Genomic DNA, 72,089 nt, shown 5'->3' with positions numbered 1-72,089 from the left:
TCTTCTTGCTGCAGTAGAAGAGCAGTTAAGGCATAGATTCTTTCTCTTTCTCTCTCTCATTTTTGTGTTGGTAAATTCAGAAAGATAAACATTTGATGGGATTCACTGGTGGGATTTTTCACTCGCCGTACCTGTAGCTCTTCTAATACATGCAATTATAAATCTGGGTTCTCCTCAGAAGGATCGTCTGCATTCTTTAGCAAATCGGGGAAGGAAAGAAATTCCTTGCGGAAGTAGCTCAGACAGCTGTATATTTGTGCTGGAGATCTGTATGGCACGGATTCGCTGCTTCCTTGCACAGAAATCTAAGGGCAGCGCTTAAAGGGTTTAGTTCCCTTCAGAAGGGAAAGAGCACTGGAGATTCATGGGGCCTTTGCAGTATTAGCTTTATTTACGAATATACTGCAGAACACAGTGGAAGCAAACAAGCGCCCAATGAAGGTCAGCACAGCTACCAATCCCACCTCAGATCGCCAGATAACCATTGCTTCAGCCCCCCCGCCCCTCCCCAAAGCTGAACCTAGTTTTAGTTAACGCCAGATAAAGCTATTTGCTTGCTGCCTTTCTCTCTCTAAACTGCAGAAGCAGCTCCTCACGATTGTTTCCCTTGCTTTTCACTCAGGGAGGCACCATCTCAGTGGTTAAAAAGTGGAATTCACTGCCAGAGGATGTCGCGAGGGCCACAGGAATAAACAGTTCTAAAAGGGAATGGATTCAGGAAGGATAAGTCTATTAGTCAGGGCTTTTTGTAGCAGGAACTCCTTTGCATATTAGACTACACCCCCTGATGTAGCCAATCCTCCAAGAGCTTGCAGTAGGCCCTTTAAGAAGAGCATTGTAAGCTATTGCAGGATTGGCTACACAGGGAGGGTATAGCCAGGGGTGGTCAAACTGTGGCTCAGGAGCCACATGTGGCTCTTTCACACATATTGTGTGGCTCTCTATGTCTCCATCACCCCATCAGCCAACTCGGAGAAGGCATTTCTCTCTTTAAATCGCTTCGCCAGGCCAAGCCAACCAGCAGCTGGGAGAATGCATTTAAAATTAGCTTCCTTTCCACCTTCACCTCCCCCATCTATTTTCCTTCCTTCCTTCCCTCAAACAGATGTTCATGTCCTCCGGCTCTCGAACATCTGATGCTTATTTTTTGAGACTCTTATGTTAACCAAGTTTTGCCACCCCTGGTATAGCCTAATATGCAAAGGAGTTCCTGCTACACACACACACAAAAAAAGCCTTGCTATTAGTGGGTACTAGCCATGGTGATTGAGGGGAAATTCCACATCCAGAGGCACTAAGCCTCTGAATCCCAGAGCCAGGAGTCAGCATCAGGGGAAGGCCTCATCTTCTATGCCCTGTTGTTGGCCCTCCAGAAGAATTGGATGGCAACTGTGTGAGATGGGATGCTGGACTAGATGGACCCTCATTGGTCTGATCCAGGAGGGTTCTTCTTATCCTCTGAATCCCAAAGCCAGGAGGCAAAATCATTGGAAGGCCTTGGCCTCCATGCCCTGTTGTAGGCCCTCCAGAGAAACTGGTTGGCCCCGGTGTGAGAAAGAATGCTAGACTACATGGACTATTGGTCTGATCCAGCACAGCTCTTCTGATGTTCTCATGTTCCTTCTCCCTCTGTCATTATTAGGGTTGCCAAGTCCAACTCAGGAAATATCTGGGGACTTTGGGGTGGAGCCAGGAGACTTTGGGGATGGAGCCAGGAGGCTTTTGTGATGTCATTTCCTGTGATGTCATTTCCAGGTCAAAGGTCAAGTGATGTCACTTCCGCCCATTCCAATGATGTCACTTCCAGCACCAAAACCCCGCCTCATGTGATGTCACTTTCCGGGCACTCTCCCAAACCTGCCTGTACCTGTGAAGCAATGTCCATTTTTGCAAAATTCAAACACGGTTATATATCACTTCCCACCCCCACCTTTCCCCCATTTTACATTACTTTTAGGCATTTAGGCCTCCTTCCAGTGCAAAAATAACAAAAAGCTTTAAGAAACAGAAAGTGCTTTAATTTAAACCTTTAACCATTACAAAATAAACCCACCCGCATCAAGCAACCAGCATATGTCAAACAAGTGAGTAAAACCAGAGAAACTGTCGTAATTTAAGAAGCATAAAGTGCTTTAAACATTTAACAATTACAGCAACAAAAAAACAATCAAACAGCACACATCAAACAAGAGAACCCGTCATGTTTGTGTTGCTTTCTGCTTTTGGGACTACTATCAGGTTGGGAAATTCCTGGAGATGTGGAAGTGGAGCCTATGGAGGCCAGGGACGTCATAGTGGTCATCCTCCAAGGCATCCATTTTCTCCAGTGGAACTGACTTCTATAGTCTGGATGAGTTGTAATTTCAGGAAATCCCCAGAGTCCACCTTGAGGCTGGCATCCCTAGAGCTAAGCATCATACCAACAACTATATCCTTAAAATCATTCTTCAGAAATGAATGTACTTGCTTGGAAACCTTAGGCAAGTCAGACTTTCCAAGTTCAGCTCCCTCCAATGCAGATTCAATGTATATTGAATCCGTATGGATGTGCCACCCCAAACCCATTTAGGCGGCGAGCATATTTTAGCTCGCCCGCAGAACCTAATGGACCCAATACAGTTCCAGAGGGAACTGCAGGATTCCTGGTCCCCTGGTGATTCTCTCGATGACCTGGTTGAGTCCTGGCAAAATGGGCTCATCGTGGCCATTGATGAGATTGCTCCCCGGCGCCCTCTGCGCCCTCGTTCAAAGATGGCGCCGTGGTATAACACGGAACTGCGATTGATGAAACGGAGGCTCAGACGGCTAGAGAGGCAGTGGCGGCGCACTCGTGACGAAGCGACCAGAACATCTTATAGAGAGTATATGAGATCCTATGAGATGGCAGTCAAAGCCACAAAGAAAGCTAACTTTGCGGCCAAGATTGCATCTGCAAATTCATGCCCGGCTCAATTATTTAGTATTATTCAAACCCTTACAACTCTACCACAAGCCAGACCAAATCGTAGGGAACTGGACATTGGCTGCGAGGTTTTTACAACTTTCTTCGCAGATAAAGTCTCATCGCTCCGCTGCAACCTGCCACAATTGAAACAGTATGCGAGCTCAAGGCTCCGTGCCTGTTTTCTGGATCAGCTTTAGACAGTTACAAAGTGCTGGTTATTACCTTTAAAGCCCTACATGGCCGAGGACCTGCCTACCTTAGGGACCGTCTCTCCCCATATGAACCCCAGAGAGCACCGAGGTCAGCAGGGAAGAACCTGCTGACTATCCCTGGGCCAAAAGAGGTAAAACTACAGAGTACCCGTGCCTGGGCCTTCTCTGTTGTGGCTCCACACCTATGGAACCAGCTTCTGGAAAATATGCGGGCCCTGCGGGATTTTGAACAGTTCCGCAGGGCCTGCAAGACCATCCTTTTTCGGATGGCCTTCACCAACTAAAGAGAGAGACTGCTAAGTAAACTTACCATCTACTGTAATAGCACCAGCATATTAATTTTATCAATTTTAGACTTTTAATTAAATTGTTAAATTAGTCTTTGTTTTAAATATCATTGTATAATTTAATGTATTGATTTATGTTGTTAGCCGCCCTGAGCCTGCTCCGGCGGGGAGGGCGGGATATAAATAAAATGATGATGATGAAAACTCAGCTTGGAGGAAGTTGACAGAATCCTCTCCATTGTGCGCTCAACAACATGTGATTTGGTCCCTTGCCCATCCTGGCTGGATGGAGCTTCAATATCCTATACGGAATATTGTAAATAGATCCCTCTCTGAGGGACTTTTCCCAAGGCCGCTCAAAGAGGCAGTAGTCCGTCCCCTCTTGAAAAAACCAACATTAGACCCAGTTGAATTGGCACAATATCGGCCAGTCTCGAATTTACCCTTTTTGGGTAAGATCATTGAGAGGGCAGTAGTGTTGCAGTTACAGAGCTTTCTGGAGGACGCTTCCATCTTAAACCCTCACCAGTCTGGCTTTCCAGGCCATGGGACAGAGACAGTGCTGGTCACCCTGGTAGATGATCTTCAGTGGCATCTGGATCGAGGCGGGTCGGCAGTGCTGATGTTGTTGGATCTGTTGGCGGTGTTCAACACGGTCGACCATCAGTTGCTGGTCCACTGCATTGCCGACGCAGGGATTCAGGGGTTGGCCTTGCAATGGCTCTCCTCTTTTCTCCTTGGTCGAGGACAAAGGGTGGCAATCGGGGGACAATTGTCCCAGAGACATCCGCTTAATTGTGGGGTGCTTCAAGGGGTGGTGCTCTCCCCGACGTTGTTCAATATCTATATGCGCCCCCTTGCCCAGATTGTCTGGAGATTTGGGCTGGGTTGCCATCAGTACGCTGATGACACCTAGCTCTATCTGCTGATGGATGGCCGGCCAGCCTCTGCCCCAGAAAATCTAGTCCTGGCGCTGCAAGCCATGGCAGGGTGGCTTAAGTTGAGTCGTCTGAAGCTGAATCCGATGAAGACAGAGGACCTTTGTCTGAGTCGTGGTGGTCTGGGAAGGGAAATCCCTCTACCAGCTTTTGATGGGGCAACACTGATATCGGTGCCCAAAGTCAGAAGCTTAGGGGTGTTACTGGAGCCCACATTGGCAATGGAGGCCCAGGTAGCAGCCACTGCGAAATCCACCTTTTTCCACCTTAGGCGGGCACCACAGTTGGTCCCCTTCCTGGAGCAAAACGACTTAGCAACAGTGATCCATGCAATGGTCATCTCGCGACTAGACTACTGTAATGCCCTCTACATGGGGCTGCCCGTGTCTCGGATCCGGAAATTGCAGTTGGTGCAGAACGCAGCAGACAGGCTGTTATTGGGTCTCTCTATATGGGAGCACATACAACCAAGGCTGCAAGAACTGCACTGGCTGCCAATAGTATTCTGGATTCGCTACAAGGTGCTGGTTATTACCTTTAAAGCCCTATATGGCCGAGGACCTGTCTACCTTAGGGACTGTCTCTCCCCATGTTCCCCAGAGGGTACTTAGATCTGGATTGCAGAATTTACTGTCAATCCCCGGGCCAAGGGAGGCAAGACTGAAGGCTACCAGAGAAAGAGCCTTCTCAATTGCTGCCCCCGACTGGTGGAACCAATTCCCAGAAGATGTAAGGGCCTTGCGGGACCTTGCCCAGTTCCGCAAGGCCTGTAAAACAGCTCTATTTCAACTTGCCTTTAGTTAAACTACAGTACAAGTAGATGCCCAACATCTCTGAATGTAATGGTACCAACACTAGCACCAAAAATTGTTTTAAATTAGTTTAAACTGTTTTAAATTGTTTAACTGGTAATGATTGTTGATTTTAATTGTTTGCTCACAGTTTTATTGTTTGGTATCTGATTGTTGTTAGCCGCCCTGAGCTGTCAACATAAATAAAAAAGCTGTTCAATAATTGCTGTCCTATCAGCGCCTCATAATTTCTGCCTCTTGTGTTTGTGTATGTTGGTGGTGTGTGTTTCAAGTGGGCTTCCTGTCGCATTTCTGACTTTCCATTCTATCCTCTAAAACCACCCTGCACGGTAGGTTAGGCTGAAAGTGTGTGACTGGCCCAAACTCTCTCAGCGAGCTACCACAGGAGACTGAGATTTTGAACCTTTGTTTGAACATGCTGCCAGTTTGCATAAGAAACTCCAGCAATCACCTCTTGGCTACTGAAGCAAGGGAACATTAATGACTCACACTGAATTGTAATAATCTCCAGACAGAAGATCTGGAGTATTTACAGCTTGTGAAACTTTAAAAAAAAAAAAAATCGGTTAAATTTCATGCAGAAAAGCTCTTCCTACAATATTTATAATGTTCTATTTATTTACTATTTGTGCATTGCTTTTCTTCCCGAGGGGGGCTTAAAGCTGCTTACACTGTATCCTGCATCAAAAATACAACTCTAACTTACCTTCCCAAAGTTTTTGAGATGATGAATTTCTCTGAGCTCCTTGGGATACTCTGAGTGACCACACACCACAATATCAAAAAATACAAACACTGGAAAAGCAAACAAAGAATCCAGCTTTGCTGTTACCAACATCTTGGCTGCCAGTTTATTCATCCAATAGCCACTACTACAAACAGAGAGTGTGTGTATGTGGTAGAGAATATTAAGAACATAAGAGAAGCCATGTTGGATCAGGCCAATGGCCCATCCAGTCCAACAAACCGTGTCACACAGTGGCCAATATATGTGTGTGTATACATACACACACACACACACACACACACATATATATATACTGTCAAGTCTGCTTTAACTCTGGTCAAGCCTGCACTCAATCTTTGGTTCAGGAGAGAAGCATCCTGTAGGGAAAACCATACCGTATGCCAATGCTGCTAGCTTGAACTCTCCTCACCCCCCTCCTTTCCTTTGTTATGTAGTTGTGCTTTGAAATGGGAATATGTGAAAGAGATTATCGGGCCTTCTCAGGCTGGGCATCGGGGGAGGTTGAAGCCGAGGAGCCGCTCAAGGCCAAAGCAGGTCTGAGAACGAAATTGTAACATCAATGTGTGAATGTGCCCTGCATCGTACCCCTCCCTCAAGAATCCCTTTGGAGTGTTCCTTATATGATTGCATTCTACTGTATGATCTTTAGTCTTTCAATCTCCTTGTAGTCGAGAACCATGATATCAATAAACTAGCTACTTTGTTATCAACAAGAACTCGTTATTGAATCTGCCGACTTGACATATACTGTGGCTAATAGCCACCGATGGACCTCTGCTCCATATTTTTATCCAATCCCTCTTAAAGCTGGCTATGCTTGTAGCCGCCACCACCTCCTGTGGCATTGAATTCCACATGTTAATCACCCTTTGGGTGAAGAAGGACTTCCTTTTATTGTGACTACGAATCAGTTTGGATCTGAGCACTTAAATAAATCATAAGGATCATCAACCATGGTTACAGTCAATCATATTGAAATGTATCTCAGAGAGAGAAAGACACCTGCAGAGCTAAAGAAGTTTCGCCACAGGTACTTGTAGCAGGACCTTACATAACAGGGATTCCTGAAATGTTCATCACTATTTATTTACTCACTTTGTGGCTCTCCTTTCTAACTCAATCCAATCCAATAAGCAATGTCGTTTAATAAGGATTAAAGAAATCTGAACATGTATAGCGCACTAAAATACAGTGCAAATATCATGAAGAAAAACCCGCAGGAGACGGTGCAGCCGCAACCGTGTAATAGACACGGCCAGTAGATATCACATTGTACAAGTCAGTGTTGTGTGATCAACAGAGAGTCATTTGTTCCTAGAATCAGTTCATTCTGGATATGAACGTGGACATTACCTGTTAAATTTTACCTCAGAGGTCTGTCACAACTAAACAATTCCGATATCTTTCCCTCAGGGAATAACAACAACAAACTTCATACATGACCACATGAGAAACTTGGATAAAGCACCAAGAACACCATAAAACCCTACATAACACATAGTTTCAAAATAGGCCATAAAAAACCCACATCACCACAAAACCGTAGAGTACTTTGAAAATCATACTGCCGTCACATTGTGCTTTAACAATGATACCAATATACTTTTGTGCATATACCCCACAAATACATTGGAAGCCGCCCTGAGCCATTCGTGGGAAGGGCGGGATATAAATTCTAAATAAAAAAATAAAAAAATAAATATACAAAACACAGGTAGAGGCCATCCAATACATATCATCATATTATTACCATCAGCTTCATTTATAGCCTGCCTTCCTCAATGAGACTCAGGACTGAATACAAACAATGGAAAGCAATCCAGTCAGACAGTCAGAGTCTCCAGTAAACAAGGACTACAGACCTGGAGAACAATGTGAACAAATGAATTGGGAAGGTAGCAAAAAGACACTCTAAAGCCTGGCATAACTGTGTCCCACCAAAAGTAAAGTTCTTTTCATTGATTTCAGTAGGAAAGAAGCATGCACTGAACTGTTCCACTGACATGAATAGGATTCAATGTGCTTAACTGGATTTTGAACATATGAAGCTGCCTTCTACTGAATCAGACCCTCTGTCTATCAAAGTCAGTCTTGTCTTCTCAGACTGGCAGCAGTTCTCCAGGGTCTCAAGCTGAGGTTTTTCACGCCTATTTGCCTGGACCCTTTTTAGTTGGAGATGCCGGGGATTGAACCTGGGACCTTCTGCTTACCCTTTGGGGAGGGACGGTAGCTCAGTGGTAGAGCATCTGCTTGGGAAGCAGAAGGTCCCAGGTTCAATCCCTGGCATCTCCAAAAAAGGGGCCAGGCAAATAGGTGTGGAAAACCTCAGCTTGAGACCCTGGAGAGCCACTGCCAGTCTGAGAAGACAATACTGACTTTGATGGACCAAGGGTTTGATTCAGTATAAGGCAGCTTCATATGTCCATATGTTCACTGAGCCACTGTCCCTCCCCAAATGTGCATTTTAATAAAAACATAAAGGTATGCATGTTAGGCCCTAGAAAAAGATCACCAGACAATGTGGGCCTTCACACTATGCAAAATGCACAACAGAAAGGCAAAAGAATCTGAGGCGTCACACTCCACCAAAACCCACAAAAATCACAAATACACCTTTGTGAAGAAGAGTCACAACTGTCTTTTTTGAAAATTTGTGGCTAGGATTCAGAGGCCTAAGTAACACATCTACGAGTGCTACTGCTGCTGCCACATGGGCCTGCAGCATGGGGAAAAAAAATAACACCAACATCCTTCTTGGGAGAAAACAAAAACAAAAACCCTTACCTGTTGTTTCCAGATTGCGGCTCAGCTCCAGTCCTTGCCGCGGCTGCTGTCTCAGCTTTTTCTGAGGTCTCAGGCTGGGGCTAGGAATCAACAACCACCACCAAGCAACTTGCCCAAACCCGAGAGGAGGCGGCTGAGAGGTGATACAATCACCATCTTCAAGTACTTGAAGGGCTGTCATCTACAGGATGGGGTGGAATTGTTTTCTGTGGCCCAGGAAGGTAGCACCAGAACCAATGGGTTGAAATTAAATCAAAAGAGTTTCTGGCTCAACATTAGGAAGAGCTACCTGACCGTTAGAGTGATTCCTCAATGGAACAGGCTTCCTCGGGAGGTGGTGGGCTCTCCTTCCTTGGAGGTTTTTAAACAGAGGCTAGATGGCCATCTGACAGCAATGAAGATCCTGTGAATTTAGGGGGAGGTATTTGTGAGTTTCCTGCATTGTGCGGGGGGTTGGACTAGATGACCCTGGAGATCACTTCCGACTCTAGGATTCTATGACACCCACCAAATGAAGGCTGCTGAGACAGGAAATGCGGCTGCTGAAGAGAAGAGGGAGGGCCCACTGAAGCCTGCTCCTCTCAGAACTAGAAACTGCCCTGTCGGTCAAAGACCTGTGCTGGCGCCAGCAGGGAACACACAGGGAACCATAGAGACAAATCCTAGAGCGTCTCTCTGGTACCATAGAGACAAATCCTAGAGCGACACCAAAATGGCCACCATTTTCCCCCCGCTTCCGGATTTTTGGCGAGCGGGGGAGGAGGCTCCAAATTGGGGGGTCCCCTGCCTGGGGCGGGGGTTTGGGAAGCCTATGAACTTTTTTCTTTATACAGACTGGGTGAGGGGATCAGGTAGACCTCTACCTGAGACCCGTGGAGAGCTGCTGTAACTCTGAAATGCAGTTACTGCCGTTAATAGATTATGACCCCAAAAGAAGGCAGTGAGCATGGAAGATCCTTGGGCAGAAGAAGAAGAAGAAGATATTGGATTTATATCCCGCCTCCTCTCCAAAGAGTCTCAGAGCGGCTCACAATCTCCTTTCCCTTCCTCCCCCACAACAGACACCCTGTGAGGCGGGTGGGGCTGAGAGGGCTCTCACAGCAGCTGCCCTTTCAAGGACAACTCCAGCCAGAGCTATGGCTGACCCAAGGCCATGCTAGCAGGTGCAAGTGGAGGAGGGGGGAATCAAACCCGGTTCTCCCAGATAAGAGTCCGTACACTAAACCACTACACCAAACTGGCTCTCCCTGCCATTAGGCAAACTAGGCGATTGCCTAGGGCGCCAGCCTTTTGGGGGTGCTGAATTGGGCAATCCCATGTGACTCGGTGATGTTATCAGTGCAGGGGGGCACCAGAAGTTAGCCTTTCCTAGGGTGCCAGACATTCTAGGGCCAGCCCTGCCCCTGGGCCATAACCAGCCACAGCCCGCAATCCACATAACAAGTGAAAAGTGAAACAAAAGCAAAGGCTTTCTCCTCAAGGGATCACCTCAAAATAACTATCCAAGGCGATAACGGAACATCACCGCATTCACAGCTCCCCACAGTATAGCAGGTGGGAAGAAGCATACGCACTAAAGCAGTGTTCCCCAACCCTTTTGACACCAGGGACCGGTTTTGTGGAAACAATTTTTCGATAGACTGGGGGACGAGGGGAGGGGGGAGGTGATAGTTTTGGGACGATACAACTGTGCACTTTATTTCTATTAGTTTGGTATGGTGGTGAAGTGTGCGGACTCTTATCTGGGAGAACCGGGTTCCCCATTCCTCCACATGCACCTGCTGGAATAGCCTTGGGTCAGCCATAGCTCTCGTAGGAGTTGTCCTTGAAAGCGCAGCTTCTGGTGTGAGCTCTCTCAGTCCCACCCACCTCACGGGGTGTCTGTTGTGGGAGTGGAAGGTCAAGCAGATTGTGAGCCACTCCGAGACTCTGAAATTTGAAGTGGAAGGCAGGATATAAATCCAACGTTTTCTTCTTCTTCTTCTTCCTCCATTGCACTCTACAATGAAATAATTATACAACTCAAGGCCCAGTTGCTAACAGGCCACGGACCAGTACTGGGACACGGAACCCTGCCTTAAAGGAACAGGCGGGAGCAATGTGCATCCAAAGTAGGCTCTGGGCAATTTAAAGACATTTTGTTGCAGTGTTTCTGTCTCAGAAACAAGGCGAGATCAATTGAGAACTCTAAAATTCCAGAAAGAACTTCAGAGGCAAAGTTTTGGACGCCACCCTTGTCTTGGATGGATGTTCCGTCTTCGCGCATTCTTATCCTCGGGTCAGGCCCAACCACTCAATTGTAAAGCTTAGTCCAAGCTGTCTCTTTCAAAAGTTGAACAAGTCCACAGCCGGGGAACTTGGACTGAGTCCACTGATTTCTCTGCATCAGGGAGGCTGGCCTTTCCAAGTGAGAGATTTTTTTTCCCTTTGGTAAATAATTGAGGGTTTTCTCCCTTTCCTTCTTTCCTGGCTTCTCCAAGCTGCTTCATTGTGATAAGCTGTTTGGGAGGTGAGATGAATCAGGACAGTCTCCCCCATCCCTCAATGATTAGAAAATAACAACTCGTTTTTCCCCCTACGATGAGGAAATAATCAGTCTTTGGGGAGATCCCCCCACCCCCCTGTATTTGCAATTTGTAAAGAGCTGCTCAGCTCGCTGAACAATGGGCTGCGTCCAGAGACTTCATCATTTTCCTGCTCTTTCGCAGAGGTTTCATTCTATATGCACAGGGTTTGTACCTGTGATTGCCACATTGAAATACCTGTTGGTAATTTAGGTGGGTAGGATAGTAGCAGGGCCCGCCCTAGCCCTTCTGGCGCCCTAGGCAGCAGAGCTCCGGCCCCGCCCCAGTCACCGGGCTTGCTGCCTACTCGCGAGTAGCCCCGCGACTGCTGCCTGCTTGCAAGTGAGCGCGGGGCTACTTGCGAGTAGTCGGCAGCTGCGGGGATATGCTAGAAGGGCTAGGGCCGGCCCTGAGGGAAGGAAAGGTGCGGTGCCGGTGACTGGGGGGGGTAGGGCAGAAAGGGTGGGAAGGGAAGGAAAAGTGTGACAGTGGCGGCGATGAGGGGAGTGGAGTTGAGAAGAAAGGAAGGGAAGGGAACGAAAAGTGCGGTGGCGATCCGGGGAGGGGGGGTGGGAAGGGAAGGAAAAGTGCAGCAGTGGCGATTGGGGGGGCAGAAAGGGAGAGAAGGGAAGGGAAAGTGCAGCGGTGGAGGGGAGAGAGGGAGGCAGGCAAACTAGGCATTTGTTACGGGGGGGAGCCCAATTTGGCGCCCCCTCCCGGTGCCCTCGGCGAGTGCCTAGTTTGCCTAGTGGGGGGGGCTGGCCCTGGATAGTAGATGCGGCCTATGCAGGGTCTTTTTTTAAAAGCAGGAATGCAGTTCCAGCTGACTTGGCATGAGGGGTGTGGCCTAATATGAAAATGAGTTCCTGCTGGGCTTTTTCTACAAAAAAGCCCAGTGTGAAACAATGAGGACATCAGGGGGTGTGGCCTAACAGGCAAATTAGTTATTGCTGGGATTTTTCTACAAAAAAAAATCCTGTGTGAAGCAATGATGACATCAGGGGATGTAGCCTAATATGCAAATGAGTTCCTGCTGGGCTTTTTCTACCAAAAAGCCCTGTGTGAGACAATGGTGACATCGGAGGTGTGGCCTAATATGCAAATGAGTTCCTACTGGGCTTTTTCTTTTACAGAAAAAGCCCTGTGTGAAATAATAGTGACATCAGAGGGTGTGGCCTAATATGCAAATGAAATGAGTTCCTGCTGGGCTTTTTCTACAAAAAAAGCCCTGACTGTACTGTTTACGGGGACACCAGACCCTGGCTATCTGCCTTCAGCTTGGTCATCTGGCAGATCTTCTCCAGTGTTCTACCATGATCCAGTTCCTCTTCTATGAGGAACTGTGCTCCACCTTCTATGACCTTGAATGCTCTGAGCTGGTTTGCTTCTATGTTCTTGAGCTGTGTTGCTTTTCTTTCTTCCTCTTCCATTCATCAGTGAGGCTGGCACATACCACATTTGTCTTGGGGAAATCACCCCCTCCTTATATAAGGAGTTGTTATTGCCAGTAATATCTGAGCATTTACTCAACCCTATTTCTATCATCTTCTCTGCCCAAGACTGGTGTGTGTGTGGGGGTGGTGGAGAATGAACAATAGGCTTATTAAACCAAATAGATGGATTGGTGAAAGTTAACAGAGCTATAAATAATGCTACCCAACAAAATCACATTTCTTTTGTTTTCCATAACAAAAAAAGTGGATGCCTGGCAAATTAAAAAGTGCCAGGATACTTTAAATTGGGCTGTTCCAGCTGGGATCTGAGCACAGAAGATGGGATCGATCTTTAATGTGGACAGATGATAAATTGAGATGCTTATTCCCACAAATCATTCGGCTTCCAATAAGAAAGAAAAGGGAGGATGTGGTGGGGAGGGGGGGGGGAGAGAGAAACTAGGGGGAAATGATGTTTGGTGGTGTTGCTCAGACATAGAGCATCTGCTTGGCATGCATAAAGTCCCAGGTTCAATCCCTGGCATCTTCAGTTAGTAGAGTTGCCAGGTCTCCCCCCCCCCCCCAGCCACTGATGGGGGATGGGGGTTTGGGTTGCCAGATCCAGGCTGGGAAACTCCTGGAGATTTGGGGATGGAACCTGGGGAGGACAAGGACCTAAGTGGGGTACAATGCCACAGAGTCCACCCTCGAGCTTCCATTTTCTCCAGGAGAACTGATCCAAGAGAGGAGGAGGAGATTGGATTTATACCCCGCCCTTCACTACCCAAAGGAGTCTCAGAGTGGCTTACAATCTACTTTCCCTTCCCCTCCCCAAAACAGACACCCTGGCCTTTTCCGCACAGTCTCCTACTCCATATCAGGTCAGGATTGTGTGCCGGATTTAGTGAAGAGTTCCACACATTCTGCTCCTGATCAAATTTTGGGTCCTTCTTTTCTGCCTTTAACGCGGGCTTTCTGGACACTGCAAAAATCAGGAGTCCAGAAAACCTGCGTTAAAGGCAGAAAAGAAGGACCCAACATTTGATCAGGAGCAAGATGTGTGGAACTCTTCACTAAATCCGGCGCGCAATCCTGACCTGATATGGAGCAGGAGACTGCAGAAAAGGCCCCTGTGAGCAATACTCCCTTTAATCCAGGGGTGTCGAACTCATTGGTTATGAGGGCTGATTCTGACATAAATGAGACCTTGTTGGGCGGCCCATGTCGGACCATGCCATGTGTGTATCTATTTAAGATTAGGTAGCAGAGATAGAAACTTTATAAAGGACACAGACAAACACAAAGGTTTTTTTAAAAAAAAAAATCCTTAAAAAATTAGCACTCATTGATCTTAAAGGTGGTTTCTTTGTATTTCTCCCATGGGATCCAGGAAACAGGGCAAAGGAAGTTCTGGCTCGTTCCTTTCTTCTCCAGGGGACTGGGGGGAGGAGCCTCAGCCAATAGATGAAAGAGAGGCTTGGCTCAGTAGCTCTGCTGTGCGATTGAGAGATCCTGGCAAAGCACGCTCTCCCTCCTCCCCAAGGAAGGAGCCTCAGCCAATAGAGAATATAGAGGTTTTGCTCCTGTGTGATTGAGCAATCCTGGCAAAGCAAGCTGTGATGCAGAAGGAAGCAAGAGAGAGGGAGAAGGAAACAGATGACAGACAGTTGTTTGGGGGCCTGATAGGAGCCCTCCAAGGGCCTCATTCGGCTTGCAGGCCACATGTTTGACACCCCTGCTCTAAGCTGTGGAGTCTTGTGAGCAAAAATTCTATTTTGTGAGCTACTGGCATTAAAGTTGTGAGCTACTGCATAAATTAGAATGCTCTGGAGCTGTTTTTTTTTTTCTGAGCTAAGACAAAAATGCTCCCTCAAAGCTGTGTTAGTGTGAGCTAGCACGCAGCTTTTTAGCCTCCAGCTCACACATTTTTGTCTTGGCTCAGGAAAAATGGCCCCTGAGCTCACTAATTTATGCAGTAGCTCACAACTTTAACGCCAGTAGTTCATGAAGTAGAAATTTTGCTCACAAGACTCTGCAGTTTAGAGGGAATATTGCCTGTGAGGTAGGTGGGGCTGAGAGACCTCTTTCAAGAACTGCTCTTGAGAGAAGGGCTCTGAGAAAGTTATGACTGAACCAAGGTCACTACAGCTGGCTGCATGTGGATGAGTGGGGAATCAAACCCAGTTCTCCCAGATTAGAGTACATGCTTATAAGGGCATGAATATCAGGGCAATGCTCTGGCATTTCGGCAAAAAGTCTATAGCAGGAGCCAAATTCACCATGGAGCGTTTGCCCAAATACCAGACCATCATCCTGACATCTTGGACATGATGATGTCATTTCTGGGTCACATGGGCAGTTCCGTCAAGTTGCAGCCGTTATGGCCATCCCAAGGCAAGAGATGTTCAGAGGTGGTTTGCCATGGCCTGCCTTTGAAGAAGAAGAAGATGATATTGGATTTATATCCCACCCTCCACTCTGAATCACAGAGTCTCAGAGTGGCTCCCAATCTCCTTTATCTTCCTCCCCTACAACAGACACCCTGTGAGGTGGGTGGGGCTGAAAGGACTCTCACAGCAGCTGCCCTCTCAAGGACAACCTCTGCCATGGCTGACCCAAGGCCATTCCAGCAGGTGCGAGTGGAGGAGTGGGCAATCAAACCCGGTTCTCCCAGATAAGAGAGCTCTGGCTGACCCGAGGCCATTCCAGCAGCTGCGAGTGGAGGAGTGGGGAATCAAACCCGGATCTCCCAGATAAGAGTCTGCACACTTAACCACTACACCAAAGTGGCAACCTTAGACTTCCCTGGTGGTCTCCCATCCTAGAACTAACCAGCACCGATCCTGCTTAGCTTCCAAGTACACTTTTTAGAAGAACATAAAAACGTTTCCTGCTTCCCTTTCCTGTGCCATTTTGCTCCTGCGTGTTCTTTTTTATGTCTTTACTAAGTATGAACAAACCTTCTCCCATTTTGTTCCCTTTTTATTATTATTACTTTAAATTTCTATCCCACCCACTCTGCAAGCGAACTCAGGGCGGCTAACAACATACATTTTTTACAATTTAACCAATAAAAACTACAATTTGAAATTATTTAAAACACTTAAACATTAAAACATGCCATTGCATTTTTGGTGCTGTATCACTACGATATAATTTTAACATAGATATAAATGTAAATGGTGACCATGGTACTCTGTAATGGTGTAGAGTGGCAGCCAATAGATGGATCAGAGGCTTGGCTCAGTAGCTCTGCTACTTTTAATATTTGTTTTATCGTGTGGACATTTCTCTCTACTTTTTGGTGCTGTTGTGAATTTTTTCTGTACTGCCTACAAATGCTGTAAAGATTTTTTTTCAAAATGCAATCAAATACAGCACTTATACATAGAATGCATGTAATTTATACATATAACAGGTATAATGTTTATTGATTGATTCGGAAAAGGAATACATCTTAGAGAACTTTACATGAGAAAACAGAATGGCTTTATTATACTGGCTTTATTATTTACTTATTCATAAATGTGACACAAAATAAAGAAATGTAGGCTCTGTTTGCACAGTAGAAAAGTGGCATGAAGAAGCAGAAGGCGGGAGAAATTCAAAATCCTCTACAGCCCCCTCTACCCCTCTTTGTACCCTTCATTTCACCTCCTTCCACTGGAGAGCCAGTTTGGTGTAGTGGTTAAGTGTGCGGACTCTTATCTGGGAGAACCGGGTTTGATTCCCCACTCCTCCACTTGCACCTGCTGGAATGGCCCTGGGTCAGCCATAGCTCTGGCAGAGGTTGTCCTTGAAAGGGCAGCTGCTGTGAGAGCCCTCTCAGCCCCACCCACCTCACAGGGTGTCTGTTGTGGGGGAGGAAGGGAAAGGAGATTGTGAGCCGCTCTGAGACTCTGATTCAGAGAGAAGGGCGGGGTATAAATCTGCAATTCTTCTTCTTCTAGCCAGATTGGTGTACTGGTTAAGTGCACAGACTCTTGTCTGGGAGAACTGGGTTTGATTCCCCACTCCTCCACTTGCACCTGCTGGAATGGCCTTGGGTCAGCCATAGCTCTGGCAGAGGTTGTCCTTGAAATGGCAGCTTCTGGGAGAGCTAACTCAGCCTCATGGGGTGTCTGTTGTGGGGGAGGAAGGTAAAAGGAGAGTGTAGGCTGCTCTGAGACACTGAGATTCAGAGTGAAGGGCAGTATATAATTCCAGTATCATCATCATCACCACCATCTTCTTCATCATCATCATCTTCTTCTTCTTCTTCCTTCCCATGTATAATTACATGATGTCTGGAGAAGAGAAGACACACAAACCGGCAACTGATAGATAACAATAGGGGGAAAGGCCATGGCTCAGTGGTAGAGCATCTGCTTGGCATGCAGAAGGTTCCAGGTTCGATCGCTGGGATCTCCAGTTTAGAGGATCAGGCGGGAGGTGATGTGAAAGAGCTCCGCTGAGATCCTGGAGAGCTGCACCCATTTCACACTCACCCTTATGCCGCTCTCACGTCCGTCTTCTCAACGGGACGTCCTCCCGATTTCCCAGTATTTGCGCCGGGGCTGCAGCAACCATTGCGGTTTTCGCACAGCAAATGGAAACCGCTAAAAAACAGTTTCCATTTACTGTGCAAAAACCGCGATGTTTCCTGCAGCCCGGACGCAAATAGTGGGAAATCAGGAGGATGCTGCGCTAAGAAGATGGACATCAGAGCACCGTAAGGTGAGTGTGAAATTGGCCCTGGTGACTCCATAGAAAATACTAACCTTCATAGACCAAAGGTCTGATTCAGTAGAAGGCAGCTTCCATGTGTGTGGCTTTGTTATGCGTAGGTAAAGCCTGAAGGCAGGTGTTCTTTCTAGTAATGATGACAAGTCTCCTAATTGTTCCACTTTGGCCAACCACAGAAGGAGAGTGACAATTGAGGAAGACCAGGAAACTGTCCAGCAGGAACAGGGCCTAAGAGCTTAGCTTAGTCCAAGAGCTCAATTCCTGAACACCAGAGACTTGTCCAAAGGCTAACGAGGTCCAAAGAGGTAAGCAGCTTACATGGTTCACCAAAGGCTTCTGAGCAGCAACAGAAGGGCTTGCTGGCAACTCCATACTGTCTGGAGCAGTGGTGGCCAAGCTTGGTTAATGTGAGAGCTGCAAAGAATAAACATCAAATGTCTGAGAGAGGAAGGAAGGAAGGAAGGAAGGAAGGAAGGAAGGAAGGAAGGAAGGAAGGAAGGAAGGAAGGAAGGAAGGAAGGAAGGAAGGAAGGAAGGAAGGAAGGAAGGAAGGAAGGAAGGAAGGTGGGGGAGGGAAGAGGGAAGAAGAAGATGATGATGATATTGGATTTATATCCCACCCTTCACTCTGGATCTCCAAGCAGCTTACAATCTCCTTTACCTTCCTCCCCCACAACAAACACTCTGTAAGGTAGGTGGGGCTGAGAGAACTCTCCCAGAAGCTGTCCTTTCAAGGACAGCTCTGCAAGAGCTATGGCTGACCCAAGGCCACTCCAGCAGCTGAAAGTGGAGGAGTGGGGAATCAAACCCGGTTCTTCCAGATAAGAGTCCGCGCACTTAACCACTACACCAAACTGGGAGGGAGAGGTGGAAAGAAAGAAACTTTAATTTTAGATGCATTCTCCAAGCCTCCGGGTAGCTTGGTTTGGATAAAGTGATTTAAAAAGACAAATGCCTTCTCTTAGCTGGCTGATGGGATGGGGTGGGGGCTTTGAGAGCCACACAATATGTGTGAAAGAGCCACATGTGGCTCCCGAGCCACAGTTTGGCCACCCCTGGTCAGGTGAATCAGTAGAAGGCAGAACCTGGAAGTGTTTACATCAGAGTTTCATCTCCTGGATCCAAGCTGGTGGATAGCAAAGGCTATGCTATCTCTAGGTTCACCCATGACATTGTTCCTTGGCTTTTGAGGGTTTCTGGAAGGGGCCTGAGGCTTGGGAGAAGCCCAAGAACACATCAAGGGATTGTCTGAGACCCTTTGATTAGCATCATTAGAGACTGAATCCCAGAGATTAGGGTTGCCAATCCCCAGGTGGGGGCAGGGGACCCCCCAGTTTGGATGCTCTTCCCCTGCTTCAGGGTCATCAGAAAGCAGGGTGTTTGTGTCTGCTAGGCACTCCATTATAACCTATGGAGACCTGGTGCTTGGGGGGGGCACAGTGGGAGGGCTTCTAGTGCCCTGGCACCACTAGTGGATCTCCAGATGGCACCTGGGTTTTTTGGCCACTGCGAGATACAGAGTGTAGGACTGGATGGGCCATTGGCCTGATCAAACATGGCTTCTCTTATGTTCTTATGTGACACAGAGTGTTGGACTAGATGGGCCATTGGCCTGATCCAACATGGCTTCTGTTATGTTCTTATGTGACAGAGAGTGTTGGACTGGATGGGCCACTGGCCTGATCCAACATGGCTTCTCTTATGTGACACAGGCCGTTTTCCCACTGACCTTACTCCGGAGCGATGTCCCTCTTCACCGCGCAGCGTCTGCACAGATTTCCCACCAAACTGCTGCGCACAACCAGGAAGAGCCGTGGCTTTTGCGTCGCAGATGTAGACTGGTTTTTAGCGGTTTACATCTGCGACGCAAAAGCCGCGGCACTTCCTGGTTGTGTGCAGCAGTTGGTGGGAAATCCGCGCAGACGCTGCGCGGTGAAGAGGGACGTCGCTCCGGAGTAAGGTCAGTGGGAAAACGGCCAGAGTGGTGGACTGGATGGGCCATTGGCCTGATCCAACATGGCTTCTCTTATGTTCTTATGTGACACAGAGTGTTGGACTGGATGGGCCACTGGCCTGATCCAACATGGCTTCTCTTATGTTCTTATGGGACACAGAGTGTTGGACTGGATGGGCCATTGGCCTGATCCAGCATGGCTTCTCTTATGTTCTTATGACTGATTCCCATAAGGCAAAGGTGGCCAACGGTAGCTCTCCAGATGTTTTTTGCCTACAACTCCCATCAGCCTCAGCCATTGGCCATGCTGGCTGGGGTTGATGGGAGTTGTTGGCAAAAAACATCTGGAGAGCTACCATTGGCCACCCCTGCCATAAGGTATAATGGAGAACTTATCCATGGGTATCTGGGGCTCGGGGGTGGGGAGGGCTTTTTTATACACCCTATATGGCCTAGGACCTGCCTACCTGAAGGACCGTCTCTTCCCACATGTTCCCCAGAGAGTACTGAGATCGGGAACTCAAAACCTCCTCGTTATCCCCGGGCCAAAAGAAGCCCGCTTAAAATCTACCAGGGACAGGGCCTTCTCTGTTATGGCCCCTTCCTGGTGGAACCAGCTGCCGGAAGAGGTGAGGGCCCTGCGGGACCTTGCTCAGTTCTGCAGGGCCTGTAAGACAACCCTCTTCCGGCTGGCCTATAACTAACCGGCACAAGAAACTAAGTGTGGTTCTATTAGACTTCTGCTGCTCTTAATGCTTTAAATGTTTTAAATGTTATTTTAACTGTTTAAATACCTAAACTTAATTTATGTGGGATTTTATGTTGTAAGCCGCCCTGAGCCACTTGGTGGGAAGGGCGGGATATAAATCATAAAATAAATAAATAAATAAATAAAAGGTAGATGCACCAGATTTTCAGCATAGCATCCAATGCCTCTCCTCAAATCCCTTCCACCCCAAGTTTCAAAAAGATTGGACCAGAGGGCCCAATTCTAGGAGCCCCAAAAGAAGGTGCCCCTATCCTTCATTATTCCAAATGGAGGAAAGGCATTTAAGAGGCCTTGCAGTCGCTGTAAATTTGATTGCCAGAAGTCCCTTTGGAGTTTAATCGTGCTTGTCACTCCTTTGACTCCACCCCCAAAGTCCCCAGGTATTTGGGGGTTGGACTAGATGACCCTGGAGGTCCCTTCCCACTCTATGATTCTATGATTTCTTGTTAGACTTGGCAACCCTACCAGAGATTTCTGCATGCAAACCAAGTTCTCCCTTCCTGAGACATCGTGACCAGACATTCTTTATGTCTAACTGCATCTTTATATAATTTAATTGAATGTTCCAGGTTCATATCAGTCTCTTAAAAAAAATGTATGTAAATAATTATTCTAATTTGCCAAACCTGTGCTAGAAGTGAATGACAAAAATTGACGGTTTCCATTGACTTTGATACGGCATTTGACTTCTCGATTGTTCAAAGCAGTCTTGCATCTGGAGATTTAAGGGAGAGAGAGAGAAAAAACTATTCTATTCATATCTAGCATTTTCCAGGAAAAGAGAGAACAAATCATTCTTTCTTTGCTTTGAACTTCAACACCTTTTATCTGTTGAAAGCCTTCCGAAGAGCGGAAAACTGCAGAGGAAGTTGCCAAGTACATGCCAGTAAATCTTATTAGTTTTTCTTCTCAAATGAATTGAGCTGTATATAGACTGCATTAAAACTGCATTTCATGAAGGGATCCATGTGCTGGGAGCTCAAGTCGCCATTTTGATTCGGTCATCCAGTGCTGTCCCATATACCTTCAGGGCTTTTTTTGTAGCAGGAACTCCTTTGCGTATTAGACCATACACCCCTGATGTAGCCAATCCTCCAAGAGCTTACAGGGCTCTTTGTACAGAGCCTACTGTAAGCTCCAGGAGGATTGGCTACATCAGGGGTGTGTGGCCTAAGATGCAAAGGAGCTCCTGCTGCAAAAAAGCCCTGACCTTAAATGTCACTGTTCAACTGATCAGGCTGTGGCAATTCCTAGGTCCAAAGAGACTTGAACCCCTGGTGTAAAATTGTCGTCCTCCTCCTCCTCCTTCCTGCTAAAGGTGGAAAGCCCCATACTGCATGGCCTAAGTTAGCCCGATCCTGATCTGAGGCAGGCAATGCGAAACCACCTCTGAACATTGCTTGCCTTGAAAGCTCTACAGCAGAGGTGTCGAACATGCGGCCCGGGGGCCAAATCAGGCTGTCATCTGCTTCCTTCTTCCTCTCTCTTGCTTTGCAAGGCTTGCTCAATCGCACAGAAGCTACAGAGCGAAACCTCTATTTTCTCTGTTGGCTGAGGCTCATCCCTTGGGGAAGGAAGGGGGAAGGGAGAGCTTGCTTTGCCAGGCTCTCTCAATTGCAAAGAAGAGTTACTGAGCCAAGCCTCTCTTCTTTCTATTGGCTGAGGCTCCTCCCCTCCTGGTCCCCTGGGGAAGGAAGGAAAGAGCCAGAGCTTCCTTTTCCCAGTTCCCTAGATCCCCTGGGAGAGACACAAAAAAGCACCTTTAAGACCAATGAGTGCTAATGTTTTAAGCATGTTTTATTTTAAGGGTTATTTAAAAAAAAACAAAACCCTCCTTTAATTGTGTTTTTCTGTGTCCTTTATAAAGTTTATATCTCTGCTACCTAATCTTAAATAGGTCCACAAACGGCCTGGTCCAACATGGTTCGGCCCGACAAGGTCTCATTTATGTCAGATCCAGCCCTCATAACAAATAAGTTTGACACCCCTGCTTATAGGATCCACCTAAGTCAGCTGTGACTTGATGGCGCCTTCTAACATCCAGAAGTAAGAGGAAAGGGGACCTGTGAGGTTTGTCTCCAGCCTTGTATATTTGGCTTTCTTGAGTCTCTCTCTTCTTTTTTTTTAAATTTTATTCAACACTACGGAAAGACGAACATAAAATAAAATTGTATACATACAAAACAGTCAAAAAGAATCCTTCTTAAAAATATGTGTGCATATATCCTCGAAAACCCCTAAACAAATTGTAACCAAATATTTCGAATTACAACCAAAAGGCCTGCCCAAAACTAACCATATTTACATTAGTAACAGAAATTTGTAACTCTCACATTTCAAGAGTGAATTTACATAGCAAGGATCGTTGTCTAACTTTTCAAAGGATCGTTGTCTAACTTTTCAAAGGCTTTCTTGAGTCTCAAAGCTCAGGGGGTTCTAAATTGGATGCAAGTGAGGCATTCTTGGACACCCGCCCAGCAACTATAGCTGGATCCAACACGTTCTGAGGATCCATCATTATGAGGAATGCCACGGACTGTGTGGGTGTCAAAGCAGCACATAGACTTGAAACATAAGATGATTTTAAATGATCGTCGACCCGCCAGTGGTGACCCTGCAGCACATACATCATCTTACAAATCCAGTGCCTGGAGAGCATGTGCCAACAGCGGATTACCTGGCCAGCTCCCCTACTGCTGACTCTATGGATGGCAGTTGAAAAGAGCAGGAGTCCAGGAGCACCTTAAAGGCTAACAAAAGTTGTGGCAAGACAGGCCTCCTTTTGGGCAGGAGCTCGCAGGAGTGGAGCTCCAGAACCTCTAAACTGGAGAGCCAGTTTGGTGTAGTGATTAAGTGTGCGGACTCTTATCTGGGAGAACCGGGTTTGATTCCCCACTCCTCCACTTGCAGCTGCTGGAATGGCCTTGGGTTAGCCATAGCTCTTGTAGGAGTTGTTCTTGAAAGGGCAGCTGCTGTGAGAGAAGAAGAAGAAGATATTGGATTTATATCCCACCCTCCACTCCGAAGAGTCTCAGAGTGGCTCACAATCTCCTTTACCTTCCTCCCCCACAACAGACACCCTGTGAGGTAGATGAAGATATTGGATTTATATCCCGCCCTCCACTCCGAAGAGTCTCAGAGAGGCTCACAATCTCCTTTACCTTCCTCCCCCCCCCCCCGCACAAAAGACACCCTGTGAGGTAGATGAAGATATTGGATTTATATCCCGCCCTCCACTCCGAAGAGTCTCAGAGTGACTCACAATCTCCTTTACCTTCCTCCCCCGCCCCACAACAGACACCCTGTGAGGTAGATGAAGATATTGGATTTATATCCCGCCCTCCACTCCAAAGAGTCTCAGAGCGGCTCACAATCTCCTTTACCTTCCGCCGCCACAACAGACACCCTGTGAGGTGGGTGGGGCTGGAGAGGGCTCTCACAGCAGCTGCCCTTTCAAGGACAACCTCTGCCAGGGCTATGGCTGATCCAAGGCCATGCTAGCAGGTGCAAGTGGAGGAGTGGGGAATCGAACCCGGTTCTCCCAGATAAGAGTCCGCTCACTTAACCACTAAACCAAACTGGCCCTCTCAGCCCCACATACCTCACAGGGTGTCTGTTGTGGGGGGAGAAAATATGGGAGATTGTAAGCTGCTCTGAGTCTCTCATTCAGAGAGAAGGGCGGGGTATAAATCTGTAGTATTCATCACTGTCTTCTTCCATCCCAGGCCGTGGGACGGAGACAGTTCTGGTCGCTCTAGTGGATGACCTCCAGCGGCATCTGGATCGAGGCGGTTCGACGATACTGATGCTGTTAGACCTATTGGCTGCGTTCGACACGGTCGACCATCAGCTGCTAGCCCACTGCCTCGGGGATTCAGGGGCTAGCCTTACAGTGGCTTTCCTTTTTCCTATGTGGTTGGGGACAAAAGGTGTCAATTGGGGGAGAGTTGTCCTGGAGACACCCGCTTAACTGTGGTGGTTCTATCTCCAGTGTTGTTTAACATCTACATGCGACCCCTTGCCCAGATTATCCAGAGGTATGGGCTGGGTTGCCATCAGTATACAGATGACACCCAGGTCTATCTACTGATGGATGGCTGACCTGACAATGTCCCAGAAAGCCTGGATCGGGCATTGAAAGCCGTGGCTGGTTGGCTTAAGCTGAGCCAATTGAAGCTGAACCCGATGAAGACAGAGGTCCTTTGCCCGAGTTGCAGTGGTCTGGGCAGGGGAATCCCCCTACCAACTTTTGACGGGGTGCCGCTGACAATGGCGCCCAAGGTCAGAAGCCTGGGGGTGCTATTGGAAGCCTCCCTGACAATGGAGGCCCAGATAGCAGCAACGGCGAAATCCGCCTTCTTTCATCTTAGGCGAGCGAAACAGTTGGTTCCTTTCCTTGGCTGTGACAACCTGGCAACTGTGATTCATGCAACGGTCACCTCGAGATTGGACTACCGTAATGCCCTCTACTTGCGGCTGCCTTTGTCATGAACCCGGAAACTTCAGCTAGTGCAGAATGCGGCTGCTAGGCTCCTAATGGTGTGGCCCAAGTGGGAGCACATACAGCCAGTGCAGCAGGAACTGCACTGGCTACCAATAGTGCACCGGATTGTTACAAGCTGCTGGCTATTACCTTTAAAGCCCCATATAGCCAAGGACCTGTCCACCTGAGGGACCGTCTGTCCCCACACGTTCCCCAGAGAGTGCTGAGATCTGGATCTCAACATCTCCTAGTGATCCCCGGGCTGAAATAGGCAAGACTGTCGATCACCAGGAATCGGGCCTTTTCAGTGGCAGCCCCCTCAATTGCCGGAAGAGTTTAGGGACTCGCGGGACCTCGTTCAGTTCCGCAAGGCCTGCAAGACCTCTCGCTTCCGGCAAGCCTTCAGTCGACTGTAGGAGAATTCTGGAACAACTGTTGTCCTGAGAATACGAGTAACATCTGATTTGTTAGCACCAACTGTAGATTGTTTTAACTTGCGCCATTCAATGGTTTTATTGATTTTATGACTGCAATCATAGTTTACTATGATTTGATGTAAGCCGCCCTGAGCCCGCCTTGGTGGGGAGGGCGCGGTATAAATCAAATTAAACATAAACATTCTTCTTCTTCTTCTTCACTTTCAAGCTCTGAAACTCAGCCTAATCTGGGAGTGTGGAAAGTGCCTTCAACTCAACTCAGGAAATGTAGAAAGTGCCTTCAACTCACAGCCAACTTATGGCAACTCTGTAGGTGTCAGGAAATGTTTCATTGAAGTTATTGATGCCTTACGCTACTAACCCCATGTCTGAATAAAATATTGTAGCACTAACACCTGTGCCCTGCAAGAGGAGGAGGAAGGGTGGGAACGGAACAGAGCTGCCAGAACTCCAAAGGCCAGCACAGCCTTTGAAGTGCAAAGCGCCAAGCTCGCCTCTCTGGCGCCTCCCGAGCGAAGCAAGGACATCACCAGGGGGGAGAAGGCAGCCATCACCGGTAACAGAGAAGCGGGCGTGTGAAGGAGTCACTTTCAGGGCCAAATGTAGTTTTATTATGAGAAGTAGTTTAAAGCCCAGTCCTTTGAAGTGTATACATAAATGCCAAGGGGTACATCTACCCGTTATCAGTTTCAATGAATCCATGTAGAGAGTAACATTGTTGTAATCAATAAATGAAACTTAGTTTTGGACAAAGACAAGTCTGATCACTTTGGAACTTCAATGAACCCTTTGCTGACAGTAGGGTTTCCAAGGCAAGAGATAAAGCAGAAATGGCTTGCTATTGCCTGCCTCTGCTTGGCTTTCAAGCTCTGATGAGATCAGGCTGCACTGTATCATTTCATATCCCAGCACCCAGGATACATATTGGTTAATAATGCAATTCTGAAGCTGGGATCAAAGCGTTAGCAAGAATCCATGTGTAGAATGGAAAAAAAACCCTCCACGCTGGAAATGCTAATATAACAATTAATCATGGTGATATTATTCCCGCTTCCCCTCCCCCCTCCGCTTTTCATTTTTGCTCAGCTAAGGGTTTGCATTTGTGTGTGTCGGAACCGATGGAAGAAAAACCCATAGAACTGAAAGATTCATCTCTCAAAGAGCAACATTAAACCTTCCACGGCAGGAACCAAACTAAAATCAATATACATTATAGAATTCAACGGCATCGCGAACACCGGTTTCCGGATCGCAGAGGCCTGCGGAGATGAAGGCCTCCATTTTTCTTTTCAAACATTTCCCTGAAATACGCTTTCCTCACAAAACTTGAATCTCAGCTGATGGAATGATTGGATTTGACGTTAAGGCAAAGCTTCTCCTCCCCCGACCACCATTTGCAGCTCCGGGGAGACAAACACCCAATGTATATGTGATTGATAATGTGCCTAATAATTGGAGTTCTTGCCTGGCTTATTGGAGTCTGTAGGACCGAGCTTGCGGACTCTGGAACAATGGCCAGTAGGATTCAAATCCCTGCTGCCCTGCTCCAATCACGGCCCCCCTGCTGGTTTGAATGGTCCAATAAGATTCTAGCGTGGGAACCTGGGTTGTATATATAGTTGGCCGTCTTGGCCCAGCAGTTAGTCTTGAAGTGCAGCCCCCTTCTTAAATCTTCGTTCGCGAAGTCAAGCTGAGAGAGAGAGAGAGAGAGCCCTATAGCATGCCGTGCTAAACAAAGAGCAATGTTCACTACCACCTCACCATTGTGTGGAACACACTATATTATAATTTAGAAGAAGGCAGTTGCTAAGTGGGAGAGTTCCATCTTTGCACAAGGAAGAAGAGTTGGTTTCTATACCCTGCTTTTCTCTACCTAAAGAAACCTCAAAGCAGTTCCCAATTGCCTTTCTCTTCCTGTCCCCACAAGAGATAGATCAAGACATGTGACCGTGTTAGTCTGTCTGTAGAAGAAGAAAAGAGCAAGAGACCAGGAGCACCTTAAATACTTAAGACTATTACTCACAGTGTGTGTGTGTGTGTGTGTGTGTGTATCGGCCACTGTGTGACACAGAGTGTTGGACTGGATGGGCCACTGACCTGATCCAACATGGCTTCTCTTCTGTTCTTATTTTTCACTAGGCTTGTTCCTGTCTTGGAACCCTTTCCCCCCACCTGGCGCTTCTGTCTGATTTCACACAAACTGTTGCGGGGCTGTGACTTGCCCTGCGTCTTTCCTGTGGCACAGATACAAAGAGAGAAATCACTGGGACAATGTGTAAAAAACAACCTGATGGTTATAGTGACAACATTACTAAACTTTGTACATAACAATAAACTATAACATCGTATTACAAAAATACATAATTCATAATACATAAACAGTAGAGTTCTTAGGTACAGGAGGCCGACTAATTATCCTGCTTCGAAGTTTTCTTTCAGCAAAGGTGCACTCTACATTAGTTCCACAATGGGGTTATACAACTCCCATAAGTTTTACAACATTCCATTGGAAGGAAACCTCACACTCTTCCTCCTTTGACATTTATTTGTATACAATCTTCAAAACGGACATAACGTCTCATCAGGTTTACATTCTGGGTCTGGGACCAGCTCCAATACAGCTCAAGCTGTTGCTTGAGTCCCAGAATTTAAATTTGATGAGACGTTAAGTCCGTTTTGAAGATTATATACAAATAAATGTTGAAGGAGGAAGAGTGTGATGTTACCTTCCAATGGAATGTTGTAAAACTTATGGGAGTAGTATAACCCCATTGTGGAACTAATGTAGAGTGCACCTTTACTGGAAGAAAACTTCGAAAAAGGATAATTAGTCGGCCTCCTGTACTTTGGAACTCTACTGTTTATGGAAGATTTCAGGTTTTCATGGCTGGCATCATCATTAGGGTTTGTAGAATCTTTCGGGCTCAAGTGCCGTGTTCTACTGGAGAAAGTTTTTCTTCCAGATGTTTCGTTCTCAGCTGCGGAGAACATCCTCAGTGGCATTGCAGCCGGAGCAGGCGTTCTGACCTTCTTGGCTGCTGTGCATTGAGTGAGGCCAGGGCTGCTGGAGAGCTGCTATAGCTCCAGCCTAGAAATAGCAGCTCTCCAGCAGCCCTGGCCTCACTCAATGCACAGCAGCCAAGAAGGTCAGAACGCCTGCTCCGGCTGCAACGCCACTGAGGATGTTCTCCGCAGCTGAGAATGAAGCGTCTGGAAGAAAAACTTTCTCCAGTAGAACACGGCACTTGATCCTGAAAGACTCTACAAACTCTACTGTTTATGTATTATGAATTATTCATTTTTGTAATATGATGTTATAAATAGTTTATTATTATGTATAAAGTTTAGAAATTTTGTCACTATAACCGTCAGCTTGTTTTTCACGTTCTTTCCTGTGGCAAGCAGAAACTGGTTTTCAGAGGATCTTGCTTGCCATGGGAAAGAGGTGGGGCAAGTTACAGCCCTGTGGCAGCTTGTGCGAAATCAGACAGAAGTGCCAGTGGGAAAGGGCTCCGAGACCGGAACAAGCCCTAGTGAGAAACCGGTCTAACAAAACTGGGGCAGGTAGGAGCTCTTGTGAGCCCACCTGTCCTATGTATTGGGAAGTGGAGTGACTGAGAGGTGATATGATCTCCATCTTCAAGTATTTGAAGGGCTCTCATATAGAGGATGGGGTGGGATTGTTTTCTGTGGCCCCAGGAGGTAGGACCAGAACCAATGGGTTGAAATTAAATCAAAAGCGTTTTCAGCTCAACATTAGGAAGAACTTCCTGACCGTTAGAGCGATACCTCAGTGGAACAGACTTCCTCGGGAGGTGGTGGCTCTCCTTCCTTGGAGGTTTTTAAACTGAGTCTAGATGGCCATCTGACAGCAATGTGGATCCTGTGAATTTAGGGAGAGGTATTTGTGAGTTAGGAAGAACTTTAGGAGGAACAACGTTAGGAACAATATTAGGAAGAATTTCTTGACCATTAGAGTGGTTCCTCAGTGGAACAGGCTTCTTCAGGAGGTGGTGGGCTCTCCTTCCTTGGAGGTTTTTCAATGGAGGCTGGAGGGCCATCTGACAGCAATGAAGATCCTGTGAATTTAGGGGGAGGTATTTGTGAGTTTCCAGCATTGTGCAGGGGATTGGACTAGATGACCCTGGAGGTCTCTTCCAACTCTATGAGTCTATGATTCTATTCAAATGCTGAATGTAGAAGACTCAACATTATATCAAAGGGACTGAGAATAAAAAAAAACCCCACTTCAATCCACTTACTCCACAAACGATGGTGAGACTGGGTCATGCATTCTCAAGAAACTACTGGCCAATGCCAGTTTCTCCAGGCCTCCTACCCCTCTGCATATCACACCTAATCCAATCATCCCTGCTATGGTCATTCACCTGCTGTTCTCATTTGGCTGCTAAGGTGATACAGCAACTGAAATCGCTCCGCTCTACAAGCTAACAAGGACAGATGGGTTCACAACTAGCTGCATCTGAAAAAGGGAGCAGTGGCTCACAAAAGTTCATCCCCTAAGAACATAAGAGAAGCCATGTTGGATCAGGCCAATGGCCCATCCAGTCCAACACTCTGTACACACAGTGGCCAAAAAACCCAGGTGCCATCATGAGGTCCATCAGTGGAGCCAGAACTCCAGAAGCCCCTCCCACTGTGGTCCTCCAAGAACCAAGAACTCAGAGCATCACTGGCCCAGACATTCTGCACTTTCACACCTAAGAACATAAGAGAAGCCATGTTGGATCAGGTCAATGGCCCATCCAGTCCAACGCTCTGTACACACAGTGGCCAAAAAACCCAGGTGCCATCAGGAGGACCATCATTGGGCCAGGACACTAGAAATCCTCCCATTGCTGTCCTCCCAAGCACCCAAGAATACAGAGCATCACTAATAGCCACTGATAGACCTCTGCTCCCTGTCACAGATTTTGTTAGTCTTTAAGGTGCTCCTGGACTCTTGCTCCTTTCTACTGCTACAGACAGACAAACACAGACATCTATCTTGACAGATACATCCAGGGGGGCAGCCATGTTCGTCTGAAGCAGTAGAACAAAGTAGGAGTCCAGTAGCACCTTTAAGACCCACAAAGTTTTATTCAGAATGTAAGCGTTTGTATGCATGCATACCTCTTCAGGCGAGGGAATGGGGTACAGTGAGCAGAACAACTTATAGCTGGTGGGTAGTGGTTAAAAATATCAATTGATAAAAAAGTTAGGATCCAATGGCAAAATAGTGTAATTTTGCCATCGGATCCTAACTTTTTTTTATCAATTGATATTCTTAACCACTACCCACCAGCTATATATAAGTTCTGCTCACTGTACCCCATTCCCTCGCCTGAAGAAGTCTGTATGCATATGAAAGCTTGCATTCTGAATAAAACTTGGTTGGTCTTTAAGGTGCTAAATTGACTCCTACTTCATCTTGAGAGATGTAGGCTGTTACACAGGTTCCCTTCTCCTAGTGCAGTGGTGGCCAAACTTGCTTAACGTAAGAGTCACATAGAATGACCATCAGATGTTTGAGAGCCACAAGACGGAAGGCAGGAAGGAAGGCAGGAAGGCAGGCAGGAAGGCAGGCAGGAAGGCAGGCAGGCAGGCAAAAAGAAAGGAAGGAAGGAAAGAAGGAAGGAAGGAAGGAAGGAAGGAAGGAAGGAAGGAAGGAAGGAAGGAAGGAAGGAGGGAGGGAGGGAGGGAGGGAGGGAAGGAGGAAGGAAGGAAGGAAGGAAGGAAGGAAGGAAGGAAGGAAGGAAGGAAGGAAGGAAGGAAGGAAGGAAGGAAGGAAGGAAGGAAGGAAAATAGATGGAGGAGGGAGGGAGAGTAGAAAGAAAGCAACTTTAACTTTAAATGCATTCTCCAAGCTGCTGGCTTGGCTTGGAGAAGTGATTTAAAGAGACAAATGACTTCTTCAAGCCGGCTGATGGAGTTGAGGGGGCGGGGCTTCAAGAGCCACACAATATGTGTGAAAGGGCCACATGTGGCTCCTGAGCCACTATTTGGTCACCCCATCCTAATACATGCACATGGGAGCACTTGCATGGTTGTAATGTAAGAAATAGTAATCCTGTGATCCTTGCAAATGATGCTTGGAACTTGCACTTAGCCCTTTTGCAATGTTCATTTGCCCGTCCTTCTTACTCTGAAATTCTGGTTAAATCCCCCATTTGAAGCAAGCTTTGCTCTGAGTGTCTGTACTGCTTCCATGCCCTGATGATCTTCCTCACCGCTAGGCAGCCAGCTGATATTTACACCTCAGAACCTACTAGATTGCTGGCAAAGGCACAGAGGCCAAGGGCAGGGTATAGAGGAGGTGTGGCCAAACTTGCTTAATGTAAGAGCCACATAGAATAACTGTTGGATGTTTGAGAGCCGCAAGACAGGAAGGAAGGAAGGCAAATAGATGGGGGAGGGAGGAAGAGGTGGAAAGAAAACAACTTTAAATGCATCCTCCAAGCCCCTGGCTGGTTTGGCTTGGAGAAGTGATTTAAAGAGACTTATGCCTTCCCAAAGCTGGCCGATGGGACGGTGGGGGCTTCAAGAGCCACACAATATGTGTGAAAGAGCCACAGTTTGGCCACCCCAGGTATATACTATATAGCATCCGAAAAATGAGACTATTTGAAGCTCGTGCAGTAGATGGATACCTTCGCGGTTGGCCGGATGCAGCCTTCACCACCATAGCAAGTAGTCGTCCGGGCAAACGATTTGCAATCCAATTTAGGACGCTCAGTAAAAAAAGTGAACTCTGCCACTTGAACATTCACTCGCATTTTCCTGCAGGTCTACCCAGTCCTTTGAGAGCCACACTTCTATATTCAGTTCTCTCCTTGGTCCCTTCGTTCCATTTTCTGCTCATCTTTTTCATACCGCTCCATCTTCTGATCCAGGGTGCTTTGGTAAAAACAGTATTTTGTCCCCTTGAACTGGCTGCCTTTCTCTTCCTCATCATTTCCCCCGGTTCTCTTTATCAAACCGTCTATGTGACCTCCTACCCCTGTGCTTCATTCAAGCCCCTCTTCAGATCTCCATTTCCTCTGGGTTTTTTTTTTTCTCCTTTTCTCACAGAAACCAAATGTTCGGCTTGCATTTCCATTTCAAGTGGGCTTATCATTGATCAGGAGTCTTCTCCCCCTACCCCCTTTCTCTGGAATCAGCTCCCTGCTTTTGTTTTCCCCACACCTAGGGTTGCCAGTCCCCAGGTGGGGGCAGGGGAGGTGGGATGGCTGGGAGGAAAATGCCTGCTGCACTCTCCATTATTCCCTATGGAGACCGATTCCCATAAGGTATAGTGGAGAATAGTTCTGCGGGTCTCTGGGGGGGATGTTTTTTGAGTTAAAGCCACCAAATTTTCAGCATAGCATCCAGTGCCTCTCCTCAAAGCACCTGCCAAGTTTCAAAAAGATTGGACCAGGGGGTCCAATTCTATGAGCCCCCAAAGAAGGTGCCCCTATCCTTCATGATTTCCATTGGAGGGAAGGCATTTATAATGTGTGCGGTCCCTTTAATTGTGATGGCCAGAACTCCCTTTGGAGTTCAATTATGGCTGTCACAACTTTGCTCCTGGCTCCACCCCCAAAGTCTCCTGGCTCCACCCCCAGAGTCCCCAGATATTTCTTGAATTGATCCTGGCAGCCCTACCCAAACCTTTGGCTCCAAAGTCTTTTATTAGAACATATTCAGTGCTGGGAAGTGCTTGTTATTCTAATAGGGCTTCGCTAATCTAGGAACAGTCAACAAGTGATCCGTACATTTTTCACCACAGGATGTCAAAATGGTCTCCGTGGAGGGCTTGTGGCATTCAAGAGAACAAAAGCTCTGTAATCTGGCTTTTGAATATAAAAGTCAGACAAGGGAAAGGGAATAGAGGGGGAAAGGAGAGGAGGGAGATCGCTTTGATGACGTCAGGACAAAGGGGGCAGACTGGTCTCCTCAGGGCTTTTATTTTGTAGCAGGAACTCCTTTGCATATCAGGCCACACACCCCTGACGTAGCCAATCCTCCAAGAGCTTCCAGAGCTCTTAGTGCAGGGCCTACTGGAAGCTCCAGGAGGACTGGCTACATCAGGGGTGTGTGGCCTAATATGCAAAGGAGCTCCTGCTACAAAAAAAGCCCCAGGTCTTAGGGCTGCCAAGCTCTTGGGCTGGGTGGGGGTGGGAGGGAGGTTCTCCTGCTTGGGATATCCCCAATCCACTGGCTCACATTGGGCCAGCGGAGGGATCCCCTCCTGACGCTGCTGGTGTGATGATATCACTTTCAAGAGACGTCATCACGCCGGTTGCTCTAGGAGCTTCCAGGAAAAAGTGTGAGTGATGTCATTGTGCCAGTGATGTTGGAAGGGGATCCCCCCACCAGCCTAATGTGGGCCGGCGGGTTGGGGCCCTCCCAAGAGGGAGAACCCCTGCTTGGCAGCCCTAAGACCTGGGGCTTTTTTTGTAGCAGGAACTCCTTTGCATATTAGGCTGCACCCCCTGATGTAGCCAATTCTCCTGAAGCTTACTGTAGGCCCTGTACTAAGAGCCCTGTAAGCTCTTAGAGGATTGGTTACAGCAGGGGTGTGTGGCCTAATATGCAAAGGAGGTCCTGCTACAAAAAAAGCCCTGCTTGTTATGTATGTGGACTCAATTGAAAACTAATGGGTGTTCCTACCTAGCTCATTAGAGCCATACGGACTGAGCTTGGGGACTTGGGAACAATGGGCAGCAGGATCCAAGTCTCTGTTGCCGTACACCAATCACAAGCCCCTGCCGGTTTGAATGATCCAATAACGTGCTTGCGCGGGAACCCAGAGTTGTATATAAGTTTGACCCTGTTGACCTAGTTGTGACAGACTCAGGAACTAAGCCTGAGTAGCTGGGGGAACAGGCTTGCAGCGATTGGCTGGGATGTTGCCCGAGCAACAAAAAAGTATCCACATGAGGTGTGCTTAGCAGAAAACCCCTCAGGTTTTTAGTCTTAGCCAGGGGGTCTTCAAGAGAAGTCTTCAGAATATCAATCTGAAGTGAAGACAGTGGGCTTAGGTTGGGCAGTTGTAGAACCAACTGGACGAGTGGCTGAGAGCAGGCAGAGTGGCTGAGCTCCTTGTGGCAGACAGAGCTGAGTGGGACTCTGTCTGGAAAAGGGAGTTTTCGGACGGTTTAAAACTCTCTGAGGGAGATTTTGCCAGCGTATCGGGCAATCTCCAAGTACAAACTAGATCACACAATTACACACTGAGGGGAGAACTGAATTCTGGGGGTCAGCAGAGGTACCCAAGACTCAGACCAGAGGACTAGCTGCGTGCCTAATTCCAAAACCTTTTATTGGCATAACAATAACTGTAAAAAACTTTTTAAAAAGATGGAGATAAAACAAATCAACCGATATGCCAACAAGAAGAAAAAATCAAAGTACAACTATTTGTAACATTGTATATAATAATAATAATAATAATAATAATAATAATAATAATAATAATAATAATAATAATAATAAGGCAAAGTGATAAAAGTTTGGAACAGTCATATCAAATATTACAGTGATTAAAACGGTTGCAGTAAAAACTATCATACATATGCTTTATCTCACTCATTCACTCTTCCCCTATTCCCCCTTCCCTCTTTTCTTTCCTCTTTTTCATGACTTCTGAGTACCTTTGCCAGGAACTCTGCCACCTGCTCAGTAACTTCAGGGGTTTTGTCTCCTAGCAAGAATTCAATACCTCCATTGGTTGTAGCCTTACAGAGTTGCAAAAGAGGGCTAATCAGGTGTGAACGTAGCTGAGCAAACAGTGGGAACTTTAAGAGGATATGCTGAACAGAGTCAGATTCTTTACAGGTACATTTCATAGAATCATAGAGCTGGAAGGTCCTCCAGGATCATCTAGTCCAGTTTGGTGTAGTGGTTAAGTGTGCGGACTCTTATCTGGGAGAACCGGGTTTGATTCCCCACTCCTCCACTTGCACCTGCTGGAATGGCCTTGGGTCAGCCATAGCTCTGGCAGAGGTTGTCCTTGAAAGGGCAGCTGCTGTGAGAGCCCTCTCCAGCCCCACCCACCTCACAGGGTGTCTGTTGTGGGGGAGGAAGGTAAAGGAGATTGTGAGCTGCTCTGAGGCTCTTCGGAGTAGAGGGTGGGATATAAATCCAATATCTTCTTCTTCTTCTAGTCCAACCCCCTGCACAATGCAGGAAACTCACAAACACCTCCCCCTAAATTCAGAGGATCTTCATTGCTGTCAGTTGGCCATCTAACCTCTGTTTAAAAACCTCCAAGAAAGAAGAGCCCACCACCTCCTGAGGAAGCCTGTTCCACTGAGGAATCGCTCTAATGGTCAGGAAGTTCTTTCTAAAGTTGAGCCAGAAACTCTTTTGATTTAATTTCAACCCACTGGTTCTGGTCCTACCTTCTGGGGGCAGAAGATAGGACCAGAACCAATTTGCAGCATCTTTCCTCATAGGGGGTGCCATTGTATCTACCTGTGACCACGGCCGAAGGTCTGTCTAAGAACCCACTATATCAGGGGTGGGGAATATTTTTTCTGTCAAGGGCCATATAGATATTTATAACATCATTCGTGGGCGATAAAAAATTATCAACTTAAAAAATAGCGCTCTGCTGAGGGAGAATGATTCAGGCCAGCAAAATTAATGCAAATAATTGTTTTTCTATTTGAAGTCATGTGAGGACAGCCTAATCTGGCACACACATACCTGGCCCGCCACTCTAGGCAAATGCATAGGCCCAAAGCTTTTTTGTAGAAAAAGCCCAGCAGGAACTCAGTAGCATATTAGACCACATCCCCTAATATTAGCATATTAGGTCACACACTCATTAGCATATTAGGCCACACCATCTGGGATAATCAAGTGCAAACTGAACTGTGACAGTAACTTTTTCAGGCCCTGCAGCAATTCTGGCTGGCCAGCCAGACCCCAGGGAGGCTGCCACGCAGTACATCTGGGCCCTGTGGTCCCTGCCTGGCCCTGGTGAGGCTGTTGCACAGCACGGCTGGGCCCCACAATCCTTGCTGGCCAGGCAGGCCCCAGGGAGGCTGCCATATGGCTCGGTTCGGCCCACACCAAGTGACACTGAGGGCCGTATATGGCCCTCGAGACAGAGGTTCCCCACCCCTGCACTGTATTATACTGCTGACATCTAATTCAGTATAAGGCAGCTTCACCTGTTCATGTGTTCAGATTGCTGTCCTGTGGCCCCTCTCCAATGTAGCTGCCGCACGCCAGGGTTGTGCCGATGCGCCTGCTCCCCAAGAAGTTCCCAACATGGTGGTTTCCCGCAAGTCTGCTCCACGCGCAAGTTGGAGTGAAAGAGGACCTTTCTGCCTCTCCCACTGTCAGACGTAGACAAAGAGCTGTTCGCAACTCCAATTATTTTTGCCACGTTGCATTATAATTCCTCTCCCTTGATGTTCGCCTGGAGCTGTCACTTTTTGCGAGGGAATTCATCACGACCACAATGCTGGTTTTTTTGTTTTTTCAAATATCGGGGTAGGGCATCAAAGCGCATCACATCTTCCGTTCCTGTATCATGGGATGCAAGGGGACAAAAATATAATAGCTAAGCATTTTGCACATATTTGAAAGTTAATTACTGAGAGAAAAACAAGGTATATAAAGTGGGATGATGGGCCTGGCACTCGAGAGTTTGTTTGTTTTAGGTTAATGCTTTTTTGCTGCTGAAAATAAGATCTGTCTTCCGTTATTGGTCCTTAGCATACTTCCATTGGGCTTCTGGTGCAACTTAATGCTTTTTTGCTGCTGAAAATAAGATCTGTCTTCCGTTATTGGTCCTTAGCATACTTCCATTGGGCTTCTGGTGCAACTTGGGAAGACTGGCTTTCCCCTGCTCTACTTGTCTAACAAGCAGGGGTGGAATTCTAGCAGGAGCTCCTTTGCATATTAGGCCAAACACTCCTGATGTAGCCAATCCTCCAATAGTACTTAGAGGGTCATCAACCCCATTTACACCTATTGTCTACCTCCAAAATAGCCAGCAAGCTTATCCCAAATGATTGTCCACCTCCAGCCCCCCCCCATTAAGTTACTGTTTTGAGAGCAAATGTGTCAGCTTGCCCCAGAGAGCATTTTGCCCTATACCTAGAGTCCCTTGCTACCAGTGCCCTATACCTAGAGTCCCTTGCCACCAATTTTGCCCTATACCTTGTCCCTTGCCACCTACACCAGTCCCTTGCCACATTTCCCTGGATCCATGCTCACACCCCCCCAACCCATTGGGTCTTCTCTCCTTCTCACCTTGAAATGCTGGTCATTTTGCTGCTGTCTCTGTGGACCTCTTTCTTCAACACTGGCAATTATAACCTTCCCTGACATTGCTTTTTCCCTTTTCATGCCTGATTTCCTATTAGCTAGCCTTGTATGTGTTTTCAGCATGTTTATATGTGTGTTTTATTATTTTATTATCCTTTAATAATAATTTTATTTTAAAAAATTCCAGTAGAACATCTGCCTGGTTTGTTCTGAAATTTCTATTAAGGGAAAGTTCTATTAAAAATCCCCATAAACTCTGGTGGATAATTTTGGTTACCCCATCTCACTTTGTCTCCTTTAAAGCTAATATCCCAAACTAATTAGGAGACCACCTCTTTGGGTAACAGTACCGCATAATTTTGCATCATTTAATGTGCCATGTTAAGACTTAATGCTTTGCTTCAGTTCTGATTTTAGACAGCCTTAATCTTACTGCACTGTTTATTGAATGCCCCGTTTTTGTGACTGTCTTGATTCATTTTTGTGTTATCCACCTCAAGTCCCAGTGAGAAAGGCAGACTATAGATAATGTAAACAAATAAATAACAACAGCAACACCGACAATGTACCAGGGGGAAAAGATGTCAATGGATCAAAACTGCAGATGTAAGCCCTGACTTGGATAGCCCAGGTGAGCCCGATCTCGTCAGATCCCGGAAGCTAAGCAGGACCAACCCTGGCAAGTACTTGGATGGGAGACTTCCTTGGAATACCAGGACAGGGAGGGAGAGGCAGGCAGCAAGCCACCTTTTTGAATGTCCTTGCTTTCCAGCCCCATTAGGGGTCAGCCATGACTTCCAGGTACATACTTGTGCTTGGGGGTGGCACAGTGGAAGGGCTTCTTGCCCCATTGGTGGACCTCTTGACAGCACTGGGGTTTTTTTTGGCCACTGTGTGACACAGAGTGTTGGACTGAATGGGCCATTGACCTGATCCAACATGGCTTCTCTTATGTTCTTACACACACACACACAAACAGACATGCACACAAAATACAAAAATAAACTACAATATAAGCAAATGTTATCCAGTTGCGTGCCCAAGGTGTAACCCAATCCCCAATGTGCCATATTCCAAAGGGAAATGAATTGCAAAGAGCTATTGCATGCCATAGAGTACTCAGATCAGAACAGCATGTTTCAGGGAGAATTATTATTGAGGAAGAATTCTGAAGGATCTCTATCATTATTGTGACTATCAACCAGCAGCCTCCGATACACCAGCTAGCCCTCCCTGCCTTTCATCTCAGCTGTATAAATGCCTGCTTGCAAAGCAAATAGGAACAGCTCTTCTGCAATCACACATTTCCAAAGTATCTCTTAAACCCCGGTGATATAAATTTCTATTTGCTTTATATGATGTTTGTCTGAGCAGATATCATTTTTCCCCCTGCTTGTCTGAAGGAAAATATATTAGCTGCTCATAAGTTACCCAAGACAGTAAACACCGGGATTCTCTCACCCAGCAGAGGCGATGGAAGTCCAATGGAGAGAAAAAAAGTATTTTTCAGCTGGAGAAATGCGAGTGTAACGGATTAGGCAATTTGGCCCTTAAATCTTGCAATGGCGCATAAGGTTGCAAATTTACCCTGCGGCTGTAGCTGCGTGAGCCAAATAAAAGATAGAAAAGGTTTATTGCTTTCCTGGGCGAGATCCCCAAAGTAGAATATTTGTGAGAAAAGGTATATTGGTAAGTGCCAGAAGAAGTTATGAATTGTGCAAAGGAGCGCATCACAGAACTTTCCAGAGCGGAGAAGAGGAGCATTTTTAATGTCCAAGCTGGGAAGATGGGTTGCGTTACAGGGTAGACGGTCGTCCTTATTGCGCTCTTGGATGGTTTTGAGGGTAAACCGCAATCTTTGTTACGGTTTTAATGTTGATGTGTTCTTGTTATGAGCCACTTGGAGCTCTCTGTAGGTTGAAAGGGAGGGCGGCTGAAATGGAAACGGACGATAGCTGACCAAAACCATGGTTATCGCTTTCTGTTTACCTAGCTTGGTTCACAACATTTTATTGTTACCTTCCATGCCGTTTTGGAGGACAGCTGTGCTAGTCTGTAATAGGAGAGCAAGACCTGAATCCAGTAGCACCTTAGAGACAAACAAGAATCACAGTATCATAGAGTTGGAAGGGGCCTCCAGGGCCATCTAGTCCAACCCCCCGCACAATGCAGGGAATTCACAAACGCCTCCCCCACACATGCATCCCCAGTGAGTCCTGCTCCATGCCCAGAAGATGGCAAAACCCCCCAGCCTCCAGGATCCCTTGCCAACTGGCCTGGAGAAAATTGCTGCCTGACCCCAAAGGGGCGATCAGCATTTCCCTGGGCACGTAAGAAAGGCAGGGGACACGAGAACTGGGCACGGATGCAACCCTTCTTGGGCTCAGGGATCTCCATTCCTACTTGTACCTAAGTCCAGGGCTTTTTTTCTAACAAGAACTCCCTTGCAAATTAGGCCACACACCCCTGATGTAGCCAATCCTCCTGGAGCTTACAGTAGGCCCTGCAAGAAGAGCCCTGTAAGCCCTTGGAGGACTGGCTACATCATGGGGTGTGGCCTAATCAGGGCTTTTTCTGTAGCAGGGACTCCTTTGCCTATTAGGCCACACCCCCCTGATGTAGCCAATCCTCCTGGAGCTTACAGTAGGCCCTGCAAGAAGAGCCCTGTAAGCCCCTGGAGGACTGGCTACATCAGGGGTGTGTGGCCTGATATGCAAGGGAGTTCCTGCTACAAAAAAAAAGCCCTGTAACGAAGGGAGTTTTGACTCTGGAAACATTACCCCTTGGAAATCTTGTTGGTCTCCAGGGCTTTTTTTGTGTAGAAAAAGCCCAGCAGGAACTCATTTGCATATTAGACCTCACCCCTGATGTCACCATTGTTTAAGAGTAAGTAAATAAATAAGTAAATATTCAGATTAGTTCTTAATTTTTTTCTGAATCAAAATTCCACATTAACTTGCAATTTGGATTCAGAAATATTCAGAATTCACTGACTATAACAGCAGGGTCTCCAATTGGGCTCAAGTTACCTTCTTGTTTATGACACCAATCCCACATCCCTTTAGTGCACACCAGTGTTCCCTCTAGGCTGCAGAGTCTTCTGAGCAAAAATTCTACTTTGGGAGCGACTGGCATTAAAGCTGTGTGCTACTGCGTAACTTAGTGTGCTCTGGGATCATCCTTCCTGAGCTAAGACAAAAACGTGTGAGCTGGAGGCTCAAAATCTGTGAGCTAGCTCACCCTAATTCATCTTAGAGGGAACACTGTTTGTATGTATGATAAAGTTTGCAGCCTTGCTGTTTCAACTTGAAATTCCTGATTTTTCATTTAAGTCTTCTCTTCACCAATCCCTCCATTGTCAATGTTGTTGAAGAAGAAGGCAGACAAGTCTCCACAATGAGCATAGCTGGTCCCTCATGGCTGCCCTATCCTCCCTCTCCACTGGTGGGAGTGGAAAGAGTAGGGTTGCCAGATCCAGGTAGGGAGACTTCTGAATATTTAGGGATGAAGCCTGGGGAAAACAGAGACCTCAGTGGGGTACAAGGCCACAGAGTCCACCCTCCTAAGCAGCCATTTTCTCCAGGGGGAACTGACCTCTGCCATCTGAAGATAAACTTTAATTCCAGGGGATCTCCGGGTCCCTCCTGGAGGCTGGCATCCCAAACCCATGATGATATTTCAATGAAGAAGAAGAAGAAGAAGATATTAGATTTATATCCCGCCCTCCACTCCGAAGAGTCTCAGAGCGGCTCACAATCTCCTTTACCTTCCTCCCCCACAACAGACACCCTGTGAGGTGGGTGGGGCTGGAGAGGGCTCTCACAGCAGCTGCCCTTTCAAGGACAACCTCTGCCAGAGCTATGGCTAACCCAAGGCCATTCCAGCAGGTGCAAGTGGAGGAGTGGGGAATCAAACCCGGTTCTCCGAGATAAGAGTCCGCACACTTAACCACTACACCAAACTGGCATCTGCTCCATCTCTGAAGTTACAGGAAATTGCTTGGATGTGGGGATGATTTTCCCCCTATCATGACATTTGCTTTCTTGTCACTACTTCCTGGGCTACTTGTCCTACTTCTAGGGCTCTCTTGTCACTACTTCCTGTCACTAGGCAAACTAGGCAATTGCCGAGGGCATTGGCCTAATAATAATAACAATAATATTTTATTTATATCCCGCCCTCCCCACCGCAGCAGGCTCAGGGCGGCTCACAAAATACGACATAAAGCACAAGGTTACAATAATAAAACATCATGCGATACACAATTCACAATATTTGCTATTTCATTAAAAACATTATAATTAAAACCATCAATTAATTAAATTCTAACATTTTCAGGTGCTACATTCTAGAAGTTCTCCTCTTGTAATTTATGATGACCATACAATAGACTAGGATCCACACTAAGAGAAGGCCAGCTGAAAGAGAGCAGACTTGCAGGCCCTACAGAATTGAACATGGGGATGCCGAATTGGTTGTACCCCGCCCCCATGTGAATGGTGACATTATCAGCTTGCCAAGTCCAATTTAAGAAATATCTGGGGACTTTGGGGGTGGAGCCAGGAGACATTAGGGGTGGAGCCAAGATCAAGGCTGTGACAAGCATAATTGAACTCCAAAGGGAGTTCTGGCCATCACATTTAAAGGGACTGCACACCTTTTCAATGCTTTCCTTCCATAAGAAATAATGAAGGATAGGAGCACCTTCTTTTGGGACTCATAGAATTGGACCCCCTTGTCTACTCCTTTTGAAACTTGGGGGATATTTTGGGGAGAGGCACTAGATGCTGTACTGAAAATTTGGTGCCTCTACCTCAAAAAACAGCTCCCCCAGAGCCCCAGATACCTGTGGATCAATTCTCCATTATTTTCTATGGGAATAAATCTCCATAAGAACATAAGAGAAGCCATGTTGGATCAGGCCAATGGCCCATCCAGTCCAACACTCTGTGTCACACAGTGGCTAATAGCCACTGATGGACCTGTGCTCCATATTTTTATCTAAACCCCTCTTGAAGGTGGCCATGCTTGTGGCCGCCGCCACCTCCTGTGGCAGTGAATTCCACATGTTAATCACCCTTTGGGTGAAGAAGTACTTCCTTTTATCCATTTTAACCTGCCTGCTCAGCAATTTCATCGAATGCCCACGAGTTCTTGTACTGTGAGAAAGGGAGAAAAGTACCTCTTTCTCTACTTTCTCCATCCCATGCATTATCTTGTAAACCTCTATCATGTCACCCCGCAGTCGACGTTTCTCCAAGCTAAAGAGTCCCAAGCGTTTCAACCTTTCTTCACAGGGAAAGTGTTCCAGCCCTTTAATCATTCTAGTTGCTCTTTTCTGGACTTTCTCCAATGCTATAGTATCCTTTTTGAGGTGCGGCGACCAGAACTGCACACAGTACTCCAAATGAGACCGCACCATCGATTTATACAGGGGCATTATGATACTGGCTGATTTGCTTTCAATTCCCTTCCTAATAATTCCCAGCATGGCGTTGGCCTTTTTTATTGCAAACGCACACTGTCTTGACATTTTCATTTTTTGACATTTTTTGACATTTTTGACATTCCATAGGGAATAAGAGTTCCCAGCAGACATTTCCCTCCCCTCCCCCCCCCCCGCTTTCTGACGACCCTGAAGTGGGCGGAAGGGCCTCCAAACCGGGGGATCCTCTGCCCCCACCTGGGGATTGGCAACCCAGGTTTGGGGAGGGGGGGGCACCAGAATTTAGCCTTGCCTAGGATGTCAGCTAGTCTGGAGCCAGCCCCAACTACTTCTGTCCTCTTTGCTAACCAAGATGCAGCTCCGATCGTGAATGTTGTGAGCGCTGCAGTAAGTTCTCCTGGAGGAAAGGACTGCGGATGCCTTTGCTGACATATTCCAATGCCAGAGCAATTTCTTTAAGTGCCACCTACCCCTGGTCCGTGTAATGGGCTCCAGTAATTACAAGTGACATGACGCTCATGATTCAATTTTGAAACGCTAAGGGAAAAAGGGAGGGGAGAGGGAGGAAGAGAGGGTAAAAAAAATATTAATGCCCAGAGGCTGTCATCAAAGGGCACCGAAGAGTTTGCAGAGCTAATGGAATGTGGGTTTTTCTCCTCTTGCTTTTCCCTTAAGCCTGTCGGTAAGTTAATTAAGAGGAAAGCTAGCCACACGCCTAATGGGAGCAGCGGGGGTCTTGCCCAGAAACATTCTGAAATTTCAGAATGCTTCCCTTCCTTGCAGTTATCTCAGGTCAAAGTCTCCATTGCCAGATGGAAAGACAGCAGGGTCACTTTTTCTTTTCTTTTTTTTTCTTTTGTCGCTGCGGATTTATTTGAGCGTGGGAATTTCAGGGTTAGCACTGTTGGCGCAACATGCACGAGGGAAGCATTTGCAGACCCCGGAGAGAAGGCTTCTTATTTTGCCGACTACTCCAGTTTGGAGAGCCAGTTTGGTGTAGTGGTTAAGTGTGCGGACTCTTATCTGGGAGAACCGGGTTTGATTCCCCACGCCTCCACTTGCACCTGCTAGCATGGCCTTGGGTCAGCCATAGCTCTGGCAGAGGTTGTCCTTGAAAGGGCAGCTGCTGGGAGAGCCCTCTCCAGCCCCATCCACCTCACAGGCTGTCTGTTGTGGGGGAGGGAGATAAAGGAGATTGTGAGCCGCTCTGAGACTCTTCGGAGTGGAGGGCGGGATATAAATGCAATATCTTCATCTTCCTCCAGACTGTATTTAGAGTCAAAGCCTGTACCGTGGCTTGAAGGTCTAGAAGTCTGCCTTCTGATCCCATTTTGGTTATAGACATGGGGAGCCCTCAGTGCTGGATTAAACCCTGTGGAGGCCCCTAGGCAGTTGAAATCTTGGGGGGGGTGGGCCTCGCAAATTATCGCAGTAGGGTTGCCAAGTCCAATTCAAGAAATATCTGGGGACTTTGGGGGTGGAGCCAGGAGACGTTGGGGGTGTGGGACACAGCTATAGTTGGAAAGGCTGCAAGCATGCTTAAGTAACAACCTTAAGGGTTAACACACAGCTAGCAGAAGTAAAGACAAGAGTTACCAACATTTAGGGTTGCCAAGTCCAATTAAAGAAAAATCTGGGGACTTTGGGGGTGGAGCCAGGAGACTTTGGGGGTGGAGCCAGGAGACATTGGGGGTGGAGCCAGGAACAAGGATGCGACAAGCATAATTGAACTCCAAGGGAGTTCTGGCCATCACATTTAAAGGGACAGCACACCTTTTAAAATGCCTTTCTTCCATAGGAAATAATGAAGGATAGGGGCACCATATATTTTGGGGCTCATAGAATTGGACCCCCTGGTCCAACCATTTTGAAACTTGGGGGGTATTTTGGGGAGAGGCACTAGATGCTATACTAAAAATCTGGTGCCTCTACCTCAAAAAATAGCCCCCCCCCAGAGCCCCCAATACCCGCGGATCAATTCCCCATTATTCCCTATGGGAATCGTTCTCCATAGGGAATAAGAGAGTGCCTAGTAGACATTTCCCTCCCCCTCACACTTTCTAAAGCGGGGGGGGGGAGGGCCTCCAAACCAGGGAATCCCCTGCCCCCTCCCTTTCTCTCACACCCAAATACTTACTGGGTTTTGTTCCTGCAGAACTTTACTCGCTCTGAAAACGAAAGCAAAAGAAAGGGAGGAAACTGTTACTGATCCTTTCCCACGAAGCCCTTCCTGCTTCCTGCTTCCTGCTCAGCCTTAAAGGCACACATTTTAAAAAACTATTTGCAGGTTTCTAATCCTGCAGGAGCTCTAAAATGACAGGATGACTCCGGGGGTGGGGCTTCCCCGACGGCCAGCTGGTTGGGGGCGGGGGAAGCCTGTCAAAACGGGGGATCCCCCGCTGGGACCTGGGGATTGGGAAGCCTATATCGCAGAGGCTGAGCCCCTGCCCTGCTGCCCACAGCCCCCGCTGCAGCCTGCAAGCACTTTCTTAAAAGCCCCCTTTGACTAAGCTGCAGGGGAGAGGCAGAGAGAGGCAAACGTGGCAACAACGCCAGCAGCAGCCGCGCCAGGCAAGTTGGGCAAAGAGCAGCTGGAAGAGCTGCAAGCGGGAGGAAAACTGGGGGGGGGGGCTTGGCCCAGGGCCCCTATAAGTGTGGAGCCCTGACCTACATAGTCCAGGCTTGCCTGATCGGGTCAGATCTTGTGAAGTTAAGTAGGGTTGGCTCTGGCTAATATTTGGATGGGAGACTAGTCAAGGAATATAGGGTTGCCAAGTCCAATTCAAGAAATATCTGGGGACTTTGGGGGTGGAGCCAGGAGACATTAGGGGTGGAGCCAAGATCAAGGCTGTGACAAGCATAGTTGAACTCCAAAGGGAGTTCTGGCCATCACATTTAAAGGGACGGCACACCTTTTCAATGCCTTCCTTCCATAGGAAATAATGAAGGATAGGGGCACCTTCTTTTGGGGCTCATAGAATTGGACCCCCTGGTCCAATTTTTATGAAACTTGGGGGGTATTTTGGGGAGAGGCACTAGATGCTATACTGAAAATTTGGTGCCTCTATCCCAAAAAACAGCCCCCCCCCCCAGAGCCCCAGATACCCGCGGACCAATTCTCCATGATTTTCTATGGCAATAAATCTCCATAGGGAATAATAGAGTTCCCAGCAGACATTTCCCTCCCCTCCCCCCGCTTTCTGACGACCCTGAAGCGGGGGGAGGGTCTCCAAACCGGGGGATCCCCTGCCCCCACCTGGGGATTGGCAACCCTACTGTAGACTCCACCCTCCTCAGCTGCACCACCAAATCTCCAGGTATTTCCCTACAGAGTGGACAACCCTAGTAGTTACCACTGATGGGACTCTCCTCCATAAATCTGTCTAATTTCCTCTTAAAGCCATCTGTGCTTCTGGCCATGAGGAAAGAGGTTCATAGCTTCCTTGTTCTGCTGGATCGTGGTCTTTAGCTGGAGGCTCAGGTCTCTTCCATGGCACATAGCACTTTTTAGAAGCATTCATTGACATGCCATTGGTACGCTTTCCTTGTCTCAAATTTATGATAACCCTGCTCTTACACAAATCTGTGCTCTAAGTGTTCTTGACCAATAGCAACACTCAGCGAAGTCCGATGGAGGAGGAAGAAAAAAAAAAGGTTTATTGCCATAAGCAGAGAGCAGAGCTAAACCAAGGCCTTCAATACCAAGCTGCTCTACCCCTTTTCAGGGTGGGTAGTACTTTATATAGCCTTGATGACATGTTGGCACATATTGGCATATACACGTACTAATACTTTCATTGTGAGAGCCAACTGCACACTACTGATATGTTTCTATTATGGATAAGACTAGAATGTTGGTAACTCTTGTATTTACTTCTGCTAGCTGTGTGTTAACCCTTAAGGTTGTTACTTAAGCATGCTTGCGGCCTTCCCAACTATAGCTATGTCCCACACCGAGGGGTGGAATTCTAGCAGGAGCTCCTTTGCATATTAGGCCACACACCCCTGATGTAGCCAATCCTCCAAGAGCTTACAAGGCTCTTTTTTATAAGCTCTTGGCAGATTGGCTACATCAGGGGTGTGGCTTAACATGCAAAGGAGCTCCTGCTAGAATTTCACCCCGGCCCACGCCACTGTATCTCAGTCCTGAAAATTCTCTCCACAACTCCCCCTCTCCCCCAAACTGCTGGAGTGAGGAGGAGTAACAGTTGCGGCACTCACAAATCTTTCACAAGCTCTGGAGAAGATCCCGGATCTCTTTTAGAGAAGGTTAGACCCCAGAGCTTTTGGGGTGCGATCATCGATGTATCCATGGAAGCCAGCATCTAAAATTAGATGTCCAGCTTTTCCCCTTCATTGTAGCAGAAGGTAAATAATTTATGGAATGCTTTATGACACAGATCCCCAACCTTTTAAAACCTACAGGCAAATTTGGAATTCTGACACAGCATGGCGGGTGCAGCCACAAAATGGCTGCTGCAGGAGGCAGAGCCAGCCACAAAATGGTTGCCACAGCTCACCTGCAGTGACACAGTAGATCAATAGTAACAGCAATATTTTTTTAAAAAAAATCTGCAAAGCCAATCAAATCTCCAATAGTCAATCAGAAGTCTTGATTGACAAAAGCCCTCCAGAGTCACACCCACTTCCTAAAAACGCTTGGTAGGTACTACAATGGAAACCCCTGCTTTATCATTATAATCAGGGCTTTTTTAAGCAGGAACTCCTTTGCATATTAAGCCACACCCCCTGATGTAACCAATCCTCCAGGAGTTTACAGGGTTCTTAGTACAGGGGCCTACTGTAAGCTCCAGGAGGATTGGCTACATCAGGGGTGTGTGGCCTAATATGCAAAAGAGTTCCTGGTACAAAAAAGCCCTGCCCACTGCTATTTTTCACTTCCAAGATTCTAAGACAGGATAGCCCTCATAGCTAAAAAGGTAGTCCCCTGTGCAAGCACCAGTCGTTTCCAACTCTGGGGTGATGTCACATGATCACAATGTTTTCTCAGCAGACTTTTACAGGATGGTTTGCCATTGCCTTCCCCAGTCATCTACACTTCCCCCCCCCCCCCCAAGCTGGGTACTCATTTTATCGACCTCAGAAGGAATAGAAGGCTGAGTCAACCCTGAGCTGGCTACATGAACCCAGCTTCCACCGGGATCGAACTCATGTCGTGAGCAGAGCTTGGACTGCAGCACTGCAGCTTACCACTCTGCACCATGGGGCTCATCAGCCCCCATTGCTAGGTAGGCACAAACCATTTTGAATAGCAACAGAAAGTGTTGGGGGGGGGAGAGGAGGCAGCTGTGGATTCTTTTCAGCATCCTAGTCCCTCGTACATGTTAGTGGCTGGGTAGAGATTTTGCCTGCTGTCTTCACAGAGGCCTTAAAAAACATCCCCCCTCCCCAATTCTCCACCTGCTCTTTGAAACTTTGCCGTTTGACCCATACAGGGGCCTTTTTGAGAAATATCAGAACTGCAGCCAACCAGCAATTGAGCGGGGAGTACTCCTATAAAAGAATATTGCCGTTTACCAGAGACGGGGAAAATAGGAGTGCGGTAGAGGTCGATGTAAGTTCACCTTCCCCGAGTGCAGCGGTAAACGCTCAGCTGGAGTTCTTTTCACAGGCCGTGCCTTCTGGGACCTTCCGTATGGTAAGTATACCGAGCTGTCTGACATGAATTCCTTCCCAGAGATGTTTGTCCAGAGCTGTAATGAATGACTTATCAGTGGAAAATGAGGTTCGGTCTTTCTTGTCAGCCAGGTACGACACTTTAATCTCCGGAGCCATACCCATGTCGCTCTGTTAAGAATGTTAAGCAGAATGATATTATATAGGAGATCCATTTTTTTTTTCCTGCAGGCTACAGAACTACCTGACACAGTGCCGGAGGGCTTTCTTGTCCCCTTCCGTCATTGCTTCAGCTTTGAGAAATGACATGTGGCTTTTTGGGGGGGGGGGTGATTCAATGAATGAAGACAAAGGGAAACAAAATCCAACCTATACTTGAATGCAAAGCACAGTTTTTAGAAGAAGAGATTGGAGTTATACCCCACCCTTCACCCCGAGTCTCAGAGCGACTTACAATCCTCTTACCCTTTCTCTCCCCACAGACACCCTGTGAGCAATACTCCCTCTAAGCTATGGAGTCTTGTGAGCAAGAACTCTGCTCTGTGAGCTACTGGCATTAAAGTTGTGAGCTACTGCATAACTTACTTTGCTCTGAGCGAAGACAAAAAATGTGTAAGCCGGAGGCTAAAAAACCCCCCTGTGAGCTAGCTCACACTAACTCAACTTTGAGGGAACGCTGCCTGTGAGGAGGGTGGCGTTGCGATATAAACGGGACCGCGGAGGAGAGACTAAGCCGCAACAAAAAGAAAAAACTCTCCATGTAAAATGCAATTGTAACTTCTTGTGAAAAATGAGTATCACAATACGAAGCTAATATTATCAGTACATATCAGTACAAGTTAAAACCGCATAAGTTACTCAGTGCTCCTACTGCTCTTCTGTGGCTAAATGCCGCTAAATTACATTCAGTCCAGTGTTAAAAATAGGTGGTCCAACGGAGAACCGGTCCACTTTGCAGGCTGTTTCGGATCTCAGATCCTTCTTCTAGGGACCAGTCTTATAAGAATTGTACAGTTTCCCAGGTCCAGTAGTGCCAAATGAAATCCTAGCTTTCTCTAATTAGCACGCATAATAGTGGGAACGCTAGAGGATAGGACTTCCTATGCCGTTCCTGCTGTTATGCGTGCTAATTAGAGAAACACTGGACTGAAAGTAATTTTAGTGTCTTTTAGCCACATAAGGGCAGTAGGAGCACTGAGTAACTTAGGAGGTTTTAACTTGCTGATATGTACTGATAATATTAGTTTTGTGCTGTGATACTCATTTTACACGTTAAAATTGCATTTTACACGGAGAGCTTTTTTCTTTTTCTTGTAAAGAGGGTGGGGCTGAGAGAGCTCAGAGAGAACTGCTCTTGAGAGAAGAGCTCTGAGAGAATTTGTGACTGGCCCAAGGTCACACCAGCAGCTTCATGTGGAGGAGCGGAGAATCAAACCTAGTTCTCCACATTAGAGTCCATCGTTCGTAGCCGCTGCACCAAACTGGCTCTTTTCTTCCACTTTCTTGATGCTGCTCCATTTGTTCATTTGTGTGGGTTATCGTTTGCACATGTTGTGTTTGTGTAAAGTGCCATCAAGTCGCAGCTGATTTATGGCAACCCCGGCAAGGGACTTCCAAGGCAAATGAGAAGCAGTGGTGGTTTGCCGTGGCTTTTCTCTGCAGAGCCTTCTTTTGTATTGACCCTGCTTACCTACTGCGATCAGATGTGATCTGGGCATACCATGTCACCTTCCCTTCCTTCCACATGTTAGGTCTGAGTCAATAAAGCTTGCCCTTTTCCCAGGAGGCAGCATCAGAGGAAGGCCTCTGCCTCTATGGCCTGTTGGTGCCCATCTAGAGCAGGGGTGGCCAAAATGGCGTGGAAGCCACATGTGGCTCTTTCACACACATTGTGTGGCTCTTGAAGCTCCCACTGGCCAGCTTGGAGAAATCTTTAAATCTCTTTAAATCACTTCTCCAAGCCAGTCAGTGGCTTGGAGCATGCATTTAAAGTTGCTTTCTTTCCACCTCTTTCTCCTCCCCATCTATTTGCCTTCCTTCCTTCCTTCCTTCCTTCCTTCCTTCCTTCCTTCCTTCCTTCCTTCCTTCCTTCCTTCCTTCCTTCCTTCCTTCCTTCCTTCCTTCCTTCCTTCCTTCCTTCCTTCCTTCCTTCTCTCAGACATCTGATGTCCATGTCTTGTGGCTCTCAAACATCTGACATTTATTCTATTTGGCTCTTACATTAAGCCAGTTTGGCCACCCCTGATCTAGAGGAACTAGTTGGCCACTATGTGAGACAGGATGATGGACTAGATGGGCCACTGGTCTGATCCAGCACGGATCTTATGTTCTTATTAGTGATAAAGACATACCACTGGACTGGACATGACAGAATCAGTGTTCCTCCCTTTATATGAAAAAAAATTTTCTACCTCTTCTCAGGCTCAAGCTCAGATGGTTTTAAATGAGGGTTAGAGAAACCCATGGAGGGAACTGTTAATGACTCCTAGGCCTGATAGCTAAAGAACAGTATCCATAAACTCAGGGCTCGTTTTGTAGCAGGAACTCCTTTGCATATTAGGCCACACACCCTGATATAACTAGGGTTGCCAATCCCCAGGTGGGGGCAGGGGACCCCCTGGTTTGAAGGCCCTCCCCCCGCTTCAGGGTCATCAGAAAGCGGGGGGAGGGGAGGGAAATGTTTGCTGGGCACTCCATTATTCCCTATGGAGATTTATTCCCATAGAGAATAATGGAGAATTGATCCGTGGGTATCTGGGGCACTGGGGGAGCTGTTTTTTGAGGTGGATGCACCAGATTTTCAGTATAGCATCTAGTGCCTCTCCCCAAAGTACTCTCTAAGTTTCAAAAAGATTGGACCAGGGGTCCAATTCTATGAGCCCCCAAAGAAGGTTCCCCTATCCTTCATGATTTCCTAAGGAAGGAAGGCATTTTAAAAGGTGTGCTGTCCCTTTAAATGTGATGGCCAGAGAACTCCCTTTGGAGTTCGATTATGCTTGTCTCAACCTTGCTCCTGGCTCCACCCCCAAAGTCTCCTGGCTCCACCCCCAAAGTCCCCAGATATTTCTTGAATTGGACTTGGCAAGCCTAGATGTCGCCAATCCTCCAAGAGCTTACAGGGCTCTTCTTACAGGGCCTACGGTAAACGCCAGGAGGACTGGCTACATCAGAGGTGTGTGGCCTACTATGCAAAGGAGTTCTTGTTACAAAAAAAGCCCTGCTAAACTAATATTTAAGATGATCATTTACCAGGACAACTTAACAGAGTTGGTTGTTTTCTCCAGAAAACAGCCTCCATTTGTATGCTTTTTGCAACTGAAATCTGGAATTTGATTTTTTTTTTTAAAAAGGCCAAATTTGTATCATTTCTGCATAGAGCTCAGCTACCTGATCGCCTGCTGTTTCTATCTCGAAACATGAGTTCCCTGACATTCTCTGCAAAAGTACAATAGCTCTCTCTTGCGATGCACAAGGCGTGCGTGGCCTTTTCCCCATTTCATCAGATGTGTTTTGCTTGGCGTTCCCTATCGTTCAAAGGGAGAAAGGGAGATTATTTTCCCTCCTGCTGTAAATCAATTTGTCCCATACCAGCAATTAGATTGCATGGTTGAATTATGCAGACAACAACTTTCAGCTTTGACAACGTCGCCCTAATCAGCCTGCCGTCGCGCTGCTAACAGTCCAGCTATTTTTAAATACCACCAACGTGAATCCGCTATATGGAGCCACAAGCGTACAGCAGCCAAAACCCCCCCTTGTGGTCTTGAGGCATTTGCAAGACTGTCTCTTGTGGCCTTTGCTAACCATCTGAATTTTTTTTGAAGTCATCCTCATATACAGGCTTAAAACTGGGATGCATGCAGTACTCCCATTTCAATTGAATATTAAGAGGAAATTTTCTAATGATAAGAACAGTTCCACAATGGGACCAAATAATGAGGACAGGCAATGCTTTCCCTCAGTAGAAACTTTGCTCTGGATTTCCTACAGTAAGCAGGTAAATAGAGATGCTTTATAATGGGGGGGGGGGTCAAACATGCCGCCTGAGGGTCAGATCAGGGCCCTGGAGGGCTCCTATCAGACCCATGAGCAACTCACTGTCATCTGCTTCCTTCTCTCTCTCTCTCTTGCTTCCTTCTGCATCACAGCTTGCTCTGCCAGGCTTGCTCAATCGCACAGGAGCTGCCGAGCAAAGCCTCTGTTTTCTCCATTGGCAGACCAGCACATGAAGCAACTAATGTACAAAAGCTCACAGTGCCCAGTCATTTCACGGTTTCCCCCCGGGTCTTAGGCTCAAAGCATTGATCATGAGATTTCTGTAATGAAAGTCAATAAATCAAAAGTAGACTTGCAACTTATTATTTATTTATTATTTATTTATTACTTTCCATTTATATCCCGCCCTCTCCGGAAGCGGACTCAGGGCGGCTCACAACATCATAAAATACAATCAATCCATAAAACATATAAAACCATAATTTACATATATCAACTTTAAAACCATTCTATGGCGCTATTTCAGTACAATATAGGCGGTATCGAATTCTCGACTGTGATTGCCAGCATTCTGTAAGATGTCCGGCGGCAGCCCTTTTTCAAACCGCAAAAGCCTGTTTAAATAATTCGGTCTTACAGGCGTGCACCTGAACAATGCCTGAACAGCATGCTCAAGATTGCTACAGCACAGACATTGTTGCCATATTTTGATGCAATAATGCAATGCAATCAGAAACTGTTAAATAAACAAAATATTGCAAGAGCGCTAATCTTTTAAGTGTTTTAATTTTAAGGGTTTTTTTTTTTAAAAAAAATATTTAATTGTGTTTATTTGTGCCCTTTACAAACTTTATATCTCCGCTACCTGGCATTACATTTTATGACACACGTGGCTCGGCCCATGAAGGTTGCATTTAAGTCAGATCCGTCCCTTATAACAAATGAGTTCTACACCCCTGGTTTATGAGGCTTCTCTAAACGCTAAGCTTCTTCTTATATTGTTTGGAACTTCCCTCTGCAATCTACTCCACACATCTTTTATATAAGCTGAACTAGGAGAATTTCAAGCATTCATTCCGGAATCCAAGCACATGGCACAGCTTTCTGACTTTCTTCGCATTGCTCCTTCCTTCATACCACCAGTGTGCCAGTACACACTAATGAAACGCTAACTGAAAGAATTGTGATGTGCCTAGACATGTGATTGCATCTGTTCTATGCATGTTTATAGTGGTGTGACGCATGGTACATTGGTAATGTGGGAACACAGATACAATTTAGGCTCACTTTGGGGGAGCTGCTGCTCTTCAGTCCAGCAGGAGCAAAAATGGAGGGGTGGGAAGCAGAGTCTTGCAATATCACCTTTGGTTGAACTTAGAAATGACATAACGATGCTCTAGGAATCCCCCAAATCTCTATGTTTTTTTACTTCCTATTGTACCTGGAAATGGTGTCATGGTTCTTCTGGAATTTGCTGCTTGCTATGGTTTTTATGGTTTTAACACAGAGCCCCGTGGCGCAGAATGGTAAAGCCGCGGCACTGCAGTTGGAGCCCTCTGCTCACGACCTGAGTTCGATCCCAGTGAAATCTGGTTCAGGTAGCCGATTCCAGGTTGACTCATCCTTCAATCCTTCCGAGGTTGGTAAAATAATAATAATCATAATAATAAACTTTTATTTATATCCTGCCCTCCCCGCCGAGGCAGGCTCAGGGTGGCTCACAAGACATGGTGTGTACCATGATTACCAAATGAGTCCCTAACTTGCTGGGGGGGAAAGTGTAGATGACTGGGGAAGGCAATGGCAAACCACCCCATAAAAAGTCTGCCATGAAAACGTTGTGAAAGCAACATCACCCCAGAGTCGAAAACGACTGGTGCTTGCACAGGGGACTACTTTTTTTACCTCTATGGTTTTTACAATAGAGACCAGGGAATTCCTAGAGAGTCATGACACCATTTCCAGGGACAACCAGAAGCAACGTTACAAGACGGTGTTACATTGTTTCTCTGTTTTTGCTCTTGATGGACTGAAAAGCCTGGCTGGCAACCTCACTAACACTATATATACAGTCTTATCGAGCGTTCTTTCTTTGTAAGAGGAGGTGATTAGTGCCCATGTGCCTATTACAAAAACAGAGGAGGAGGAAAGACACAGGAACTGAGAGTGAAACATGCATTCACAGTACACTGTAAGACAGGGCTTTTTTGTAGAAAAAGCCCAGCAGGAACTCATTGGCGTATTTGGCCACACCCCCAGACATCTCAATTGTTTTGCACAGGGCTTTTTTGTAGAAAAAGCCCAGCAGGAACTCATTGGCGTATTTGGCCACACCCCCAGACATCTCAATTGTTTTGCACAGGGCTTTTTTGTAGAAAAAGCCCAGCAGGAACTCATTGGCGTATTTGGCCACACCCCCTGGCATCTCCATTGTTTTGCGCAGGGCTTTTTTGTAGGAAAAGCCCAGCAGGAACTCATTGACGTATTTGGCCACACCCCCTGGCATCTCCATTGTTGTGCGCAGGGCTTTTGGGTAGAAAAGGCCCAGCAGGAACTCATTGGCGTATTTGGCCACACCCCCTGGCATCTCCATTGTTTTGCGCAGGGCTTTTGGGTAGAAAAAGCCCAGCAGGAACTCATTGGCATATTAGGCCACACCCCCTGACATCTCCATTGTTTTGCATAGGGCTTTTTGTAGAAAAGGCCCTGCAGGAACTCATTTGCATATTAGGCCACACCCCCTGATGCCCAGCCAGCCGGAACTGCATTCCTGCTCAAAGAAAACCCTGCTGTAAGAGACTCAGGAAGGGGGAAATGAAGCTTTCTTGATGTATCAGGTCCATCTGTGAAATTGAATTTATTTATTTATCTCCTTGCATGATTTATAGTCCACCTTTCTCACTTTACATGGTGGGGTGGGGGGAGAGAAAGCTTCCTGTCCAGCACTCAAGATAAGGAGGTAATGGCTGAGGCTGGCCCATTGCTCATTGATGATTTTGGTCATTATTAAAGCCAGATCATCAGGGAGGTTATGAAGAAAAGGCTCACCAGAGATGGCTTTCGTATGATTATCAGGTGAGTTGCTTCACATTCCTTGCATGCCCTCAGAGTGACTCAGTGCCATTTTTATATTTGTTTGATCCAGACTCCATTTTTTATTGTTCAGACGTGCAAGTGTCTTTCTTAGTCATGTTAGAACGGATAAAAGGAAGTCCTTCTTCACTCAAAGGGTGATTAACATATGGAATTCACTGCCACAGGAGGAGGAGGAGAAGATATTGGATTTCAGAGTCCCAGAGCAGCTCACCATCTCCTTTATCTTCCTCCCCCACAACAGACACCCTGTGAGGTGGGTGGGGTTGAGAGGACTCTCATAGCAGCTGCCCTTTCAAGGACAACCTCTGCCAGAGCTATGGCTGACCCAAGGACATGCCAGCAGCTGCAAGTGGAAGAGTGGGGAATCATACTCGGTTCTCCCAGATAAGAGTCTACATCCTTAACTACTACACCAAACTGGCTCAAATATCACATGTGGTGGCAGCTGCAAGCATAGCCAGCTTCAAGAGGGGATTGGATAAACATATGGAGGAGAGGTTCATCAGTGGCTATTAGCCACAGTGTATTGTTGGAACACTCTGTCTGGCGCAGTGATGCACTGTATTCTTGGTGCTTGGGGAGGGGCACAGTGGGAGGGCTTCTAGTGTCCTGGCCCCACTGATGGACCTCCTGATGGCACCTGGGTATTTTGGCCACTGTGTGACAAAGAGTGTTGGACTGGATGGTCCACTGGCCTGATCCAACATGGCTTCACTTATGTTCTTATGTCTGGGGCAGTGGGGCTCTGTATTCTTGGTGCTTGGGGAGGGCACAGTGGGAGGGCTTCTAGTGTCCTGGCCCCACTGATGGACCTCCTGATGGCACCTGTTATTTTGGCCACTGTGTGAGAAAGACTGTTGGACTGGATGGGCCATTGGCCTGATCCAACATGGCTTCTTTTATGTTCTTCTGTGACACAGAGTGTTGGACTGGATGGGCCATTGGCCTGATCCAACATGGCTTCTCTTATGTGACACAGAATGTTGAACTGGATGGGCCATTGGCCTGATTCAACATGGCTTCTCTTATGTTCTTCTGTGACACAGAGTGTTGGCCTGGATGGGCCACTGGCCTGATCCAACATGGCTTCTCTTATGTGACACAGAATGTTGAACTGGATGGGCCATTGGCCTGATTCAGCATGGCTTCTCTTATGTTCTTCTGTGACACAGAGTGTTGGCCTGGATGGGCCATTGGCCTGATCCAACATGGCTTCTCTTATGTGACACAGAATGTTGAACTGGATGGGCCATTGGCCTGATTCAACATGGCTTCTCTTACGTTCTTCTTTGACACAGAGTTTTGGCCTGGATGGGCCATTGGCCTGATCCAACATGGCTTCTCTTATGTTCTAAAGTGTACAGGGATCCAAAACAGAGGTTCCCTGTGCGGGGGAGTCCCGTGGCATCAGGGGTTCTTAATCGCAATTATCTTAAAGCACCGTCATATTCAAGCAAGACTAGAGACATAAAATTGTCTTATCCCCGCTGAGTTATTTATATTGATTCTGACGGGTTTAGCATGACAGCTTCTTCCCGTTCCACACGGAGAAGTCCATCAACCGCTCTGACTTCCACCAGATAAAAGCAAAGTTGTCTGCAACAGAAAGTCATGTTGAAAGAAGACCAAAAAAAAAAACACCCAGGCATAAAATGAGGTGTGTTTGTGCATACGGTTGTCACGCTCATTATCCGAAAATGAGACTGGAGGGGAAAGGAAAGTGAGATATGAAAAAAAAAGATGTTATGCTAAAAGTAGGACAGTTTTTCTTTTTGGGAATCCATTTGTACAGCCGTGAGGAAAGCTGGTAAGTGGCGTAAGGGGGTTATCAGAGGGAAGTCAGCGCTTTCACGCTGGACGCAACCTTTAAATAAGCAGGGTTTATTTGGGGAAACAGTTGATTATTAGCACTGGCCAAAGCAAACGAGGTTGGAGCTTATGGGCTTTCCCCTCCCCCCACCCCATGGTGATTTGCTTCCCTTTTTTTGTTAATGTTTTGTAAGGTTTCTAGGACTGTGTGTTTCTTAAAGGGAAATAATAACAATAAAATGACAGTGTCACAAATCAAAGAGCAAAGTGATTGCAACAGAGGACTGAGTTCCATGTCTGATTCTCTATGCATCAGCATTCTGGACCCATGGCTGTCCACACAAATATGCCTTGTACTGAACCAGATCATCCCACGAACCTATGAAGAAGAAGGAGGAGGGGGGGGGGAAAGCAGAAGACAACTGCAGATTTGTACTCCACCCTTCTCTCTGAATCAGAGTCTCAAAGTGACTTACAATTTCCTTTACAATCAATGGCTCCACTGATGGACCTCCTGATGGCACCAGAGGGTTTTTTGGCCACTGTGTGACACAGAGTGTTGGACTGGATGGGCCATTGGCCTGATCCGACATGGCTTCTCTTATGTTCTTATATTCTTATCTTTTTCCTCCACAACAGACACCCTGTGAGGTGGGTGGGACTGAGAGAGCTCTCCCAGAAGCTGTCCTTTCAAGGACAACTCCTGCGAGAATTATGGCTGACCCAAGGCCATTCCAGCAGGTGCAAGTGGAGGAGTGGGGAATCAAACCCGGCTATCCCAGATAAGAGTCTGCACACTTAACCACTAAACCTATCTGCATTAGACTGGGTCAGTCCATCAAGGTCAGTATTGTCTACTCAGACTGGAAGCGGCTCTCCAAGGTCTCAGGCAAAAGTATTTGTGTATCACCTGCTATCTCAGCCTTTTAATTGGAGGCTGCGGAGATCAAACCTGGGACCTTCTGCATGGTAAACAGATGATCTACCACTGAGCCACTGTCGCACCCTAACCATTGTTCTATCAAGGTCAATATTGTCTACTTAGAATGGCAGCTGCTCTCCAGGGTCTCAGGCTGAGGTTTTTCATATCACCTACTACCTGATTTTTTTTTAAAAAAAATTTGGAGATGCCAGGGATGGAACTGTGGACCTTTTGTAAGTTGAACAGGGCTGTCCCACTGAGCCACATGCCTACACTGTTGTGCTCCCTAGAGTTCCCCTTTCTCCCTGGCATTTTGAATGCAAATTGCTACCAGCCTATAAAAGTCAATGATGGGTACCTAAATTAACCTCTGAGAGAGCAGATCAATTCCGGCAAGAGAGATTTGGAGGGATAGACTTTTGTGGCTCTCTCTGGCCATTGCATGTCCTCACTTCGATGGACCGGTGGCCTGATCCAGTATAAGACAGCTTCACATGATCACAACGTTGGGGGAGAGAATGCTTATGCCCAGGGATGGAATTCTAGCGGGCACACCTTTGCATATTAGGCCACACCCCTATGATGTAACCAATCCTCCCGTAAGCTTTTATTTATTTATTTATTTTATGATTTATATCCCGCCCTTCCCAACAAGTGGCTCAGGAGGATTGGCTCCAGGAAGATTGGCTACATCAGGGGTGTGTGGCCTAGTATGCTCCTGCTAGAATTCCACCCCTGCTTATGCCTTCTCTCACACTGTATTCCCAGTCTGAAATACCCCACAAGCAGGTATTGGAGCTCCACATGTCCCCCAATGGAGCAAGTAGTATCCTTGTGGCAGGGGTGGAATTCTAGCAGGAGCTCCTTTGCATAATAGGCCACACACCCTTGATGTAGCCAATCCTCCAAGAGCTCACAAGGCTCTTTTTTGTAAGCTCTTGAAGAATTGGCTACATCAGGGGTGTGGCCTAATGTGCAAAGGAGCTCCTGCTAGAATGGGGCTCCAAATGGGGCAAACAGGGCTGTTTTAGGTTGGGAAAACTGAACTTAAATCTTGCTCCCCATGCAGTACAGTGAGAATCCAGATTGGAAGGAAAGGTCCCCTGTGCAAGCACCAGTCGTTTCTGACTCTGGGGTGATGTTGCTTTCACGTTTTCATGGCAGACTTTTTACGGGGTGGTTTACCATTGCCTTCCCCAGTCATCTACACTCCCCCCCCCCCAGCAAGCTGGGGACTCATTTTACCAACCTTGGAAGGATGGAAGGCTGAGTCAACCTGGAGCTGGCTACCTGAAAACCCAGCTCCGGCCGGGGATCAAACTCAGGTCATGAGCAGAGCTTAGGACTGCAGCTTAGGAATCCAGATTGAGCCCTGTACATTTATGAACTGAGTATAGGGCTTCAATCTCCAGGTGGGTCCTAGACATTTCCTAGAATTAGAACTGATCTCCAGATAACAGAGATCAGTTCCTCTGGAGGATATGGCTGCTCTGAAGGCTGGATTCTGTGGCATCGTCACCCCACCCCCACTGAGGTCTCTCACCTCCCCAATACCTGAACTCCCCAAGCTCCACTCCCTTTCCTCCAAATCACCAAGTATTTTCCAACTCAGAACTGGCAACCCTGAGTCTCAACTGTAGAATTTGCAACACAGTTTGGTATAGTGGTTAAGTTTGTGAACTCTTATCTGGGAGAACCGGGTTTGCTTCCCCACTCCTCCACTTGCACCTGCTTGGAATGGCCTTGGGTCAGCCATAGCTCTCGTAGGGGTTGTCCTGGAAAGGTCACCTGCTGTAAAAAGCTCTCTCAGCCCCACCCACCTCTCAGGGTGTCTGTTGTGTGGGAGGAAGGTAAAGGAGATTGTGACTGCTCTGAGATGCAGAGTATAGGGCGGGATATAAATCCAATATTATCATCATCTTCATCTTCCCCTCCTCCTCCTCCATTCATCCATCAAGAGCTTGGAGGGCTCTTAGTCCAGGGCCTACTGTAAGCTCTTGGAGGACGGGCTACATCAGGGGTGTGTGGCCTAATATGCAAAGCAGTTCCTGCTATTTAAAAAAGCCCTGCGTCCATGGCCCCTCTTCAGTCTTGACTTCCGCAGACGATGCTTTGAGGAGCGTTCCAGCTCTAAGCCATCATGCTCGGAAGCACGAAACGTTTGCTGTATCCACGGTGGTTGAGAGGATCTGGAAGCCCTTCTGAAGTGCAGGGACATCTGGCCGGCCTCACACAATGGTAATCGTGCTGATGCAGAGCTTACACAGCAGTTCGGGCTGCTCAAATATTTAATAGAGTATTAGCGGCTGAAAGCTACAATAAAGTCTCGCCTTTGACCTTGGGCAAATCCTGTCTCTCAGCCAACGCTCTGGGTAGAAGCTAAACAAAAATGCATAGCAATTTCTTGCAGTTCAGGCTGGACACGTTTATGAGCGGTATTGGCACTGTGTTGTTAATACAGTGTTTTTGGAGAAGCTGACAAAAGATGTGATGGGATATTTATTGAAGGGAGATAGATGCGCTACTAACAATTTCCTACAGCAGGGGTGGCCAACGGTAGCTCTCCAGATGTTTTTGCCCACAACTCCCATCAGCCCCAGCTAGCATGGCTAATGGCTGGGGCTGATGGGAGTTGTAGGCAAAAAACATCTGGAGAGCTACCGTTGGCCACCCCTGTCCTACAGGGAAGAAAAGCTTATCCCTCAATTGCAATTTTCTCCCATCCCTCCTCCAAGAAAATCAAAACAATATATGTAGTTCTTCTCATTTCTTTGCTTTGTGTCCGTCACCATGAGTAGGGATGAACTTCATTGTTGCAGTTTGGTTTGGTTTGGAGTTTACAAATGAACCATGAACTAATACGAGAGTCAGTCTGGTGTAGTGGTTAAGTCCGCAGACTCTTATCTGGGAGAAGAAGAAGAAAAAGAAGAAGACTGTAGATTTATACCCCGCCCTTCTCTCTGAATCAGAGACTCAGAGCGGTTTACAATCGACTGTATCTTCTCCCCGCCCCCACAAAAGACACCCTGTGAAGTGGGTGGGGCTGAGAGGGCTCTCACAGCAGCTGCCCTTTCAAGGACAGCTCCTACGAGAGCTATGGCTGACCCAAGGCCATTCCAGCAGCTATAAGCGGAGGAGTGGGGAATCAAACCCGGTTCTCCCGGAGTCCCTGCACTTAACCCAAACTGGGTCTCACCAAACTGGGTTTGATTCCCCACTCCTCCACTTGCAGCTGCTGGAATGGCCTTGGGTCAGCCATAGCTCTCGTGGGAGTTGTCCTTGAAAGGGCAGCTGTTGTAAAAGCTCTCTCAGCCCCACCTACTCCACAGGGTGTCTGTTATGGGGGAGGAAGGTAAAAGGAGATTGTGACCACTCCGAAACTCTGAGATTCAGGGTGGAAGGTGGGATATAAATCCAATATCATCATCATCATCATCATCAGCACCTCCTACTTGGTTCTTTCAACTGGAGATGTTGATTTGGTGACCTCTGCAATTGAAGAAGAGGAGGAGGAGGAGGAAGAGATTTATATCCCACCTTTCGTTAGCTAAAGCAGTCTCAGAGCAGCTTACAATGTTCTTTCTCTTCCCCTCCCCATCTTCTAACTGGGAGGCCAGTTCGCAAACTGAACCGCTTTGTATTGGTTTGTGACCCCAGCTTTCTGCTCCCCACCAAAAACAGTGGGGAACACAAAGCAGGGGACTATTTATGATAGGGAAAGTCCTCTTTAAATAAGGCTTCTTTCTCTTCTTTCGGCTGCAACCTGAATGTGAACTAGATCTACTTGAATAAATGTCAATTTACCCTTTTTTGCAATATACTTCTTGGGAGATTTATTTCCTGCGCTCAAGTCTCACGCATCTATGGGTGCACAAACTCCGCTATATTAACCAAATATCCCAATATACACCATTCCTAGCTCTCAAATAAAACAGCAAATCTACCTGGCTTTAGAAGAAACCCAGCCTTAGAGCCTCACAGCACTTTTGGATTAATTTATGTTTTGTCTCACATTAGCAGTTCGCTCAAATCACACTAGGTGTTCCATCATATCCTCTGGGAGTGATTCGTGGAAGCTGACCAAAGGCAATGGTAGGTGGAGCACAGGGCTTTTATGTAGCAGGAACTCCTTTGCATATTAGACCACACATCCCTGATGTAGCCAATCCTCCAAGAGCTTACAGTAGGCCCTGTACGAAGAGCCCTGTAAGTTCTTGGAGGATTGGCTATATTGGGGTATGTGGGCTAATATGCAAAGGAGTTCCTGCTACAAAAAAAAATCCCTGGTGGGGAACAAGTGCTTTTGAACCCGGTCTACATTTCAAACTGAATTTGAAGCCTTGTTTACACTGATGTGTTTTATGGTTTTGGAAAGCTACATAAGAGAAGCCATGTTGGATCAGGCCAATGGCCCATCCAGTCCAACACTCTGTGTCACATAAGAACATAAGAGTAGCCATGTTGGATCAGGCCAATGGCCCATCCAGGCCAACACTCTGTGTCACATAAGAACATAAGAGTAGCCATGTTGGATCAGGCCAGTGGCCTACCCAGTCTAAGACTCTGTGTCACATAAGAACCTAAGAGAAGCCAGGCTGGATCAGGCCAATGGCCCATCCAGCCCAACACTCTGTGTCACACAGTAGCCAAAAAAACCCAGGTGCCATCAGGAGGTTGATCAGTGAGGCCAGGACATTAGAAGCCCTCTGTGCCCCCCCCCCCAAGCACCAAGAATACAGAGCATCACTTGCCCCAGTCAGAGTGTTCTATCTATAACCTGTGTCTAAGAGCCACTGATGGATCTCTGCTCCATATTCTTGCAGTCCCCTCTTGAAGCCGTCTATGCTTGTAGCCACCACCACCTCCTGTGGCAGTGCATTCCAGGCGTTAATTGCCCTTTGGGTGAAGAAGGACTCCCTTTTATCCGTTCTTACCCGATAGCCCAGGTTAGCCTGGTCAGATTGCAGAAGCTAAGCAGGATTGGCTAGGGTTGCAACCTCTTCAGGTGGGACCTGGAGATCTCCTTCTTTTACAACTGATCTCCAGAGACCAGTTTGTAGAAAAAGCCTTTCTGGAACTCATTTGCATGTTAGGGCACACCCCCTTGCCAAATTAACCCAGACTGTTCCCTGGAAGGTCAGATGTTGAAGCTGAAGCTCAAATACTTTGGCCACCAAATGAGAAGGGAGCACTCCCTGGAGAAGTTCCTGATGCTGGGAAAGACAGAAGGCAAAAGAAGAAGGGGACGGCAAAAGAGGAGATGGCTGGACAGCGTTACTGATGTCACAAACATGAATTTGAGCACACTTTAGAGGATGGTGAAAGACAGGAGGGCCTGGTGTGACTTTGTCCAAGGGGTTGCAAAGAGTTGGACTCGACTGTGCGACTGAACAACAGGAAAGGAAAGGTCCCCTGTGCAAGCCCCAGTCGTTTCCGACTCCGGGGTGACGCTGCTTTCACGTTTTCACGGCAGACATTTTTACAGGTTGGTTTGCCATTGCCTTCCCCAGTCATCTACGCTTTCCCCCCAGCAAGCTGGGCACTCATTTGACCGACCTCGGAAGGATGGAAGGCTGAGTCAACCTGGAGCCGGCTACCTGAACCAGCTTCCGCTGGAATTGAACTCAAGTCGTGAGCAGAGGGCTCCGACTGCAGTCCTGCAGCTTTACCACTCTGCGCCCCGGGGCTCTCACAAACAACAACAACAACCTTGCCACAAAGCCAGTGGGAACTGCGATCCTTGTGCCTTCCTGCTCAAAAAAAGCCCTGCGTGAGGCCAGGTTGTGGGGTGCGAGGGGTCTCCACAGGGGCTCCCGTGCACACCTGGAGCTTCAAACTCAGGGTGTTAACAGACATTTATTTTGCTATTATTTCCCTTCTGATTTGTAACAGCCTGATGTGAAGAGCGCGCAAGGGTTCAGGCGAGGCGAGAGGGACTCTTTGCTTTAGCAAGTGTGCTATTGTAACTTGCCAAATGATTCATCTCCAATAATTAGTATTTGGCTAGAAGGTTGGGAGTCTTTTTTTTTTTTTTTAAGAAAGAAATTGAAGACTGCCAGGTTGGAGAAATGAAAGAAACCTCCTGGCATAGGACAAATGATTTTAGTGCTTAAAACTCAGCTGCTGAAAGGACAGCTGTGTTTAATGAAAGCAATAATGATGCATTTTTAATGGCAGGAGAGGAGAGAACTCAAGTTTTTTTTGGGGGGGGGGGGAGGAACGGCTGCTGTCTCTGCTTCAGGAAGCTAACAAGAGCTGCTGTGGATTTGATTTGATTTTTTCCAAGCGCTTCAAATGACAGTGAATATCTCATTTGCATTTTTGTAAAAAAAACAAAAACAAAAAAGAGCTTCGATTGTAAACTAGTTACCACTTGCCTTACAGTTTAAGTCCGGCTTGAAAATAATTTAACAAACTTGTTTTTTTTACTTACAGGGGGAACTACAGATCCCATCGAAGGGGAGGGACGGTGGCTCAGTGGTAGAGCATCTGCTTGGGAAGCAGAAGGTCCCAGGTTCAATCCCCGGCATCTTCAACTATAAAGGGTCCACAGGCAAGTAGGCATGAAAAACCTCAGCTTGAGACCCTGGAGAACCGCTGCCAGTCTGAGAAGACAATACTGACTTTGATGGACCGAGGGTCTGATTCAGTAGAAGGCAGCTTCATATGAAGCATTTTTTTTTTTGCCCCATTGAGAGCAAGAGAACAAAACTTGAATCCACTGGCACCTTTAAGACTAACAAACTTTAATTAAAGCTTTTGTGTGGGTGCAGACTTCTGCAGACTATTTGTGCAGACTTTTTGGTGGTTGGGAGGGACAACAGTGTAAGGACTTCTAGTGTCCTGGCCCCACTGATGGACCTCCTGATGGCACCTGGTTTTCTGGCCACTGTGTGACACAGAATGTTGGACTGGATGGGCCAGTGGCTAGATCTAACAGGGCTTCTCTTATGTTCTTATGTGACACAGAATGTTGGACTGGATGGGCCACTGGCCTGATCTAACATGGCTTCTCTTATGTTCTTATGTGACACAGAATGTTGGACTGGAGGGGCCATTGGCCTGATCCAACATGGCTTCTCTTATGTGACACAGAATGTTGGACTGGAGGGGCCACTGGCCTGATCTAACATGGCTTCTCTTATGTTCTTATGTGACACAGAATGTTGGACTGGATGGGCCACTGGCTTGATCTAACGTGGCTTCTCCATGTGAGGTGGGTGGGGCTGAGAGAACTCTCCCAGAAGGTACCCTTTGAAGGACAACTCCTGAGAGAGCTATGGCTGACCCAAGGCCATGCTAGCAGGTGCAAGTGGAGGAGTGGGGAATCAAACCCGGTTCTCCCAGATAAGAGTCCGCACACTTAACCACTACATCAAACTAGCTCCCTTGCTCCTGGAACTAGCTGGCCATCATGCAAGATGGGATGCACCCCTAAAGTCTCCAGATATTTCTTGAATTGGACTTGGCAACCCTAGCCCAACCATGCTTACCCTTGATGCCAGCCCTTCTCACAAAAAGCAGAAAGGACAATTAAGGGCTGCGATCCTTTTTGTTGTTGTTCAGTCGCACAGTCGAGTCCGACTCTTTGCGACCCCATGGACAAAGTCATGCCAGGCCCTCCTGTCTTCTGCCGACCTCCGAAGTCTGCTCAAATTCGTGTTTGTTACATCAGTAACGCTGTCCAGCCATCTCATCTTTTGCCGTCCCCTTCTTCTTTTGCCGTCTGTCTTTCCCAGCATCAGGGTCTTCTCCAGGGAGTGCCCCCTTCTCATTTGGTGGCCAAGGTATTTGAGCTTCAGCTTCAGCATCTGACCTTCCAGGGAACAGTCTGGGTTGATTTCCCTTAGGACTGACTGATTGGATCTTCTTGCAGTCCAAGGGACTCTCAAGAGTCTTCTCCAGCACCACAGCTCAAAAGCATCTATTCTTCTGCACTCGGCCTTCCTTATGGTCCATCTCTCACAGCCATACATGACTACTGGGAATACCATTGATCCTAGATGTGATCCTAGATGCCCTTAATTGTTAGGAAACTCCCCTCGTTGGAGGAGTTTTTAGCTCCGAGACGATGTGTCGAGGGCCGGGCTGCGAAAACCCGTTTGATCCCGCGGCACCTCAGCGACCATCTCAAATGTTTCTAATCTTCCCTGAGCATGCTTTAAATTGGGTTCTTTAAGCTTTTCAACTCCAAACACAAATCCATGCTAAGTCCCCGGTGCCTTCATACCATGCAGTTGCTGCGGGGATCGGCAAGTGGTGGGAGGAGATGCGAGAAATGATTCGAAGCCCCGATTTAAGCGCATGGCTGGCGAGCTGCAAGCCTTTGGCACAGCGTCTCCTTTGAATCAGCCTTCTATCAGCGTGAAGCAGCCATGTGGGCTAAGTTAGCATGCAAAATGTCTGTCACCCGAGTGGGTGGTGTGCTGCTGGCATGTTAATTAAGCACCGTTACTACTTTATATAGAGCAGGGGTATTGAACTCATTTCTAATGAGGGCCGGATCTGACATAAATGAGACCTAGTTGGGCCGGGCTATTTAAGGTTGGGCTGAGCCATGCCGGGCTGCGCCATGTGTGTACCTATTTAAGATTAGGTAGCGGAGATATAAATTCCATAAAGAACACAGACCAACACAAATATATATATATTTAAAGAACTTAAAGCATGCTTAAAACGTTAGCATTCATTGGTCTTAAAGGCGTTTTCTTTGTATTTCTGCCATGGGAACCAGGGAACTGGGCAAAGGAAGCTCCGGCTTTTTCCTGCCTTCCCCAGGGGACCAGGACGAGGAGGAACTTCAGCCAATAGAAGGCTTGGCTCAGTAGCTCTGCTGTGCGATAGAGAGAGCCTGGCAAAGCAAGCTCTTCCTTCTCCTCCCCCCTTCCTCCCCAAGGGAGGAACCTCAGCCAGTGGAGAAAACAGAGACTTTGCTCTGTAGCTCCTGTGTGATTGAGCAAGCCTTGCAAAGCAAGCTGTGATGCAGAAGGAAGCAAGAGAGAGGGAGAAGGAAGCAGATGGCAGCCAGTTGCTCAGGGGCCTGATAGGAGCCCTCCGGGGGCCTGATTCAGCCCCCGAACTGCATGTTTGACACCCCTGATATAGAGAGTGATTAAAATATGGAATTCACTGCCAGAGGATGTCATGATGGGCACAGGAATAAACAGGTTTAAAGGAAATTCAAGAGGTTCATGGAGGATTATCGATGGCTACTAGCAGGGATCATTTTGTAGAAAAATAGGCGGTGGAGCTCATCCAGGGATTGTTATGCAGCTGCACCTACTATTCAATGGACAAGAAGGCAGAACTCTCAGAAGGAGGAGGTGGAACTCTCAAAAAGGTTCAGGAGCTGCGCTCCTGTGAGCTCCCACTGAATCTGAGGCCTGGCTACTAGCCAGGGTGGCTGAAGGGAACCTCCACATCCAGAGGCATTAAGCCCCTGAATTCCAGGGCCAGGAGCGGGCCTTTCTTTCTGCATGAGATTTGCAAACAAAATACAATTTCACATATGCATTTGATGGACTTCCAATAACCACAATACGCCTTTTGGCCCCTAAGGGCCTTTTCAGGAATTCACAAGAGCGGAGCTCCAGAACCATTAAATTTTATTGCGCTCTTTATTTTTTAAAGGTAAAGGTAGTCCCCTGTGTAAGCACCAGTCTTTTCCGACTCTGGGGTGACGTTGCTTTCACAACGTTTTCATGGCAGACTTTTTACAGGGTGGTTTGCCATCGCCTTCCCCAGTCACCTACACTTCCCCCTCAGCAAGCTGGGGACTCATTTGACCAACCTCGGAAGGATGGAAGGCTGAGTCAACCTGGAGCCGGCTACCTGAACCAGCTTCCGACTGCAGTACTGCGGCTTTACCGCTCTGCGCCATGGGGCTCTTTGCTTAGAATTCTGCTGAACTCTAAGATTTGACAAACTTTCTCCTATTTTCCCCCAGCAAAAATGGGGAAAATAACCAAAACATATAAAGCAAACAGATGGAAATCTTCATCATGCCGCTTTGGCCACAGAGGAGAAAGTATGATGGGAGCAGTGTTGTCTCTAAGCTGAGTTAGTGTGAGTTAGCTCACCGTTTTTTAGTCTTCAGCTCATGCGTTTTTGCTTTCGCTCCGGAAAAATGGCCCCAGAACAAACTAACGGATGCAGTAGCTCTCAACTTTAATGCCAGTACCTCACTAAGTAGATTTTTTTGCTCACAAGACTCCACTGCTTCGAGGGAGTATTGGATGGAAGTAAGGTTTTATTATGACAATTATACTTCAAGAAGCATTTTAATGCTGATGCTGAGCTGATATCCTTTAGTACGCCTTCTGGTGATGTCAGGGGGGGTGCGGCAGATGCAAAGGAGTTATGCAAATGAGTTGTGCTAATGACCTCCAGGACCTCTTTTTCTACAAAATGACCTCTAACCAGGAAGCAATCTCAGGGGGAGGCCTTGGCCTCTCTGCCCTGTTGTTGGGCATCCAGAGGAACTGGTTGGCCACTATGTGAGACCGGATTCTGGACTAGATCACAGACCACTGGTCTAATCCAGCAGGGCTCTTATAAAGGCCTTGGCCCCTATTCCCTGTTGTTGGCCATCCAGAGGAACTAGCTGGCCACCATGCAAGATGGGATGCTGGTTTAGATGGACCATTGTTCTAATCCAGCAGGGCTCTTCTTTTGGCCTTCTGAATGCCTCGGTCTCTCAGCTCTGTTGTTGGTCCTCCATAGTAACTGGTTGGCCGCTGTGCGAGACAGGATGCTGGACTAGATGGACCACGGGTCTGATCCAGCAGGGTCCTTCTTGTGTTTTTATGTACCACCCTGCTCCACTAGTGGCACATTCCTCTGGTGCAAGGAGACCTCCTCAGATGCAAGACACTTTTCCTCCAACGGAAGATCCTTTCACAATTGTGCTGGTGGAAGGGGCCACCGAGAGCCAAGTGGACAATCAGGATCCCACCCAGGGCTGGCCCTAGGCTACATGGTGCCCTAGGCAGACTTGTCGCACCCCGCCCCCTTCACGGTGTCACCCTGCAGTGCTGCGGCCCCACAGCCCCTCCCCTCCTCTCTGCCCTCATGCACCACACCACGTCCCTCCCTTCTCTCTTCTTATTGGGGTGCCATGCTCCAACCCCCACCCTAGGGTTGCCAATCCCCAGGTGGGGTCAGGGGATCCCCCGGATCGGAGGCCCTCCCCCCGCTTCAGAGTCATCAGAAAGCAGGGGAGGGAAATGTCTGCTGGGCACTCCATTATTCCCTATGGAGATTTATTCCCATATGAAATAATGGAGAATTGATCTGCGGGTATTTGGGGCTCTTGGGGGGGGCTGTTTTCTGAGGTAAAGGCACCAAATTTTCAGCATAGCATCCACATCCACTCTCCAAAATGCCCCCCAAGTTTCAAAAAGATTGGACCAAGGGGTCCGATTCTAAGAGCCCCAAAAGAAAGTGCCCTTGTCCTTCATTATGGCTTGTGGAAAGAAGGCATTTTAAAGGTGTGCGGTCCCTTTTATATGTGATGCCCGGAACTCCCTTCGGAGTTCAATTATGCTTGTCACACCCTTGCTCCTGGCTCCACCCCCAAAGTCCCCAGATATCTCTGGAATTGGACTTGGCAACCCTACCCCCCCTCCCGGCGCACTCAGAGGAGTGACGCTAGCCTTCTCCTTACCCGCTTTGATGGGCAGTACAGCATTCTCTTAAGAGAGCACATGACAAGAGGCTTTGCTCCTCCCCCCCTTCTGGTTTCAGAAAGGAGGGGGGAACGAAGCCTCTCGTTGTATGCTCTCTTGAGAGAACACTGCACTGCACTGCCCATTGAAGTGGGTAAGAAGAAGGCTGGCATTGCTCCTCTGAGCATACTGGGGGGAGGGGGTGGCAGGCGGCCCACTTTTGGTCCTCTCAGCATGCTCAGAGGAGCATGTACTGCCCATCGAAACGGGTAAGGAGGAGGCTGGCATTGCTCCTCTGAGTGCACTCTTGGGGGGGGGGGGACATGGAATGTGACCTGCCCACCACCGCCACCACTGTCGCCAAGGAGAGCTGGCAGACAAGTGGGGAGTAGGGTTGCCAATCCCCAGGTGGGGGCAGGAGATCCCCCAGTTTGGAGACCCTTCCTCCGCTTCAGGGTCATCAGAAAGACGGGGGGTGGGGGAGAAGGGAAATGTCTGCTGGGCACTTCATTATTCTCTGTGGAGACTAATTCCCTTAGGGTATAATGGAGAATTGATCCACGGGTATCTGGAGCTCTAAAGGGGCTGTTTTTTGCGATGGAGGCACCACATTCTCAGCATAGCATCCAGTGCCTTGCCCCAAAGTACCCTCCAAGTTTCAAAAAGATTGGATCAGGGGGTCCAATTCTATGAGACCCCAAAGAAGGTGCCCCTATCCTTCATTATTTCCAATGGCATTTAAAAAGCGTGCGGTCTCTTTCAATGTGGTGGCCAGAACTCCCTTTGGAGTCCAACGATGCTTGTCACAACCTTGCCCCTGGCTCTACCTCCCAATGTGTCCCGGCTCCACCCCCAAAGTCTCCTGGCTCCACCCCCAAAGTCCCCAGATATTTCTTGAAGTGGACTTGGCAACCTTAGCGGGAGAGGGAAAGCAGGCATTTGTCTGGGGTGCTGGGCAATGTTCTCTCTAAGCCAGGGAATCTTGTGAGCAAAAATTCTACTTTGTGAGCCGCTGTCGTTAAAGTGGTGAGCTATGAGCGTTAAAGTTGTGAGCTGCTGCATCAATTAGTTTGCTCTGGGGCTATTTTTTCCTGAGCTAAAACAGAAATGTGTGAGCCAGAGGCCGAAAATCTGTGAGCAAGCTCACACTAACTCAGCATAGAGGGAACACTGGTGCTGGGAGGGGGGAACCCAATTCAGCGCCTCCCTCCTGGCGCTCTAGGCAAATGCTTAATTTGCCTACTGGGCGAGCTGGCCCTGTTCCCACCACAAGTCTCCCATCAATGCACAAGATGCTGTTGCTCGCGCCGCATCATCTCCGTTCGCGTTCCCCCCTGCCTCCTCCAAAGGAGATGTTCCCATTGTGCCACTGCTCAATAAGCAACCGGCAGTCCTATATTCCCTTGATTTATGTATATAAGAATTTTTTTTAAAAAATGCACAAAGGTGCGCCTTGCGCTTTTGTCAGTGCGCTTCCGTTATTTGTGAAGTCTCAGCACATAAAAATGCTGCCATCGTCGGGTCCCGCCTCCCCCCCCCCTCGGTTTCCTTAAACTGTTCCGCTTTAGTGTTGAGTTGACATCATAAGGAATAATGAAGACCATTTTCCTCTTCTTTTCGTAAATACCTTTTTTTCTTTAAGAAGCATTCTTTAAGGAACTGGTAAACATTTTAACTTTTTTGAAAAGGCCATTCAATTATCTACTCGGTGGGCTGCTGCTGCTGCGGCAAAAACGAAACCCGGTCCCTCCTGGATTGCAGCAATGGGAGCTTCTTTTGTGGCAAAGCCTTGCTTTCCTGGAAGAAAAAAATAAATAAAAGGATATTTATTTGTAAGCATTTGTTAATTGCTGTTCACGAGCCCCGCCGCCGCAGTGCCGGCCAACTCCGTTTGTTTGACTTGTTTGTCAACTGCAAATTGGCCATGTCATTGTGACGGGATTATTAAGGCTGTTTCAAAGAGGTGGTGCTGGAGTGTTTTTCGACGTGTGTTTAGCTTGTCAGCCAGCAGAAGGACTGCGAAGAAATGCATTTTGTCTTTGTGGATTTGAAATGAGCAAAACTCACTCTTGAGTTGTAAAAGTTCTTTCCCCCAGTCTCTGGGCAGAGACCGGGCTGGGAGGGAGGAAGTCAGTTCAATTGCTTTCCAGACTTAACCTTA

The sequence above is a fragment of the Heteronotia binoei genome, chromosome 11, assembly GCF_032191835.1.
Source record: "Heteronotia binoei isolate CCM8104 ecotype False Entrance Well chromosome 11, APGP_CSIRO_Hbin_v1, whole genome shotgun sequence".
NCBI lineage: Eukaryota > Metazoa > Chordata > Lepidosauria > Squamata > Gekkonidae > Heteronotia > Heteronotia binoei.
This window is presented reverse-complemented; position numbering follows the sequence as displayed.